The 72,089-nt window shown below is 35.3% G+C and overlaps 1 long non-coding RNA gene across 1 annotated transcript; it reads right to left on the bottom strand.

Moving 5' to 3' along the window:
• Positions 1-38,910: 38,910 nt before the first annotated feature.
• On the bottom strand, positions 38,911-41,137 carry LOC146938603 (uncharacterized). The gene is made up of 3 exons (XR_015033394.1): positions 40,310-41,137; positions 39,438-39,546; positions 38,911-39,181 (listed from the first exon to the last, which is right to left on the bottom strand). It is a non-coding gene; the product is annotated as an uncharacterized LOC146938603 (long non-coding RNA).
• Positions 41,138-72,089: the final 30,952 nt, after the last annotated feature.

The following is a 72,089-nucleotide window of genomic DNA, read 5'->3' as shown; positions in this document are numbered from 1 at the left end:
CTAGGAAATCTAACGAGCAAATCTACGACTTCCATGGTTGATTTTAGAAATTTCAAAAACGGCCAAAATGGTGGTAAAGTGAATTTCCTTGTTAATTTACGGATTTTACTCGTTTTTGACCCTTTTTCTTTCACAAAAAAGGGCATAAAGTTGCCTAGCTTTATCGAATCGAAGCATGTAATAGTTCCTAGGAAATCTAACGAGCATATCTACGACTTCCATGGTTGATTTTAGAAATTTCAAAAACGGCCAAAAATGGTGGTAAAGTGAATTTCCTTGTTAATTTACGGATTTTACTCGTTTTTGATCCGTTTTCTTTCACTAAAAAGGGCATAAAGTGGCCTAGCCTTATCGAACCGAAGCATGTAATAGTTCCTAGGAAATCTAACGAGCATATCTACGACTTCCATGGTTGATTTTAGAAATTTCAAAAAGGCCAAAATGGTGGTAAGGTGAATTTCCTTGTTAATTTACGGATTTTACTCGATTTTGATCCTTTTTCTTTCACTAAAAAGGGCATAACGTGGCCTAGCCTTATCGAATTGAACCATGTAATAGTTCCTAGGAATTCTAGCCAGCATATATACGACTTCCATGGCTTATATTAGAATTTTAAAAAACGGCTAAAATGGGGGTTAAGTTAATTTCCTTGTTAATTTACGGATTTTACTCGTTTTTGACCCTTTTTCTTTCACTAAAAAAGGCATAAAGTGCCCTAGTCTTATCGAATCGAAGAATGTAATAGTTCCTAGGAAATATAACAAGCATATCTAGGACATCCACGGTCGATTTTAGAATTTTCAAAAACGGCTAAAATGGGGGTTACGTTAATTTCCTTTTAAATTTACGAATTTTACTCGTTTTTAACCCTTTTTCTTTCACTAAAAAGGTCATAAAGTGGCCTAGCCTTATCGAATCGAAGCATGTAATAGTTCCTAGGAAATCTAACGAGCATATCTACGACTTCCATGGTTGATTTTAGAAATTTCAAAAACGGCCAAAAATGGTGGTAAAGTGAATTTCCTTGTTAATTTACGGATTTTACTCGTTTTTGATCCTTTTTATTTCACTAAAAAGGGCATAAAGTGGCCTAGCCTTATCGAATCAAAGCATGTAATAGTTCCTAGGAAATCTAACGTGCATATCTACGACTTCCATGGTTGATTTTAGAAATTTCAAAAACGGCCAAAAATGGTGGTAAAGTGAATTTCCTTGTTAATTTACGGATTTTACTCGATTTTGACCCTTTTTATTTCACTAAAAAGGGCATAAAGTGGCCTAGCCTTATCGAATCAAAGCATGTAATAGTTCCTAGGAAATCTAACGAGCATATCTACGACTTCCAGGGTTGATTTTAGAAATTTCAAAAACGGCCAAAATGGTGGTAAAGTGAATTTCCTTGTTAATTTACGGATTTTACTCGTTTTTGACCCTTTTTCCTTCACTAAAAAGGGCATAAAGTGGCCTAGCCTTATCGAATCGAAGCATGTAATAGTTCCTAGGAAATCTAACGAGCATATCTACGACTTCCATGGTTGATTTTAGAAATTTCAAAAATGGCCAAAATGGTGGTAAAGTGAATTTCCTTGTTAAATTACGGATTTTACTCGTTTTTGACCCTTTTTCTTTCACTAAAAAGGGCATAACGTGGCCTAGCCTTATTGAATCGAACCATGTAATAGTTCCTAGGAATTCTAGCAAGCATATTTACGACTTCCATGGTTTATATTAGAATTTTAAAAAACGGCTAAAATGGGGGTTAAGTTAATTTCCTTGTTAATTTATGGATTTTACTTGTTTTTGACCCTTTTTCTTTCACTAAAAAAGGCATAAAGTGGCCTAGTCTTATCGAATCGAACAATGTAATAGTTCCTAGGAAATATAACAAGCATATCTACGACATCCACGGTCGATTTTAGAAATTTCAAAAACGGCCAAAATGGTGGTAAAGTGAATTTCCTTGTTAATTTACGGATTTTACTCGTTTTTGACCCTTTTTCTTTCACAAAAAAGGGCATAAAGTGGCCTAGCTTTATCGAATCGAAGCATGTAATAGTTCCTAGGAAATCTAACGAGCATATCTACGACTTCCATGGTTGATTTTAGAAATTTCAAAAACGGCCAAAAATGGTGGTAAAGTGAATTTCCTTGTTAATTTACGGATTTTACTCGTTTTTGATCCGTTTTCTTTCACTAAAAAGGGCATAAAGTGGCCTAGCCTTATCGAACCGAAGCATGTAATAGTTCCTAGGGAATCTAACAATCATATCTACGACTTCCATGGTTGATTTTAGAAATTTCAAAAAGGCCAAAATGGTGGTAGAGTGAATTTCCTTGTTAATTTACGGATTTTACTCGATTTTGACCCTTTTTATTTCACTAAAAAGGGCATAAAGTGGCCTAGCCTTATCGAATCAAAGCATGTAATAGTTCCTAGGAAATCTAACGAGCATATCTACGACTTCCATGGTTGATTTTAGAAATTTCAAAAACGGCCAAAATGGTGGTAAAGTGAATTTCCTTGTCAATTTACGGATTTTACTCGTTTTTGACCCTTTTTCTTTCAATAAAAAGGGCATAAAGTGGCCTAGCCTTATCGAATCGAAGCATGTAATAGTTCCTAGGAAATCTAACGAGCAAATCTACGACTTCCATAGTTGATTTTAGAAATTTCAAAAACGGCCAAAATGGTGGTAAAGTGAATTTCCTTGTTAATTTACGGATTTTACTCGTTTTTGACCCTTTTTCTTTCACAAAAAAGGGCATAAAGTTGCCTAGCTTTATCGAATCGAAGCATGTAATAGTTCCTAGGAAATCTAACGAGCATATCTACGACTTCCATGGTTGATTTTAGAAATTTCAAAAACGGCCAAAAATGGTGGTAAAGTGAATTTCCTTGTTAATTTACGGATTTTACTCGTTTTTGATCCGTTTTCTTTCACTAAAAAGGGCATAAAGTGGCCTAGCCTTATCGAACCGAAGCATGTAATAGTTCCTAGGAAATCTAACGAGCATATCTACGACTTCCATGGTTGATTTTAGAAATTTCAAAAAGGCCAAAATGGTGGTAAGGTGAATTTCCTTGTTAATTTACGGATTTTACTCGATTTTGATCCTTTTTCTTTCACTAAAAAGGGCATAACGTGGCCTAGCCTTATCGAATTGAACCATGTAATAGTTCCTAGGAATTCTAGCCAGCATATATACGACTTCCATGGCTTATATTAGAATTTTAAAAAACGGCTAAAATGGGGGTTAAGTTAATTTCCTTGTTAATTTACGGATTTTACTCGTTTTTGACCCTTTTTCTTTCACTAAAAAAGGCATAAAGTGCCCTAGTCTTATCGAATCGAAGAATGTAATAGTTCCTAGGAAATATAACAAGCATATCTAGGACATCCACGGTCGATTTTAGAATTTTCAAAAACGGCTAAAATGGGGGTTACGTTAATTTCCTTTTAAATTTACGAATTTTACTCGTTTTTAACCCTTTTTCTTTCACTAAAAAGGTCATAAAGTGGCCTAGCCTTATCGAATCGAAGCATGTAATAGTTCCTAGGAAATCTAACGAGCATATCTACGACTTCCATGGTTGATTTTAGAAATTTCAAAAACGGCCAAAAATGGTGGTAAAGTGAATTTCCTTGTTAATTTACGGATTTTACTCGTTTTTGATCCTTTTTATTTCACTAAAAAGGGCATAAAGTGGCCTAGCCTTATCGAATCAAAGCATGTAATAGTTCCTAGGAAATCTAACGTGCATATCTACGACTTCCATGGTTGATTTTAGAAATTTCAAAAACGGCCAAAAATGGTGGTAAAGTGAATTTCCTTGTTAATTTACGGATTTTACTCGATTTTGACCCTTTTTATTTCACTAAAAAGGGCATAAAGTGGCCTAGCCTTATCGAATCAAAGCATGTAATAGTTCCTAGGAAATCTAACGAGCATATCTACGACTTCCAGGGTTGATTTTAGAAATTTCAAAAACGGCCAAAATGGTGGTAAAGTGAATTTCCTTGTTAATTTACGGATTTTACTCGTTTTTGACCCTTTTTCCTTCACTAAAAAGGGCATAAAGTGGCCTAGCCTTATCGAATCGAAGCATGTAATAGTTCCTAGGAAATCTAACGAGCATATCTACGACTTCCATGGTTGATTTTAGAAATTTCAAAAATGGCCAAAATGGTGGTAAAGTGAATTTCCTTGTTAAATTACGGATTTTACTCGTTTTTGACCCTTTTTCTTTCACTAAAAAGGGCATAACGTGGCCTAGCCTTATTGAATCGAACCATGTAATAGTTCCTAGGAATTCTAGCAAGCATATTTACGACTTCCATGGTTTATATTAGAATTTTAAAAAACGGCTAAAATGGGGGTTAAGTTAATTTCCTTGTTAATTTATGGATTTTACTTGTTTTTGACCCTTTTTCTTTCACTAAAAAAGGCATAAAGTGGCCTAGTCTTATCGAATCGAACAATGTAATAGTTCCTAGGAAATATAACAAGCATATCTACGACATCCACGGTCGATTTTAGAAATTTCAAAAACGGCCAAAATGGTGGTAAAGTGAATTTCCTTGTTAATTTACGGATTTTACTCGTTTTTGACCCTTTTTCTTTCACAAAAAAGGGCATAAAGTGGCCTAGCTTTATCGAATCGAAGCATGTAATAGTTCCTAGGAAATCTAACGAGCATATCTACGACTTCCATGGTTGATTTTAGAAATTTCAAAAACGGCCAAAAATGGTGGTAAAGTGAATTTCCTTGTTAATTTACGGATTTTACTCGTTTTTGATCCGTTTTCTTTCACTAAAAAGGGCATAAAGTGGCCTAGCCTTATCGAACCGAAGCATGTAATAGTTCCTAGGGAATCTAACAATCATATCTACGACTTCCATGGTTGATTTTAGAAATTTCAAAAAGGCCAAAATGGTGGTAAAGTGAATTTCCTTGTTAATTTACGGATTTTACTCGATTTTGACCCTTTTTATTTCACTAAAAAGGGCATAAAGTGGCCTAGCCTTATCGAATCAAAGCATGTAATAGTTCCTAGGAAATCTAACGAGCATATCTACGACTTCCATGGTTGATTTTAGAAATTTCAAAAACGGCCAAAATGGTGGTAAAATGAATTTCCTTGTCAATTTACGGATTTTACTCGTTTTTGACCCTTTTTCTTTCAATAAAAAGGGCATAAAGTGGCCTAGCCTTATCGAATCGAAGCATGTAATAGTTCCTAGGAAATCTAACGAGCAAATCTACGACTTCCATGGTTGATTTTAGAAATTTCAAAAACGGCCAAAATGGTGGTAAAGTGAATTTCCTTGTTAATTTACGGATTTTACTCGTTTTTGACCCTTTTTCTTTCACAAAAAAGGGCATAAAGTTGCCTAGCTTTATCGAATCGAAGCATGTAATAGTTCCTAGGAAATCTAACGAGCATATCTACGACTTCCATGGTTGATTTTAGAAATTTCAAAAACGGCCAAAAATGGTGGTAAAGTGAATTTCCTTGTTAATTTACGGATTTTACTCGTTTTTGATCCGTTTTCTTTCACTAAAAAGGGCATAAAGTGGCCTAGCCTTATCGAACCGAAGCATGTAATAGTTCCTAGGAAATCTAACGAGCATATCTACGACTTCCATGGTTGATTTTAGAAATTTCAAAAAGGCCAAAATGGTGGTAAGGTGAATTTCCTTGTTAATTTACGGATTTTACTCGATTTTGATCCTTTTTCTTTCACTAAAAAGGGCATAACGTGGCCTAGCCTTATCGAATTGAACCATGTAATAGTTCCTAGGAATTCTAGCCAGCATAGATACGACTTCCATGGCTTATATTAGAATTTTAAAAAACGGCTAAAATGGGGGTTAAGTTAATTTCCTTGTTAATTTACGGATTTTACTCGTTTTTGACCCTTTTTCTTTCACTAAAAAAGGCATAAAGTGGCCTAGTCTTATCGAATCGAAGAATGTAATAGTTCCTATGAAATATAACAAGCATATCTAGGACATCCACGGTCGATTTTAGAATTTTCAAAAACGGCTAAAATGGGGGTTACGTTAATTTCCTTTTAAATTTACGAATTTTACTCGTTTTTAACCCTTTTTCTTTCACTAAAAAGGTCATAAAGTGGCCTAGCCTTATCGAATCGAAGCATGTAATAGTTCCTAGGAAATCTAACGCGCATATCTACGACTTCCATGGTTGATTTTAGAAATTTCAAAAACGGCCAAAATGGTGGTAAAGTGAATTTGCTTGTTAATTTACGGATTTTACTCGTTTTTGACCCTTTTTATTTCACTAAAAAGGGCATAAAGTGGCCTAGCCTTATCGAATCAAAGCATGTAATAGTTCCTAGGAAATCTAACGAGCATATCTACGACTTCCATGGTTGATTTTAGAAATTTCAAAAACGGCCAAAATGGTGGTAAAGTGAATTTCCTTGTTAAATCACGGATTTTACTCGTTTTTGACCCTTTTTCTTTCAATAAAAAGGGCATAAAGTGGCCTAGCCTTATCGAATCGAAGCATGTAATAGTTCCTAGGAAATCTAACGAGCAAATCTACGACTTCCATGGTTGATTTTAGAAATTTCAAAAACGGCCAAAATGGTGGTAAAGTGAATTTCCTTGTTAATTTACGGATTTTACTCGTTTTTGACCCTTTTTCTTTCACAAAAAAGGGCATAAAGTTGCCTAGCTTTATCGAATCGAAGCATGTAATAGTTCCTAGGAAATCTAACGAGCATATCTACGACTTCCATGGTTGATTTTAGAAATTTCAAAAACGGCCAAAAATGGTGGTAAAGTGAATTTCCTTGTTAATTTACGGATTTTACTCGTTTTTGATCCGTTTTCTTTCACTACAAAGGGCATAAAGTGGCCTAGCCTTATCGAACCGAAGCATGTAATGGTTCCTAGGAAATCTAACGAGCATATCTACGACTTCCATGGTTGATTTTAGAAATTTCAAAAAGGCCAAAATGGTGGTAAGGTGAATTTCCTTGTTAATTTACGGATTTTACTCGATTTTGATCCTTTTTCTTTCACTAAAAAGGGCATAACGTGGCCTAGCCTTATCGAATTGAACCATGTAATAGTTCCTAGGAATTCTAGCCAGCATATATACGACTTCCATGGCTTATATTAGAATTTTAAAAAACGGCTAAAATGGGGGTTAAGTTAATTTCCTTGTTAATTTACGGATTTTACTCGTTTTTGACCCTTTTTCTTTCACTAAAAAAGGCATAAAGTGGCCTAGTCTTATCGAATCGAAGAATGTAATAGTTCCTAGGAAATATAACAAGCATATCTAGGGCATCCACGGTCGATTTTAGAATTTTCAAAAACGGCTAAAATGGGGGTTACGTTAATTTCCTTTTAAATTTACGAATTTTACTCGTTTTTAACCCTTTTTCTTTCACTAAAAAGGTCATAAAGTGGCCTAGCCTTATCGAATCGAAGCATGTAATAGTTCCTAGGAAATCTAACGCGCATATCTACGACTTCCATGGTTGATTTTAGAAATTTCAAAAACGGCCAAAATGGTGGTAAAGTGAATTTGCTTGTTAATTTACGGATTTTACTCGTTTTTGACCCTTTTTATTTCACTAAAAAGGGCATAAAGTGGCCTAGCCTTATCGAATCAAAGCATGTAATAGTTCCTAGGAAATCTAACGAGCATATCTACGACTTCCATGGTTGATTTTAGAAATTTCAAAAACGGCCAAAATGGTGGTAAAGTGAATTTCCTTGTTAAATCACGGATTTTACTCGTTTTTGACCCTTTTTCTTTCAATAAAAAGGGCATAAAGTGGCCTAGCCTTATCGAATCGAAGCATGTAATAGTTCCTAGGAAATCTAACGAGCATATCTACGACTTCCATGGTTGATTTTAGAAATTTCAAAAACGGCCAAAATGATGGTAAAGTGAATTTCCTTGTTAATTTACAGATTTTACTCGTTTTTGATCCTTTTTCTTTCACTAAAAAGGGCATAAAGTGGCCTAGCCTTATCGAATCGAAGCATGTAATAGTTCCAAGGGAATCTAACAATCATATCTACGACTTCCATGGTTGATTTTAGAAATTTCAAAAAGGCCAAAATGGTGGTAAAGTGAATTTCCTGGTTAATTTACGGATTTTACTCGTTTTTGACCCTTTTTCTTTCACAAAAAAGGGCATAAAGTGGCCTAGCTTTATCGAATCGAAGCATGTAATAGTTCCTAGGAAATCTAATGAGCATATCTACGACTTCCATGGTTGATTTTAGAAATTTCAAAAACGGCCAAAAATGGTGGTAAAGTGAATTTCCTTGTTAATTTACCGATTTTACTCGTTTTTGATCCTTTTTCTTTCACTAAAAAGGGCATAAAGTGGCCTGGCCTTATCGAATTGAAGCATGTAATAGTTCCTAGGGAATCTAACAATCATATCTACGACTTCCATGGTTGATTTTAGAAATTTCAAAAAGGCCAAAATGGTGGTAAAGTGAATTTCCTTGTTAATTTACGGATTTTACTCGATTTTGACCCTTTTTATTTCACTAAAAAGGGCATAAAGTGGCCTAGCCTTATCGAATCAAATCATGTAATAGTTCCTAGGAAATCTAACGAGCATATCTACGACTTCCATGGTTGATTTTAGAAATTTCAAAAACGGCCAAAATGGTGGTAAAGTGAATTTCCTTGTTAATTTACGGATTTTACTCGTTTTTGACCCTTTTTCCTTCACTAAAAAGGGCATAAAGTGGCCTAGCCTTATCGAATCGAAGCATGTAATAGTTCCTAGGAAATCTAACGAGCATATCTACGACTTCCATGGTTGATTTTAGAAATTTCAAAAACGGCCAAAAATGATGGTAAAGTGAATTTCCTTGTTAATTTACGGATTTTACTCGTTTTTGATCCTTTTTCTTTCACTAAAAAGGGCATAAAGTGGCCTGGCCTTATCGAATCGAAGCATGTAATAGTTCCTAGGGAATCTAACAATCATATCTACGACTTCCATGGTTGATTTTAGAAATTTCAAAAAGGCCAAAATGGTGGTAAAGTGAATTTCCTTGTTAATTTACGGATTTTACTCGTTTTTGACCCTTTTTCTTTCACTAAAAAGGGCATAAAGTGGCCTAGCCTTATCGAATCGAAGCATGTAATAGTTCCTAGGAAATCTAACGAGCATATCTAAGACTTCCATGGTTGATTTTAGAAATTTCAAAAACGGCCAAAATGGTGGTAAAGTGAATTTCCTTGTTAAATTACGGATTTTGCTCGTTTTTGACCCTTTTTCTTTCACAAAAAAGGGCATAAAGTGTCCTAGTCTTATCGAGTCGAAGCATGTAATAGTTCCTAGGAAATCTAACGAGCATATCTATGACTTCCATGGTTGATTTTGGAAATTTCAAAAACGGCCAAAATGGTGGTAAAGTGAATTTCCTTGTTAATTTACGGATTTTACTCGTTTTTGACCTTTTTTCCTTCACTAAAAAGGGCATAAAGTGGCCTAGCCTTATCGAATCGAAGCATGTAATAGTTCCTAGGAAATCTAACGAGCATATCTACGACTTCCATGGTTGATTTTAGAAATTTTAAAAACGGCCAAAATGGTGGTAAAGTGAATTTCCTTGTCAATTTACGGATTTTACTCGTTTTTGACCCTTTTTCTTTCAATAAAAAGGGCATAAAGTGGCCTAGCCTTATCGAATCGAAGCATGTAATAGTTCCTAGGAAATCTAACGAGCATATCTACGACTTCCATGGTTGATTTTAGAAATTTCAAAAACGGCCAAAAATGGTGGTAAAGTGAATTTCCTTGTTAATTTACGGATTTTACTCGTTTTTGATCCTTTTTCTTTCACTAAAAAGGGCATAAAGTGGCCTGGCCTTATCGAATCGAAGCATGTAATAGTTCCTAGGGAATCTAACAATCATATCTACGACTTCCATGGTTGATTTTAGAAATTTCAAAAAGGCCAAAATGGTGGTAAAGTGAATTTCCTTGTTAATTTACGGATTTTACTCGATTTTGACCCTTTTTATTTCACTAAAAAGGGCATAAAGTGGCCTAGCCTTATCGAATCAAAGCATGTAATAGTTCCTAGGAAATCTAACGAGCATATCTACGACTTCCATGGTTGATTTTAGAAATTTCAAAAACGGCCAAAATGGTGGTAAAGTGAATTTCCTTGTTAATTTACGGATTTTACTCGTTTTTGACCCTTTTTCCTTCACTAAAAAGGGCATAAAGTGGCCTAGCCTTATCGAATCGAAGCATGTAATAGTTCCTAGGAAATCTAACGAGCATATCTACGACTTCCATGGTTGATTTTAGAAATTTCAAAAATGGCCAAAATGGTGGTAAAGTGAATTTCCGTATTAATTTACGGATTTTACTCGTTTTTGACCCTTTTTCTTTCACTAAAAAGGGCATAAAGTGGCCTAGCCTTATCGAATCGAAGCATGTAATAGTTCCTAGGAAATCTAACGAGCATATCTACGACTTCCATGGTTGATTTTAGAAATTTCAAAAACGGCCAAAATGGTGGTAAAGTGAATTTCCTTGTTAAATTACGGATTTTGCTCGTTTTTGACCCTTTTTCTTTCACTAAAAAGGGCATAAAGTGTCCTAGTCTTATCGAGTCGAAGCATGTAATAGTTCCTAGGAAATCTAACGAGCATATCTATGACTTCCATGGTTGATTTTAGAAATTTCAAAAACGGCCAAAATGGTGGTAAAGTGAATTTCCTTGTTAATTTACGGATTTTCCTCGTTTTTGACCCTTTTTCCTTCACTAAAAAGGGCATAAAGTGGCCTAGCCTTATCGAATCGAAGCATGTAATAGTTCCTAGGAAATCTAACGAGCATATCTACGACTTCCATGGTTGATTTTAGAAATTTCAAAAACGGCCAAAATGGTGGTAAAGTGAATTTCCTTGTTAATTTACGGATTTTACTCGTTTTTGACCCTTTTTCTTTCACTAAAAAGGGCATAAAGTGGCCTAGCCTTATCGAATCGAAGCATGTAATAGTTCCTAGGAAATCTAACGAGCATATCTACGACTTCCATGGTTGATTTTAGAAATTTCAAAAATGGCCAAAATGGTGGTAAAGTGAATTTCCGTATTAATTTACGGATTTTACTCGTTTTGACCCTTTTTCTTTCACTAAAAAGGGCATGAAGTGGCCTAGCCTTATCGAATCGAAGCATGTAATAGTTCCTAGGAAATCTAACGAGCATATCTACGACTTCCATGGTTGATTTTAGAAATTTCAAAAACGGCCAAAATGGTGGTAAAGTGAATTTCCTTGTTAAATTACGGATTTTACTCGTTTTTGACCCTTTTTCTTTCACTAAAAAGGGCATAAAGTGGCCTAGTCTTATCGAGTCGAAGCATGTAATAGTTCCTAGGAAATCTAACGAGCATATCTATGACTTCCATGGTTGATTTTAGAAATTTCAAAAACGACCAAAATGGTGGTAAAGTGAATTTCCTTGTTAATTTACGGATTTTACTCGTTTTTGACCCTTTTTCCTTCACTAAAAAGGGCATAAAGTGGCCTAGCCTTATCGAATCGAAGCATGTAATAGTTCCTAGGAAATCTAACGAGCATATCTACGACTTCCATGGTTGATTTTAGAAATTTCAAAAACGGCCAAAATGGTGGTAAAGTGAATTTCCTTGTTAATTTACGGATTTTACTCGTTTTTGACCCTTTTTCCTTCACTAAAAAGGGCATAAAGTGGCCTAGCCTTATCGAATCGAAGCATGTAATAGTTCCTAGGAAATCTAACGAGCATATCTACGACTTCCATGGTTGATTTTAGAAATTTCAAAAATGGCCAAAATGGTGGTAAAGTGAATTTCCGTATTAATTTACGGATTTTACTCGTTTTTGACCCTTTTTCTTTCACTAAAAAGGGCATAAAGTGGCCTAGCCTTATCGAATCGAAGCATGTAATAGTTCCTAGGAAATCTAACGAGCATATCTACGACTTCCATGGTTGATTTTAGAAATTTCAAAAACGGCCAAAATGGTGGTAAAGTGAATTTCCTTGTTAAATTACGGATTTTGCTCGTTTTTGACCCTTTTTCTTTCACTAAAAAGGGCATAAAGTGTCCTAGTCTTATCGAGTCGAAGCATGTAATAGTTCCTAGGAAATCTAACGAGCATATCTATGACTTCCATGGTTGATTTTAGAAATTTCAAAAACGGCCAAAATGGTGGTAAAGTGAATTTCCTTGTTAATTTACGGATTTTCCTCGTTTTTGACCCTTTTTCCTTCACTAAAAAGGGCATAAAGTGGCCTAGCCTTATCGAATCGAAGCATGTAATAGTTCCTAGGAAATCTAACGAGCATATCTACGACTTCCATGGTTGATTTTAGAAATTTCAAAAACGGCCAAAATGGTGGTAAAGTGAATTTCCTTGTTAATTTACGGATTTTACTCGTTTTTGACCCTTTTTCTTTCACTAAAAAGGGCATAAAGTGGCCTAGCCTTATCGAATCGAAGCATGTAATAGTTCCTAGGAAATCTAACGAGCATATCTACGACTTCCATGGTTGATTTTAGAAATTTCAAAAATGGCCAAAATGGTGGTAAAGTGAATTTCCGTATTAATTTACGGATTTTACTCGTTTTGACCCTTTTTCTTTCACTAAAAAGGGCATGAAGTGGCCTAGCCTTATCGAATCGAAGCATGTAATAGTTCCTAGGAAATCTAACGAGCATATCTACGACTTCCATGGTTGATTTTAGAAATTTCAAAAACGGCCAAAATGGTGGTAAAGTGAATTTCCTTGTTAAATTACGGATTTTACTCGTTTTTGACCCTTTTTCTTTCACTAAAAAGGGCATAAAGTGGCCTAGTCTTATCGAGTCGAAGCATGTAATAGTTCCTAGGAAATCTAACGAGCATATCTATGACTTCCATGGTTGATTTTAGAAATTTCAAAAACGACCAAAATGGTGGTAAAGTGAATTTCCTTGTTAATTTACGGATTTTACTCGTTTTTGACCCTTTTTCCTTCACTAAAAAGGGCATAAAGTGGCCTAGCCTTATCGAATCGAAGCATGTAATAGTTCCTAGGAAATCTAACGAGCATATCTACGACTTCCATGGTTGATTTTAGAAATTTCAAAAACGGCCAAAATGGTGGTAAAGTGAATTTCCTTGTCAATTTACGGATTTTACTCGTTTTTGACCCTTTTTCTTTCACTAAAAAGGGCATAAAGTGGCCTAGCCTTATCGAATCGAAGCATGTAATAGTTCCTAGGAAATCTAACGAGCATATCTACGACTTCCATGGTTGATTTTAGAAATTTCAAAAACGGCCAAAATGGTGGTAAAGTGAATTTCCTGGTTAATTTACGGATTTTACTCGTTTTTGACCCTTTTTCTTTCACAAAAAAGGGCATAAAGTGGCCTAGCTTTATCGAATCGAAGCATGTAATAGTTCCTAGGGAATCTAACGAGCATATCTACGACTTCCATGGTTGATTTTAGAAATTTCAAAAATGGCCAAAATGGTGGTAAAGTGAATTTCCGTATTAATTTACGGATTTTACTCGTTTTTGACCCTTTTACTTTCACTAAAAAGGGCATAAAGTGGCCTAGCCTTATCGAATCGAAGCATGTAATAGTTCATAGGAAATCTAACGAGCATATCTATGACTTCCATGGTTGATTTTAGAAATTTCAAAAACGGCCAAAATGGTGGTAAAGTGAATTTCCTTGTTAATTTACGGATTTCACTCGTTTTTGACCTTTTTTCCTTCACTAAAAAGGGCATAAAGTGGCCTAGCCTTATCGAATCGAAGCATGTAATAGTTCCTAGGAAATCTAACGAGCATATCTACGACTTCCATGGTTGATTTTAGAAATTTCAAAAACAGCCAAAATGGTGGTAAAGTGAATTTCCTTGTCAATTTACGGATTTTACTCGTTTTTGACCCTTTTTCTTTCAATAAAAAGGGCATAAAGTGGCCTAGCCTTATCGAATCGAAGCATGTAATAGTTCCTTGGAAATCTAACGAGCATATCTACGACTTCCATGGTTGATTTTAGAAATTTCAAAAACGGCCAAAAATGGTGGTAAAGTGAATTTCCTTGTTAATTTACGGATTTTACTCGTTTTTGATCCTTTTTCTTTCCTTAAAAAGGGCATAAAGTGGCCTGGCCTTATCGAATCGAAGCATGTAATAGTTCCTAGGGAATCTAACAATCATATCTACGACTTCCATGGTTGATTTTAGAAATTTCAAAAAGGCCAAAATGGTGGTAAAGTGAATTTCCTTGTTAATTTACGGATTTTACTCGATTTTGACCCTTTTTATTTCACTAAAAAGGGCATAAAGTGGCCTAGCCTTATCGAATCAAAGCATGTAATAGTTCCTAGGAAATCTAACGAGCATATCTACGACTTCCATGGTTGATTTTAGAAATTTCAAAAACGGCCAAAATGGTGGTAAAGTGAATTTCCTTGTTAATTTACGGATTTTACTCGTTTTTGACCCTTTTTCCTTCACTAAAAAGGGCATAAAGTGGCCTAGCCTTATCGAATCGAAGCATGTAATAGTTCCTAGGAAATCTAACGAGCATATCTACGACTTCCATGGTTGATTTTAGAAATTTCAAAAATGGCCAAAATGGTGGTAAAGTGAATTTCCGTATTAATTTACGGATTTTACTCGTTTTTGACCCTTTTTCTTTCACTAAAAAGGGCATAAAGTGGCCTAGCCTTATCGAATCGAAGCATGTAATAGTTCCTAGGAAATCTAACGAGCATATCTACGACTTCCATGGTTGATTTTAGAAATTTCAAAAACGGCCAAAATGGTGGTAAAGTGAATTTCCTTGTTAAATTACGGATTTTGCTCGTTTTTGACCCTTTTTCTTTCACTAAAAAGGGCATAAAGTGTCCTAGTCTTATCGAGTCGAAGCATGTAATAGTTCCTAGGAAATCTAACGAGCATATCTATGACTTCCATGGTTGATTTTAGAAATTTCAAAAACGGCCAAAATGGTGGTAAAGTGAATTTCCTTGTTAATTTACGGATTTTCCTCGTTTTTGACCCTTTTTCCTTCACTAAAAAGGGCATAAAGTGGCCTAGCCTTATCGAATCGAAGCATGTAATAGTTCCTAGGAAATCTAACGAGCATATCTACGACTTCCATGGTTGATTTTAGAAATTTCAAAAACGGCCAAAATGGTGGTAAAGTGAATTTCCTTGTCAATTTACGGATTTTACTCGTTTTTGACCCTTTTTCTTTCAATAAAAAGGGCATAAAGTGGCCTAGCCTTATCGAATCGAAGCATGTAATAGTTCCTAGGAAATCTAACGAGCATATCTACGACTTCAATGGTTGATTTTAGAAATTTCAAAAACGGCCAAAATGGTGGTAAAGTGAATTTCCTGGTTAATTTACGGATTTTACTCGATTTTGACCCTTTTTATTTCACTAAAAAGGGCATAAAGTGGCCTAGCCTTATCGAATCAAAGCATGTAATAGTTCCTAGGAAATCTAACGAGCATATCTACGACTTCCATGGTTGATTTTAGAAATTTCAAAAACGGCCAAAATGGTGGTAAAGTGAATTTCCTTGTTAATTTACGGATTTTACTCGTTTTTGACCCTTTTTCTTTCACTAAAAAGGGCATAAAGTGGCCTAGCCTTATCGAATCGAAGCATGTAATAGTTCCTAGGAAATCTAACGAGCATATCTACGACTTCCATGGTTGATTTTAGAAATTTCAAAAATGGCCAAAATGGTGGTAAAGTGAATTTCCGTATTAATTTACGGATTTTACTCGTTTTGACCCTTTTTCTTTCACTAAAAAGGGCATAAAGTGGCCTAGCCTTATCGAATCGAAGCATGTAATAGTTCCTAGGAAATCTAACGAGCATATCTACGACTTCCATGGTTGATTTTAGAAATTTCAAAAACGGCCAAAATGGTGGTAAAGTGAATTTCCTTGTTAAATTACGGATTTTACTCGTTTTTGACCCTTTTTCTTTCACTAAAAAGGGCATAAAGTGGCCTAGTCTTATCGAGTCGAAGCATGTAATAGTTCCAAGGAAATCTAACGAGCATATCTATGACTTCCATGGTTGATTTTAGAAATTTCAAAAACGACCAAAATGGTGGTAAAGTGAATTTCCTTGTTAATTTACGGATTTTACTCGTTTTTGACCCTTTTTCCTTCACTAAAAAGGGCATAAAGTGGCCTAGCCTTATCGAATCGAAGCATGTAATAGTTCCTAGGAAATCTAACGAGCATATCTACGACTTCCATGGTTGATTTTAGAAATTTCAAAAACGGCCAAAATGGTGGTAAAGTGAATTTCCTTGTCAATTTACGGATTTTACTCGTTTTTGACCCTTTTTCTTTCACTAAAAAGGGCATAAAGTGGCCTAGCCTTATCGAATCGAAGCATGTAATAGTTCCTAGGAAATCTAACGAGCATATCTACGACTTCCATGGTTGATTTTAGAAATTTCAAAAACGGCCAAAATGGTGGTAAAGTGAATTTCCTGGTTAATTTACGGATTTTACTCGTTTTTGACCCTTTTTCTTTCACAAAAAAGGGCATAAAGTGGCCTAGCTTTATCGAATCGAAGCATGTAATAGTTCCTAGGGAATCTAACGAGCATATCTACGACTTCCATGGTTGATTTTAGAAATTTCAAAAATGGCCAAAATGGTGGTAAAGTGAATTTCCGTATTAATTTACGGATTTTACTCGTTTTTGACCCTTTTACTTTCACTAAAAAGGGCATAAAGTGGCCTAGCCTTATCGAATCGAAGCATGTAATAGTTCATAGGAAATCTAACGAGCATATCTATGACTTCCATGGTTGATTTTAGAAATTTCAAAAACGGCCAAAATGGTGGTAAAGTGAATTTCCTTGTTAATTTACGGATTTTACTCGTTTTTGACCTTTTTTCCTTCACTAAAAAGGGCATAAAGTGGCCTAGCCTTATCGAATCGAAGCATGTAATAGTTCCTAGGAAATCTAACGAGCATATCTACGACTTCCATGGTTGATTTTAGAAATTTCAAAAACAGCCAAAATGGTGGTAAAGTGAATTTCCTTGTCAATTTACGGATTTTACTCGTTTTTGACCCTTTTTCTTTCAATAAAAAGGGCATAAAGTGGTCTAGCCTTATCGAATCGAAGCATGTAATAGTTCCTTGGAAATCTAACGAGCATATCTACGACTTCCATGGTTGATTTTAGGAATTTCAAAAACGGCCAAAAATGGTGGTAAAGTGAATTTCCTTGTTAATTTACGGATTTTACTCGTTTTTGATCCTTTTTCTTTCACTAAAAAGGGCATAAAGTGGCCTGGCCTTATCGAATCGAAGCATGTAATAGTTCCTAGGGAATCTAACAATCATATCTACGACTTCCATGGTTGATTTTAGAAATTTCAAAAAGGCCAAAATGGTGGTAAAGTGAATTTCCTTGTCAATTTACGGATTTTACTCGATTTTGACCCTTTTTATTTCACTAAAAAGGGCATAAAGTGGCCTAGCCTTATCGAATCAAAGCATGTAATAGTTCCTAGGAAATCTAACGAGCATATCTACGACTTCCATGGTTGATTTTAGAAATTTCAAAAACGGCCAAAATGGTGGTATAGTGAATTTCCTTGTTAATTTACGGATTTTACTCGTTTTTGACCCTTTTTCCTTCACTAAAAAGGGCATAAAGTGGCCTAGCCTTATCGAATCGAAGCATGTAATAGTTCCTAGGAAATCTAACGAGCATATCTACGACTTCCATGGTTGATTTTAGAAATTTCAAAAATGGCCAAAATGGTGGTAAAGTGAATTTCTGTATTAATTTACGGATTTTACTCGTTTTTGACCCTTTTTCCTTCACTAAAAAGGGCATAAAGTGGCCTAGCCTTATCGAATCGAAGCATGTAATAGTTCCTAGGAAATCTAACGAGCATATCTACGACTTCCATGGTTGATTTTAGAAATTTCAAAAACGGCCAAAATGGTGGTAAAGTGAATTTCCTTGTTAAATTACGGATTTTACTCGTTTTTGACCCTTTTTCTTTCACTAAAAAGGGCATAAAGTGGCCTAGTCTTATCGAGTCGAAGCATGTAATAGTTCCAAGGAAATCTAACGAGCATATCTATGACTTCCATGGTTGATTTTAGAAATTTCAAAAACGACCAAAATGGTGGTAAAGTGAATTTCCTTGTTAATTTACGGATTTTACTCGTTTTTGACCCTTTTTCCTTCACTAAAAAGGGCATAAAGTGGCCTAGCCTTATCGAATCGAAGCATGTAATAGTTCCTAGGAAATCTAACGAGCATATCTACGACTTCCATGGTTGATTTTAGAAATTTCAAAAACGGCCAAAATGGTGGTAAAGTGAATTTCCTTGTCAATTTACGGATTTTACTCGTTTTTGACCCTTTTTCTTTCACTAAAAAGGGCATAAAGTGGCCTAGCCTTATCGAATCGAAGCATGTAATAGTTCCTAGGAAATCTAACGAGCATATCTACGACTTCCATGGTTGATTTTAGAAATTTCAAAAACGGCCAAAATGGTGGTAAAGTGAATTTCCTGGTTAATTTACGGATTTTACTCGTTTTTGACCCTTTTTCTTTCACAAAAAAGGGCATAAAGTGGCCTAGCTTTATCGAATCGAAGCATGTAATAGTTCCTAGGGAATCTAACGAGCATATCTACGACTTCCATGGTTGATTTTAGAAATTTCAAAAATGGCCAAAATGGTGGTAAAGTGAATTTCCGTATTAATTTACGGATTTTACTCGTTTTTGACCCTTTTACTTTCACTAAAAAGGGCATAAAGTGGCCTAGCCTGATCGAATCGAAGCATGTAATAGTTCATAGGAAATCTAACGAGCATATCTATGACTTCCATGGTTGATTTTAGAAATTTCAAAAACGGCCAAAATGGTGGTAAAGTGAATTTCCTTGTTAATTTACGGATTTTACTCGTTTTTGACCTTTTTTCCTTCACTAAAAAGGGCATAAAGTGGCCTAGCCTTATCGAATCGAAGCATGTAATAGTTCCTAGGAAATCTAACGAGCATATCTACGACTTCCATGGTTGATTTTAGAAATTTCAAAAACAGCCAAAATGGTGGTAAAGTGAATTTCCTTGTCAATTTACGGATTTTACTCGTTTTTGACCCTTTTTCTTTCAATAAAAAGGGCATAAAGTGGCCTAGCCTTATCGAATCGAAGCATGTAATAGTTCCTTGGAAATCTAACGAGCATATCTACGACTTCCATGGTTGATTTTAGAAATTTCAAAAACGGCCAAAAATGGTGGTAAAGTGAATTTCCTTGTTAATTTACGGATTTTACTCGTTTTTGATCCTTTTTCTTTCACTAAAAAGGGCATAAAGTGGCCTGGCCTTATCGAATCGAAGCATGTAATAGTTCCTAGGGAATCTAACAATCATATCTACGACTTCCATGGTTGATTTTAGAAATTTCAAAAAGGCCAAAATGGTGGTAAAGTGAATTTCCTTGTTAATTTACGGATTTTACTCGATTTTGACCCTTTTTATTTCACTAAAAAGGGCATAAAGTGGCCTAGACTTATCGAATCAAAGCATGTAATAGTTCCTAGGAAATCTAACGAGCATATCTACGACTTCCATGGTTGATTTTAGAAATTTCAAAAACGGCCAAAATGGTGGTAAAGTGAATTTCCTTGTTAATTTACGGATTTTACTCGTTTTTGACCCTTTTTCCTTCACTAAAAAGGGCATAAAGTGGCCTAGCCTTATCGAATCGAAGCATGTAATAGTTCCTAGGAAATCTAACGAGCATATCTACGACTTCCATGGTTGATTTTAGAAATTTCAAAAATGGCCAAAATGGTGGTAAAGTGAATTTCCGTATTAATTTACGGATTTTACTCGTTTTTGACCCTTTTTCTTTCACTAAAAAGGGCATAAAGTGGCCTAGCCTTATCGAATCGAAGCATGTAATAGTTCCTAGGAAATCTAACGAGCATATCTACGACTTCCATGGTTGATTTTAGAAATTTCAAAAACGGCCAAAATGGTGGTAAAGTGAATTTCCTTGTTAAATTACGGATTTTGCTCGTTTTTGACCCTTTTTCTTTCACTAAAAAGGGCATAAAGTGTCCTAGTCTTATCGAGTCGAAGCATGTAATAGTTCCTAGGAAATCTAACGAGCATATCTATGACTTCCATGGTTGATTTTAGAAATTTCAAAAACGGCCAAAATGGTGGTAAAGTGAATTTCCTTGTTAATTTACGGATTTTACTCGTTTTTGACCCTTTTTCCTTCACTAAAAAGGGCATAAAGTGGCCTAGCCTTATCGAATCGAAGCATGTAATAGTTCCTAGGAAATCTAACGAGCATATCTACGACTTCCATGGTTGATTTTAGAAATTTCAAAAACGGCCAAAATGGTGGTAAAGTGAATTTCCTTGTCAATTTACGGATTTTACTCGTTTTTGACCCTTTTTCTTTCAATAAAAAGGGCATAAAGTGGCCTAGCCTTATCGAATCGAAGCATGTAATAGTTCCTAGGAAATCTAACGAGCATATCTACGACTTCCATGGTTGATTTTAGAAATTTCAAAAACGGCCAAAATGGTGGTAAAGTGAATTTCCTGGTTAATTTACGGATTTTACTCGATTTTGACCCTTTTTATTTCACTAAAAAGGGCATAAAGTGGCCTAGCCTTATCGAATCAAAGCATGTAATAGTTCCTAGGAAATCTAACGAGCATATCTACGACTTCCATGGTTGATTTTAGAAATTTCAAAAACGGCCAAAATGGTGGTAAAGTGAATTTCCTTGTTAATTTACGGATTTTACTCGTTTTTGACCCTTTTTCTTTCACTAAAAAGGGCATAAAGTGGCCTAGCCTTATCGAATCGAAGCATGTAATAGTTCCTAGGAAATCTAACGAGCATATCTACGACTTCCATGGTTGATTTTAGAAATTTCAAAAATGGCCAAAATGGTGGTAAAGTGAATTTCCGTATTAATTTACGGATTTTACTCGTTTTTGACCCTTTTTCTTTCACTAAAAAGGGCATAAAGTGGCCTAGCCTTATCGAATCGAAGCATGTAATAGTTCCTAGGAAATCTAACGAGCATATCTACGACTTCCATGGTTGATTTTAGAAATTTCAAAAACGGCCAAAATGGTGGTAAAGTGAATTTCCTTGTTAATTTACGGATTTTACTCGTTTTTGACCCTTTTTCCTTCACTAAAAAGGGCATAAAGTGGCCTAGCCTTATCGAATCGAAGCATGTAATAGTTCCTAGGAAATCTAACGAGCATATCTACGACTTCCATGGTTGATTTTAGAAATTTCAAAAATGGCCAAAATGGTGGTAAAGTGAATTTCCGTATTAATTTACGGATTTTACTCGTTTTTGACCCTTTTTCTTTCACTAAAAAGGGCATAAAGTGGCCTAGCCTTATCGAATCGAAGCATGTAATAGTTCCTAGGAAATCTAACGAGCATATCTACGACTTCCATGGTTGATTTTAGAAATTTCAAAAACGGCCAAAATGGTGGTAAAGTGAATTTCCTTGTTAAATTACGGATTTTGCTCGTTTTTGACCCTTTTTCTTTCACTAAAAAGGGCATAAAGTGTCCTAGTCTTATCGAGTCGAAGCATGTAATAGTTCCTAGGAAATCTAACGAGCATATCTATGACTTCCATGGTTGATTTTAGAAATTTCAAAAACGGCCAAAATGGTGGTAAAGTGAATTTCCTTGTTAATTTACGGATTTTACTCGTTTTTGACCCTTTTTCCTTCACTAAAAAGGGCATAAAGTGGCCTAGCCTTATCGAATCGAAGCATGTAATAGTTCCTAGGAAATCTAACGAGCATATCTACGACTTCCATGGTTGATTTTAGAAATTTCAAAAACGGCCAAAATGGTGGTAAAGTGAATTTCCTTGTCAATTTACGGATTTTACTCGTTTTTGACCCTTTTTCTTTCAATAAAAAGGGCATAAAGTGGCCTAGCCTTATCGAATCGAAGCATGTAATAGTTCCTAGGAAATCTAACGAGCATATCTACGACTTCCATGGTTGATTTTAGAAATTTCAAAAACGGCCAAAATGGTGGTAAAGTGAATTTCCTGGTTAATTTACGGATTTTACTCGATTTTGACCCTTTTTATTTCACTAAAAAGGGCATAAAGTGGCCTAGCCTTATCGAATCAAAGCATGTAATAGTTCCTAGGAAATCTAACGAGCATATCTACGACTTCCATGGTTGATTTTAGAAATTTCAAAAACGGCCAAAATGGTGGTAAAGTGAATTTCCTTGTTAATTTACGGATTTTACTCGTTTTTGACCCTTTTTCTTTCACTAAAAAGGGCATAAAGTGGCCTAGCCTTATCGAATCGAAGCATGTAATAGTTCCTAGGAAATCTAACGAGCATATCTACGACTTCCATGGTTGATTTTAGAAATTTCAAAAATGGCCAAAATGGTGGTAAAGTGAATTTCCGTATTAATTTACGGATTTTACTCGTTTTTGACCCTTTTTCTTTCACTAAAAAGGGCATAAAGTGGCCTAGCCTTATCGAATCGAAGCATGTAATAGTTCCTAGGAAATCTAACGAGCATATCTACGACTTCCATGGTTGATTTTAGAAATTTCAAAAACGGCCAAAATGGTGGTAAAGTGAATTTCCTTGTTAAATTACGGATTTTACTCGTTTTTGACTCTTTTTCTTTCACTAAAAAGGGCATAAAGTGGCCTAGTCTTATCGAGTCGAAGCATGTAATAGTTCCTAGGAAACCTAACGAGCATATCTATGACTTCCATGGTTGATTTTAGAAATTTCAAAAACGACCAAAATGGTGGTAAAGTGAATTTCCTTGTTAATTTACGGATTTTACTCGTTTTTGACCCTTTTTCCTTCACTAAAAAGGGCATAAAGTGGCCTAGCCTTATCGAATCGAAGCATGTAATAGTTCCTAGGAAATCTAACGAGCATATCTACGACTTCCATGGTTGATTTTAGAAATTTCAAAAACGGCCAAAATGGTGGTAAAGTGAATTTCCTTGTCAATTTACGGATTTTACTCGTTTTTGACCCTTTTTCTTTCACTAAAAAGGGCATAAAGTGGCCTAGCCTTATCGAATCGAAGCATGTAATAGTTCCTAGGAAATCTAACGAGCATATCTACGACTTCCATGGTTGATTTTAGAAATTTCAAAAACGGCCAAAATGGTGGTAAAGTGAATTTCCTGGTTAATTTACGGATTTTACTCGTTTTTGACCCTTTTTCTTTCACAAAAAAGGGCATAAAGTGGCCTAGCTTTATCGAATCGAAGCATGTAATAGTTCCTAGGGAATCTAACGAGCATATCTACGACTTCCATGGTTGATTTTAGAAATTTCAAAAATGGCCAAAATGGTGGTAAAGTGAATTTCCGTATTAATTTACGGATTTTACTCGTTTTTGACCCTTTTACTTTCACTAAAAAGGGCATAAAGTGGCCTAGCCTTATCGAATCGAAGCATGTAATAGTTCCTAGGAAATCTAACGAGCATATCTACGACTTCCATGGTTGATTTTAGAAATTTCAAAAACGGCCAAAATGGTGGTAAAGTGAATTTCCTTGTCAATTTACGGATATTACTCGTTTTTGACCCTTTTTCTTTCAATAAAAAGGGCATAAAGTGGCCTAGCCTTATCGAATCGAAGCATGTAATAGTTCCTAGGAAATCTAACGAGCATATCTACGACTTCCATGGTTGATTTTAGAAATTTCAAAAACGGCCAAAATGGTGGTAAAGTGAATTTCCTGGTTAATTTACGGATTTTACTCGATTTTGACCCTTTTTATTTCACTAAAAAGGGCATAAAGTGGCCTAGCCTTATCGAATCAAAGCATGTAATAGTTCCTAGGAAATCTAACGAGCATATCTACGACTTCCATGGTTGATTTTAGAAATTTCAAAAACGGCCAAAATGGTGGTAAAGTGAATTTCCTTGTTAAATTACGGATTTTACTCGTTTTTGACTCTTTTTCTTTCACTAAAAAGGGCATAAAGTGGCCTAGTCTTATCGAGTCGAAGCATGTAATAGTTCCTAGGAAATCTAACGAGCATATCTATGACTTCCATGGTTGATTTTAGAAATTTCAAAAACGACCAAAATGGTGGTAAAGTGAATTTCCTTGTTAATTTACGGATTTTACTCGTTTTTGACCCTTTTTCCTTCACTAAAAAGGCCATAAAGTGGCCTAGCCTTATCGAATCGAAGCATGTAATAGTTCCTAGGAAATCTAACGAGCATATCTACGACTTCCATGGTTGATTTTAGAAATTTCAAAAACGGCCAAAATGGTGGTAAAGTGAATTTCCTTGTTAAATTACGGATTTTACTCGTTTTTGACTCTTTTTCTTTCACTAAAAAGGGCATAAAGTGGCCTAGTCTTATCGAGTCGAAGCATGTAATAGTTCCTAGGAAATCTAACGAGCATATCTATGACTTCCATGGTTGATTTTAGAAATTTCAAAAACGACCAAAATGGTGGTAAAGTGAATTTCCTTGTTAATTTACGGATTTTACTCGTTTTTGACCCTTTTTCCTTCACTAAAAAGGGCATAAAGTGGCCTAGCCTTATCGAATCGAAGCATGTAATAGTTCCTAGGAAATCTAACGAGCATATCTACGACTTCCATGGTTGATTTTAGAAATTTCAAAAACGGCCAAAATGGTGGTAAAGTGAATTTCCTTGTCAATTTACGGATTTTACTCGTTTTTGACCCTTTTTCTTTCACTAAAAAGGGCATAAAGTGGCCTAGCCTTATCGAATCGAAGCATGTAATAGTTCCTAGGAAATCTAACGAGCATATCTACGACTTCCATGGTTGATTTTAGAAATTTCAAAAACGGCCAAAATGGTGGTAAAGTGAATTTCCTGGTTAATTTACGGATTTTACTCGTTTTTGACCCTTTTTCTTTCACAAAAAAGGGCATAAAGTGGCCTAGCTTTATCGAATCGAAGCATGTAATAGTTCCTAGGGAATCTAACGAGCATATCTACGACTTCCATGGTTGATTTTAGAAATTTCAAAAAAGGCCAAAATGGTGGTAAAGTGAATTTCCGTATTAATTTACGGATTTTACTCGTTTTTGACCCTTTTACTTTCACTAAAAAGGGCATAAAGTGGCCTAGCCTTATCGAATCGAAGCATGTAATAGTTCCTAGGAAATCTAACGAGCATATCTACGACTTCCATGGTTGATTTTAGAAATTTCAAAAACGGCCAAAATGGTGGTAAAGTGAATTTCCTTGTCAATTTACGGATATTACTCGTTTTTGACCCTTTTTCTTTCAATAAAAAGGGCATAAAGTGGCCTAGCCTTATCGAATCGAAGCATGTAATAGTTCCTAGGAAATCTAACGAGCATATCTACGACTTCCATGGTTGATTTTAGAAATTTCAAAAACGGCCAAAATGGTGGTAAAGTGAATTTCCTGGTTAATTTACGGATTTTACTCGATTTTGACCCTTTTTATTTCACTAAAAAGGGCATAAAGTGGCCTAGCCTTATCGAATCAAAGCATGTAATAGTTCCTAGGAAATCTAACGAGCATATCTACGACTTCCATGGTTGATTTTAGAAATTTCAAAATAGGCCAAAATGGTGGTAAAGTGAATTTCCTTGTTAATTTACGGATTTTACTCGTTTTTGACCCTTTTTCTTTCACTAAAAAGGGCATAAAGTGGCCTAGTCTTATCGAATCGAAGCATGTAATAGTTCCTAGGAAATCTAACGAGCATATCTACGACTTCCATGGTTGATTTTAGAAATTTCAAAAATGGCCAAAATGGTGGTAAAGTGAATTTCCGTATTAATTTACGGATTTTACTCGTTTTGACCCTTTTTCTTTCACTAAAAAGGGCATAAAGTGGCCTAGCCTTATCGAATCGAAGCATGTAATAGTTCCTAGGAAATCTAACGAGCATATCTACGACTTCCATGGTTGATTTTAGAAATTTCAAAAACGGCCAAAATGGTGGTAAAGTGAATTTCCTTGTTAAATTACGGATTTTACTCGTTTTTGACCCTTTTTCTTTCACTAAAAAGGGCATAAAGTGGCCTAGTCTTATCGAGTCGAAGCATGTAATAGTTCCTAGGAAATCTAACGAGCATATCTATGACTTCCATGGTTGATTTTAGAAATTTCAAAAACGACCAAAATGGTGGTAAAGTGAATTTCCTTGTTAATTTACGGATTTTACTCGTTTTTGACCCTTTTTCATTCACTAAAAAGGGCATAAAGTGGCCTAGCTTTATCGAATCGAAGCATGTAATAGTTCCTAGGGAATATAACGAGCATATCTACGACTTCCATGGTTGATTTTAGACATTTCAAAAATGGCCAAAATGGTGGTAAAGTGAATTTCCGTATTAATTTACGGATTTTACTCGTTTTTGACCCTTTTACTTTCACTAAAAAGGGCATAAAGTGGCCTAGCCTTATCGAATCGAAGCATGTAATAGTTCATAGGAAATCTAACGAGCATATCTATGACTTCCATGGTTGATTTTAGAAATTTCAAAAACGGCCAAAATGGTGGTAAAGTGAATTTCCTTGTTAATTTACGGATTTTACTCGTTTTTGACCTTTTTTCCTTCACTAAAAAGGGCATAAAGTGGCCTAGCCTTATCGAATCGAAGCATGTAATAGTTCCTAGGAAATCTAACGAGCATATCTACGACTTCCATGGTTGATTTTAGAAATTTCAAAAACAGCCAAAATGGTGGTAAAGTGAATTTCCTTGTCAATTTACGGATTTTACTCGTTTTTGACCCTTTTTCTTTCAATAAAAAGGGCATAAAGTGGCCTAGCCTTATCGAATCGAAGCATGTAATAGTTCCTAGGAAATCTAACGAGCATATCTACGACTTCCATGGTTGATTTTAGAAATTTCAAAAACGGCCAAAATGGTGGTAAAGTGAATTTCCTTGTCAATTTACGGATTTTACTCGTTTTTGACCCTTTTTCTTTCACTAAAAAGGGCATAAAGTGGCCTAGCCTTATCGAATCGAAGCATGTAATAGTTCCTAGGAAATCTAACGAGCATATCTACGACTTCCATGGTTGATTTTAGAAATTTCAAAAACGGCCAAAATGGTGGTAAAGTGAATTTCCTGGTTAATTTACGGATTTTACTCGTTTTTGACCCTTTTTCTTTCACAAAAAAGGGCATAAAGTGGCCTAGCTTTATCGAATCGAAGCATGTAATAGTTCCTAGGGAATCTAACGAGCATATCTACGACTTCCATGGTTGATTTTAGAAATTTCAAAAAAGGCCAAAATGGTGGTAAAGTGAATTTCCGTATTAATTTACGGATTTTACTCGTTTTTGACCCTTTTACTTTCACTAAAAAGGGCATAAAGTGGCCTAGCCTTATCGAATCGAAGCATGTAATAGTTCCTAGGAAATCTAACGAGCATATCTACGACTTCCATGGTTGATTTTAGAAATTTCAAAAACGGCCAAAATGGTGGTAAAGTGAATTTCCTTGTCAATTTACGGATATTACTCGTTTTTGACCCTTTTTCTTTCAATAAAAAGGGCATAAAGTGGCCTAGCCTTATCGAATCGAAGCATGTAATAGTTCCTAGGAAATCTAACGAGCATATCTACGACTTCCATGGTTGATTTTAGAAATTTCAAAAACGGCCAAAATGGTGGTAAAGTGAATTTCCTGGTTAATTTACGGATTTTACTCGATTTTGACCCTTTTTATTTCACTAAAAAGGGCATAAAGTGGCCTAGCCTTATCGAATCAAAGCATGTAATAGTTCCTAGGAAATCTAACGAGCATATCTACGACTTCCATGGTTGATTTTAGAAATTTCAAAATAGGCCAAAATGGTGGTAAAGTGAATTTCCTTGTTAATTTACGGATTTTACTCGTTTTTGACCCTTTTTCTTTCACTAAAAAGGGCATAAAGTGGCCTAGTCTTATCGAATCGAAGCATGTAATAGTTCCTAGGAAATCTAACGAGCATATCTACGACTTCCATGGTTGATTTTAGAAATTTCAAAAATGGCCAAAATGGTGGTAAAGTGAATTTCCGTATTAATTTACGGATTTTACTCGTTTTGACCCTTTTTCTTTCACTAAAAAGGGCATAAAGTGGCCTAGCCTTATCGAATCGAAGCATGTAATAGTTCCTAGGAAATCTAACGAGCATATCTACGACTTCCATGGTTGATTTTAGAAATTTCAAAAACGGCCAAAATGGTGGTAAAGTGAATTTCCTTGTTAAATTACGGATTTTACTCGTTTTTGACCCTTTTTCTTTCACTAAAAAGGGCATAAAGTGGCCTAGTCTTATCGAGTCGAAGCATGTAATAGTTCCTAGGAAATCTAACGAGCATATCTATGACTTCCATGGTTGATTTTAGAAATTTCAAAAACGACCAAAATGGTGGTAAAGTGAATTTCCTTGTTAATTTACGGATTTTACTCGTTTTTGACCCTTTTTCATTCACTAAAAAGGGCATAAAGTGGCCTAGCTTTATCGAATCGAAGCATGTAATAGTTCCTAGGGAATATAACGAGCATATCTACGACTTCCATGGTTGATTTTAGACATTTCAAAAATGGCCAAAATGGTGGTAAAGTGAATTTCCGTATTAATTTACGGATTTTACTCGTTTTTGACCCTTTTACTTTCACTAAAAAGGGCATAAAGTGGCCTAGCCTTATCGAATCGAAGCATGTAATAGTTCATAGGAAATCTAACGAGCATATCTATGACTTCCATGGTTGATTTTAGAAATTTCAAAAACGGCCAAAATGGTGGTAAAGTGAATTTCCTTGTTAATTTACGGATTTTACTCGTTTTTGACCTTTTTTCCTTCACTAAAAAGGGCATAAAGTGGCCTAGCCTTATCGAATCGAAGCATGTAATAGTTCCTAGGAAATCTAACGAGCATATCTACGACTTCCATGGTTGATTTTAGAAATTTCAAAAACAGCCAAAATGGTGGTAAAGTGAATTTCCTTGTCAATTTACGGATTTTACTCGTTTTTGACCCTTTTTCTTTCAATAAAAAGGGCATAAAGTGGCCTAGCCTTATCGAATCGAAGCATGTAATAGTTCCTTGGAAATCTAACGAGCATATCTACGACTTCCATGGTTGATTTTAGAAATTTCAAAAACGGCCAAAAATGGTGGTAAAGTGAATTTCCTTGTTAATTTACGGATTTTACTCGTTTTTGATCCTTTTTCTTTCACTAAAAAGGGCATAAAGTGGCCTGGCCTTATCGAATCGAAGCATGTAATAGTTCCTAGGGAATCTAACAATCATATCTACGACTTCCATGGTTGATTTTAGAAATTTCAAAAACGACCAAAATGGTGGTAAAGTGAATTTCCTTGTTAATTTACGGATTTTACTCGTTTTTGACCCTTTTTCCTTCACTAAAAAGGGCATAAAGTGGCCTAGCCTTATCGAATCGAAGCATGTAATAGTTCCTAGGAAATCTAACGAGCATATCTACGACTTCCATGGTTGATTTTAGAAATTTCAAAAACGGCCAAAATGGTGGTAAAGTGAATTTCCTTGTTAAATTACGGATTTTACTCGTTTTTGACTCTTTTTCTTTCACTAAAAAGGGCATAAAGTGGCCTAGTCTTATCGAGTCGAAGCATGTAATAGTTCCTAGGAAATCTAACGAGCATATCTATGACTTCCATGGTTGATTTTAGAAATTTCAAAAACGACCAAAATGGTGGTAAAGTGAATTTCCTTGTTAATTTACGGATTTTACTCGTTTTTGACCCTTTTTCCTTCACTAAAAAGGGCATAAAGTGGCCTAGCCTTATCGAATCGAAGCATGTAATAGTTCCTAGGAAATCTAACGAGCATATCTACGACTTCCATGGTTGATTTTAGAAATTTCAAAAACAGCCAAAATGGTGGTAAAGTGAATTTCCTTGTCAATTTACGGATTTTACTCGTTTTTGACCCTTTTTCTTTCAATAAAAAGGGCATAAAGTGGCCTAGCCTTATCGAATCGAAGCATGTAATAGTTCCTTGGAAATCTAACGAGCATATCTACGACTTCCATGGTTGATTTTAGAAATTTCAAAAACGGCCAAAAATGGTGGTAAAGTGAATTTCCTTGTTAATTTACGGATTTTACTCGTTTTTGATCCTTTTTCTTTCACTAAAAAGGGCATAAAGTGGCCTGGCCTTATCGAATCGAAGCATGTAATAGTTCCTAGGGAATCTAACAATCATATCTACGACTTCCATGGTTGATTTTAGAAATTTCAAAAACGACCAAAATGGTGGTAAAGTGAATTTCCTTGTTAATTTACGGATTTTACTCGTTTTTGACCCTTTTTCCTTCACTAAAAAGGGCATAAAGTGGCCTAGCCTTATCGAATCGAAGCATGTAATAGTTCCTAGGAAATCTAACGAGCATATCTATGACTTCCATGGTTGATTTTAGAAATTTCAAAAACGACCAAAATGGTGGTAAAGTGAATTTCCTTGTTAATTTACGGATTTTACTCGTTTTTGACCCTTTTTCATTCACTAAAAAGGGCATAAAGTGGCCTAGCTTTATCGAATCGAAGCATGTAATAGTTCCTAGGGAATATAACGAGCATATCTACGACTTCCATGGTTGATTTTAGACATTTCAAAAATGGCCAAAATGGTGGTAAAGTGAATTTCCGTATTAATTTACGGATTTTACTCGTTTTTGACCCTTTTACTTTCACTAAAAAGGGCATAAAGTGGCCTAGCCTTATCGAATCGAAGCATGTAATAGTTCATAGGAAATCTAACGAGCATATCTATGACTTCCATGGTTGATTTTAGAAATTTCAAAAACGGCCAAAATGGTGGTAAAGTGAATTTCCTTGTTAATTTACGGATTTTACTCGTTTTTGACCTTTTTTCCTTCACTAAAAAGGGCATAAAGTGGCCTAGCCTTATCGAATCGAAGCATGTAATAGTTCCTAGGAAATCTAACGAGCATATCTACGACTTCCATGGTTGATTTTAGAAATTTCAAAAACAGCCAAAATGGTGGTAAAGTGAATTTCCTTGTCAATTTACGGATTTTACTCGTTTTTGACCCTTTTTCTTTCAATAAAAAGGGCATAAAGTGGCCTAGCCTTATCGAATCGAAGCATGTAATAGTTCCTTGGAAATCTAACGAGCATATCTACGACTTCCATGGTTGATTTTAGAAATTTCAAAAACGGCCAAAAATGGTGGTAAAGTGAATTTCCTTGTTAATTTACGGATTTTACTCGTTTTTGATCCTTTTTCTTTCACTAAAAAGGGCATAAAGTGGCCTGGCCTTATCGAATCGAAGCATGTAATAGTTCCTAGGGAATCTAACAATCATATCTACGACTTCCATGGTTGATTTTAGAAATTTCAAAAAGGCCAAAATGGTGGTAAAGTGAATTTCCTTGTTAATTTACGGATTTTACTCGATTTTGACCCTTTTTATTTCACTAAAAAGGGCATAAAGTGGCCTAGCCTTATCGAATCAAAGCATGTAATAGTTCCTAGGAAATCTAACGAGCATATCTACGACTTCCATGGTTGATTTTAGAAATTTCAAAAACGGCCAAAATGGTGGTAAAGTGAATTTCCTTGTTAATTTACGGATTTTACTCGTTTTTGACCCTTTTTCCTTCACTAAAAAGGGCATAAAGTGGCCTAGCCTTATCGAATCGAAGCATGTAATAGTTCCTAGGAAATCTAACGAGCATATCTACGACTTCCATGGTTGATTTTAGAAACTTCAAAAATGGCCAAAATGGTGGTAAAGTGAATTTCCGTATTAATTTACGGATTTTACTCGTTTTTGACCCTTTTTCTTTCACTAAAAAGGGCATAAAGTGGCCTAGCCTTATCGAATCGAAGCATGTAATAGTTCCTAGGAAATCTAACGAGCATATCTACGACTTCCATGGTTGATTTTAGAAATTTCAAAAACGGCCAAAATGGTGGTAAAGTGAATTTCCTTGTTAATTTACGGATTTTACTCGTTTTTGACCCTTTTTCTTTCACTAAAAAGGGCATAAAGTGGCCTAGCCTTATCGAATCGAAGCATGTAATAGTTCCTAGGAAATCTAACGAGCATATCTACGACTTCCATGGTTGATTTTAGAAATTTCAAAAACGGCCAAAATGGTGGTAAAGTGAATTTCCTTGTTAAATTACGGATTTTGCTCGTTTTTGACCCTTTTTCTTTCACTAAAAAGGGCATAAAGTGTCCTAGTCTTATCGAGTCGAAGCATGTAATAGTTCCTAGGAAATCTAACGAGCATATCTATGACTTCCATGGTTGTTTTAGAAATTTCAAAAATGGCCAAAATGGTGGTAAAGTGAATTTCCTTGTTAATTTACGGATTTTACTCGTTTTTGACCCTTTTTCCTTCACTAAAAAGGGCATAAAGTGGCCTAGCCTTATCGAATCGAAGCATGTAATAGTTCCTAGGAAATCTAACGAGCATATCTACGACTTCCATGGTTGATTTTAGAAATTTCAAAAACGGCCAAAATGGTGGTAAAGTGAATTTCCTTGTCAATTTACGGATTTTACTCGTTTTTGACCCTTTTTCTTTCAACAAAAAGGGCATAAAGTGGCCTAGCCTTATCGAATCGAAGCATGTAATAGTTCCTAGGAAATCTAACGAGCATATCTACGACTTCCATGGTTGATTTTAGAAATTTCAAAAACGGCCAAAATGGTGGTAAAGTGAATTTCCTGGTTAATTTACGGATTTTACTCGATTTTGACCCTTTTTATTTCACTAAAAAGGGCATAAAGTGGCCTAGCCTTATCGAATCAAAGCATGTAATAGTTCCTAGGAAATCTAACGAGCATATCTACGACTTCCATGGTTGATTTTAGAAATTTCAAAAACAGCCAAAATGGTGGTAAAGTGAATTTCCTTGTCAATTTACGGATTTTACTCGTTTTTGACCCTTTTTCTTTCAATAAAAAGGGCATAAAGTGGCCTAGCCTTATCGAATCGAAGCATGTAATAGTTCCTTGGAAATCTAACGAGCATATCTACGACTTCCATGGTTGATTTTAGAAATTTCAAAAACGGCCAAAAATGGTGGTAAAGTGAATTTCCTTGTTAATTTACGGATTTTACTCGTTTTTGATCCTTTTTCTTTCACTAAAAAGGGCATAAAGTGGCCTGGCCTTATCGAATCGAAGCATGTAATAGTTCCTAGGGAATCTAACAATCATATCTACGACTTCCATGGTTGATTTTAGAAATTTCAAAAAGGCCAAAATGGTGGTAAAGTGAATTTCCTTGTTAATTTACGGATTTTACTCGATTTTGACCCTTTTTATTTCACTAAAAAGGGCATAAAGTGGCCTAGCCTTATCGAATCAAAGCATGTAATAGTTCCTAGGAAATCTAACGAGCATATCTACGACTTCCATGGTTGATTTTAGAAATTTCAAAAACGGCCAAAATGGTGGTAAAGTGAATTTCCTTGTTAATTTACGGATTTTACTCGTTTTTGACCCTTTTTCCTTCACTAAAAAGGGCATAAAGTGGCCTAGCCTTATCGAATCGAAGCATGTAATAGTTCCTAGGAAATCTAACGAGCATATCTACGACTTCCATGGTTGATTTTAGAAATTTCAAAAACGGCCAAAATGGTGGTAAAGTGAATTTCCTTGTCAATTTACGGATTTTACTCGTTTTTGACCCTTTTTCTTTCAACAAAAAGGGCATAAAGTGGCCTAGCCTTATCGAATCGAAGCATGTAATAGTTCCTAGGAAATCTAACGAGCATATCTACGACTTCCATGGTTGATTTTAGAAATTTCAAAAACGGCCAAAATGGTGGTAAAGTGAATTTCCTGGTTAATTTACGGATTTTACTCGATTTTGACCCTTTTTATTTCACTAAAAAGGGCATAAAGTGGCCTAGCCTTATCGAATCAAAGCATGTAATAGTTCCTAGGAAATCTAACGAGCATATCTACGACTTCCATGGTTGATTTTAGAAATTTCAAAAACAGCCAAAATGGTGGTAAAGTGAATTTCCTTGTCAATTTACGGATTTTACTCGTTTTTGACCCTTTTTCTTTCAATAAAAAGGGCATAAAGTGGCCTAGCCTTATCGAATCGAAGCATGTAATAGTTCCTTGGAAATCTAACGAGCATATCTACGACTTCCATGGTTGATTTTAGAAATTTCAAAAACGGCCAAAAATGGTGGTAAAGTGAATTTCCTTGTTAATTTACGGATTTTACTCGTTTTTGATCCTTTTTCTTTCACTAAAAAGGGCATAAAGTGGCCTGGCCTTATCGAATCGAAGCATGTAATAGTTCCTAGGGAATCTAACAATCATATCTACGACTTCCATGGTTGATTTTAGAAATTTCAAAAAGGCCAAAATGGTGGTAAAGTGAATTTCCTTGTTAATTTACGGATTTTACTCGATTTTGACCCTTTTTATTTCACTAAAAAGGGCATAAAGTGGCCTAGCCTTATCGAATCAAAGCATGTAATAGTTCCTAGGAAATCTAACGAGCATATCTACGACTTCCATGGTTGATTTTAGAAATTTCAAAAACGGCCAAAATGGTGGTAAAGTGAATTTCCTTGTTAATTTACGGATTTTACTCGTTTTTGACCCTTTTTCCTTCACTAAAAAGGGCATAAAGTGGCCTAGCCTTATCGAATCGAAGCATGTAATAGTTCCTAGGAAATCTAACGAGCATATCTACGACTTCCATGGTTGATTTTAGAAATTTCAAAAATGGCCAAAATGGTGGTAAAGTGAATTTCCGTATTAATTTACGGATTTTACTCGTTTTTGACCCTTTTTCTTTCACTAAAAAGGGCATAAAGTGGCCTAGCGTTATCGAATCGAAGCATGTAATAGTTCCTAGGAAATCTAACGAGCATATCTACGACTTCCATGGTTGATTTTAGAAATTTCAAAAACGGCCAAAATGGTGGTAAAGTGAATTTCCTTGTTAAATTACGGATTTTGCTCGTTTTTGACCCTTTTTCTTTCACTAAAAAGGGCATAAAGTGTCCTAGTCTTATCGAGTCGAAGCATGTAATAGTTCCTAGGAAATCTAACGAGCATATCTATGACTTCCATGGTTGATTTTAGAAATTTCAAAAACGGCCAAAATGGTGGTAAAGTGAATTTCCTTGTTAATTTACGGATTTTACTCGTTTTTGACCCTTTTTCCTTCACTAAAAAGGGCATAAAGTGGCCTAGCCTTATCGAATCGAAGCATGTAATAGTTCCTAGGAAATCTAACGAGCATATCTACGACTTCCATGGTTGATTTTAGAAATTTCAAAAACGGCCAAAATGGTGGTAAAGTGAATTTCCTTGTCAATTTACGGATTTTACTCGTTTTTGACCCTTTTTCTTTCAATAAAAAGGGCATAAAGTGGCCTAGCCTTATCGAATCGAAGCATGTAATAGTTCCTAGGAAATCTAACGAGCATATCTACGACTTCCATGGTTGATTTTAGAAATTTCAAAAACGGCCAAAATGGTGGTAAAGTGAATTTCCTGGTTAATTTACGGATTTTACTCGATTTTGACCCTTTTTATTTCACTAAAAAGGGCATAAAGTGGCCTAGCCTTATCGAATCAAAGCATGTAATAGTTCCTAGGAAATCTAACGAGCATATCTACGACTTCCATGGTTGATTTTAGAAATTTCAAAAACGGCCAAAATGGTGGTAAAGTGAATTTCCTTGTTAATTTACGGATTTTACTCGTTTTTGACCCTTTTTCTGTCACTAAAAAGGGCATAAAGTGGCCTAGCCTTATCGAATCGAAGCATGTAATAGTTCCTAGGAAATCTAACGAGCATATCTACGACTTCCATGGTTGATTTTAGAAATTTCAAAAATGGCCAAAATGGTGGTAAAGTGAATTTCCGTATTAATTTACGGATTTTACTCGTTTTTGACCCTTTTTCTTTCACTAAAAAGGGCATAAAGTGGCCTAGCCTTATCGAATCGAAGCATGTAATAGTTCCTAGGAAATCTAACGAGCATATCTACGACTTCCATGGTTGATTTTAGAAATTTCAAAAACGGCCAAAATGGTGGTAAAGTGAATTTCCTTGTTAAATTACGGATTTTACTCGTTTTTGACTCTTTTTCTTTCACTAAAAAGGGCATAAAGTGGCCTAGTCTTATCGAGTCGAAGCATGTAATAGTTCCTAGGAAATCTAACGAGCATATCTATGACTTCCATGGTTGATTTTAGAAATTTCAAAAACGACCAAAATGGTGGTAAAGTGAATTTCCTTGTTAATTTACGGATTTTACTCGTTTTTGACCCTTTTTCCTTCACTAAAAAGGGCATAAAGTGGCCTAGCCTTATCGAATCGAAGCATGTAATAGTTCCTAGGAAATCTAACGAGCATATCTACGACTTCCATGGTTGATTTTAGAAATTTCAAAAACGGCCAAAATGGTGGTAAAGTGAATTTCCTTGTCAATTTACGGATTTTACTCGTTTTTGACCCTTTTTCTTTCACTAAAAAGGGCATAAAGTGGCCAAGCCTTATCGAATCGAAGCATGTAATAGTTCCTAGGAAATCTAACGAGCATATCTACGACTTCCATGGTTGATTTTAGAAATTTCAAAAACGGCCAAAATGGTGGTAAAGTGAATTTCCTGGTTAATTTAGGGATTTTACTCGTTTTTGACCCTTTTTCTTTCACAAAAAAGGGCATAAAGTGGCCTAGCTTTATCGAATCGAAGCATGTAATAGTTCCTAGGGAATCTAACGAGCATATCTACGACTTCCATGGTTGATTTTAGAAATTTCAAAAATGGCCAAAATGGTGGTATAGTGAATTTCCGTATTAATTTACGGATTTTACTCGTTTTTGACCCTTTTACTTTCACTAAAAAGGGCATAAAGTGGCCTAGCCTTATCGAATCGAAGCATGTAATAGTTCCTAGGAAATCTAACGAGCATATCTACGACTTCCATGGTTGATTTTAGAAATTTCAAAAACGGCCAAAATGGTGGTAAAGTGAATTTCCTTGTCAATTTACGGATATTACTCGTTTTTGACCCATTTTCTTTCAATAAAAAGGGCATAAAGTGGCCTAGCCTTATCGAATCGAAGCATGTAATAGTTCCTAGGAAATCTAACGAGCATATCTACGACTTCCATGGTTGATTTTAGAAATTTCAAAAATGGCCAAAATGGTGGTAAAGTGAATTTCCGTATTAATTTACGGATTTTACTCGTTTTGACCCTTTTTCTTTCACTAAAAAGGGCATAAAGTGGCCTAGCCTTATCGAATCGAAGCATGTAATAGTTCCTAGGAAATCTAACGAGCATATCTACGACTTCCATGGTTGATTTTAGAAATTTCAAAAACGGCCAAAATGGTGGTAAAGTGAATTTCCTTGTTAAATTACGGATTTTACTCGTTTTTGACCCTTTTTCTTTCACTAAAAAGGGCATAAAGTGGCCTAGTCTTATCGAGTCGAAGCATGTAATAGTTCCTAGGAAATCTAACGAGCATATCTATGACTTCCATGGTTGATTTTAGAAATTTCAAAAACGACCAAAATGGTGGTAAAGTGAATTTCCTTGTTAATTTACGGATTTTACTCGTTTTTGACCCTTTTTCATTCACTAAAAAGGGCATAAAGTGGCCTAGCCTTATCGAATCGAAGCATGTAATAGTTCCTAGGAAATCTAACGAGCATATCTACGACTTCCATGGTTGATTTTAGAAATTTTAAAAACGGCCAAAATGGTGGTAAAGTGAATTTCCTTGTCAATTTACGGATTTTACTCGTTTTTGACCCTTTTTCTTTCACTAAAAAGGGCATAAAGTGGCCTAGCCTTATCGAATCGAAGCATGTAATAGTTCCTAGGAAATCTAACGAGCATATCTACGACTTCCATGGTTGATTTTAGAAATTTCAAAAACGGCCAAAATGGTGGTAAAGTGAATTTCCTGGTTAATTTACGGATTTTACTCGTTTTTGACCCTTTTTCTTTCACAAAAAAGGGCATAAAGTGGCCTAGCTTTATCGAATCGAAGCATGTAATAGTTCCTAGGGAATCTAACGAGCATATCTACGACTTCCATGGTTGATTTTAGAAATTTCAAAAAGGCCAAAATGGTGGTAAAGTGAATTTCCTTGTTAATTTACGGATTTTACTCGATTTTGATCCTTTTTCTTTCACTAAAAAGGGCATAACGTGGCCTAGCCTTATCGAATCGAACCATGTAATAGTTCCTAGGAATTCTAGCAAACATATATACGACTTCAATGGTTTATATTAGAATATTAAAAAACGGCTAAAATGGGGGTTAAGTTAATTTCCTTGTTAATTTACGGATTTTACTCGTTTTTGACCCTTTTTCTTTCACTAAAAAAGGCATAAAGTGGCCTAGTCTTATCGAATCGAAGAATGTAATAGTTCCTAGGAAATCTAACGAGCATATCTACGACTTCCATGCACTACTACAAAATACCCCCTTTAATAGCACTCATTTTGGCTCTTAATAGCGCTTCTCAAGCGCTAAGAAAGCCCCCGCTATAAAAGGTCAGGTGCCTATAATAGCGCTTTCCAAACGCTATTAAATAGCAACACATCAATAGCGCTTTCAGAAAAGCGCTAATATAGCCTATTTTTTTGCTTTTTTCAAACAGATGTTTCTTAGCGTTTTTCGAAAAGCGCTATCTTAACTACCTTCCATTAATAGCACTTTTAGAAAAGCGCTAATAAAAGCCCCAATTTTTTTAATTTTAAAAATTAAATCTACAAGCAAAAGCTTCATAATAATATACTGACTAGACAAAAAATATATATATATACAGATCAGAAACACTAGTAATCCATTAATAGACATAAACAACCATAATGTGTTGATCAAAATCTTAATTACAAATGACATCTAATGTACACTTGCATAAAATGCAAAGTCTGTGCACAATATGTATATATGAACAATGACAAACCTAAAGTAACTTACAAAACCTTGGCCTTTTTCCTCCAATTTTCCATACTAATTGGAACCTCCCGACGAACGATGACTCCAATGTAATTGACAAAACCTTAGCTTTCTTCCCCAACTGGTTGACCTTGAATATTCCAAGGAACTTGAAGTAAGATTGCATGGTATACAAAATGAATCCAGCAATGCATTAACAAGTCCAAAAAATCTCAACAAAGGACATGACATAGTAAACAAACATCACTTGAACACAAAAACCAACAGAACCATATAAAATGCAAGGGCATAAGTATGTCCAACAATAACTTCAAATTCATCTTAAACAAAAATATAGAATCACAAAAATATAGATCACAAAAACTGTTAATAAAGCATGTAGTTACCTCAATATTATCTCCATGGCTTCTAGCTTTGTGAATTTTTCGCATGCAGCTTTGTAATTTTTTCGCATGCGGGGTCACACCACGTTTACCATTAGTTGAAGTCATTCACCTGTAAAAGATGTTATTAACAACGAGAGTAGCATAAAGAATAATTAACATTCAAAATGAGAATCAATAACAATAAACCCATAAAAACAGCGGCTGCCAGGCATCTAAACACTACGGAATGAATCCATTTTAACTTGTTAGTCAGGACAATGTGTCCTTCGTAGATATCAAAACACAAGCCATGATAAGGCAAAGCTTAGAAAGAAGAAGGTGAAACGAGTAGTTGCGGTGGAAGGGAAGGTGTAGTGTGTAAGATCAAAGGTTCCTCGTTTAAGATGGACACCTGAACTTGATCGTTGCTTTGTTTGTGCCATTGAAACTCTTGGTGGTCATCAAAAGGCTACTCCTAAGCTTGTTATTGATTTGATGGAAGTTAAAGGGCAAACAATTTCACACGTAAAGAGCCATTTGTAGATGTATAGAAGTATGAGAGGTTACTCATGCAAAACATAATTAATTTGGACCTATTAAAGTAAACATTCGATTTCATACATAAACAACATAAAAGTAGCATCAAAATACTCATTTAACAAAAAAAAAATTATTAATGTAATTAATTGAGTTTGTTTTCGTAAAAAAAAAAAATCTTATAAAAAGTGACTAAGGTAGTAAAAGCCTAACATAAAATCAATGGAAGGAAGCCTGCACTTTAGCTTGAGGGTAGGTAGCCTATGATGTTGTGATAAAATTTATACAGCAACTAAGGTACTTTCTGCACCAAAACTCATTAACATTAACAATAAATTAACTCAAGCAAAGTATACCTTGAACATGCGCCCCAATTGCTCAACGCACTCCAAAACTAATTGTTGATGGACCAAAACTTTCCTACTCTTCATGATGCGCACAATTGTTGCATCAATAGCATATCACCTATATTTGTCAACATCTTCAATAACCTTCCTTTCATCGACAGGCGGTCAAGTTTTAGCATATCACCTATATCTTCAATACCTCTTCATTAGTCAAGTTCAGCTGAGTCATAATCTCTGAATAGCTAAGTCTATCATCAGAAAATTATAGTCAAAGACCCATTACAAGCACCAAGTTGTAGCACACTCTACTAAAACTAGTACTATGGATAGCATTAGAAATGATACTAATTTTTTTTTGTTACAAAAGCATAAAACATTTTTTAGAGCCACCTATATATCCATTAACTAAATATAATAATCCCAAAACCTTATAAGAGCCATTTATGTATCCATTAACTAAACACTAATATGTAAAATCCTGTGCAAAATCATTATTAACATAAAAACCATCCATACGTGTTTGTCATTGATGATATGGGGTTACTCAATGGTATCTAAAACAAAATCCCAAGGTTCTTATTCCACACATTGCTTCATAACTAAACAATGAATTTTAGAATACATCATTAACACCAAAATAATGAAGTTGAATTTAACCGAGGAGCCAAGTAAGCACATCGAATTAGCCAAGTAATTAACAATTATGTTAACAGTTACTAGTGGGATAAATATCTGTTAAAGTTCCTATTAATTGTAACATAACACTTGGCTTACATAGAATCCATTGTGTAGTCCTCACGGATCATTATATCATATTAATTCTCTCATATTTAAAAAAAAAAAAAAGGCACTGGTTTCATCTATATGATTAATTTTCATTTCAATTAATTTCTCTAACTATCTCTCACTTTCTTAAGTGATTCATTTTCATTCTCTTTCTTAAGAATGAGAGTAGTAACTAGCAAGGATTGAATGCTTAATGATTTCATTATAGAAGCTTCATACGCTAGAACATGTATGTCAATTTCATTATAAAAATAAATAGATATCACTTATCTTTGAAGGACCAAAGTACACTCAATCTTTCAGTGAGCTCCTCCTATAAATGTACTTGTTAATATAACAAGAAAAGATACATTTCTTTTCATTTGACAACTCTAGCTTCCCTGCCAAAACAAAGTAGAATCGATGTACGGTGAATTGCTTCTAAAGACAAATCTGTCGACGATTTTGTAAAAATAGGCTTGGTTGTTGTTGTTGTTGTGGAGTTTCTAATAAGACATGGTTAAATATCGCTCGAAACCAAAATCATACAGAACATGAATATTGAATATTCAATTAGAAAATCAAAAGCATGCCACCTCAAAATTAAGATTTACCCCCAATAAAATAAAGCTCTATTTCAACTGGCATTAGACTTGATAAACCTTATAGATGCTTCAATATTCAGTGACATCAAAGAGTTGTTAAAAACACAACACATATGGTACATTCTCATTCTAAATAAGCCGAAAGCAACTAGCATGCAGGGCCAAATATCACACACCTAAGCTATAAATCCAGCATGCATATACAAAAGGCCTACTAAAGATGAATATAAAACAAGTGCACTGAGCCAAAATACTACCATGATTCATCAATAATTCAACAAGAATTTAACTTTTGACATCTTTAATAGTCTGCACTAGTGACTTTATTTCATACCACATGGACATATCTTGATAAATCATGAACTATTAAATTAAATGCAAGGTACTTAATAGAAAGGAACCTTATCAAATCTATGTCAACCTTTCATGGAATTCAACCACTGAGAGCCTCCCCACAAATTGCAGTGAGCCAAATTGGCCATACAGCAGCAACATGTTCCCCATGTAAAAATTTCCGTGGGTTACTTAGCTTTGGATTCGGCTGTGATCTTTTTCCATCTTCACCTTGAGACTGCTGAAACCTGTCACCGTTCTCAGCGTCTAGATACCACACTCTTTTCTTCACAATTACTCGGTGTTGTGCCACCGAGGCGTCATCAACCTTCCTGTTAAAACAATTGAAGTTTAGAGCCAAATCTCACACCAAATTTCACAATGATTATGATTCATGTGAGATGGGAATGGATTAGTGATTGAAGAAGGATTGATCTGGACAAAGGTTGAGATGGGAGTGAATTTCACGTGGTTGGGTCACACCTCACGAGATGATCGAAGAGAGGAACAAAGCTAGCTACCGACGGTGGTTGAGGATCCAAATTCCTTTCCTGAATTCATCACAACTTCGAAGAGCTATTGGAATTTATGATCCAGTTGGAAGAAGAAGAACGATTGAAGTGCAGAACGAGTTTTCCCCCTTTTGATTTTATTAGGGTTCAAACACGGTAGGGAGATGAGGATGAGTGACGATGGAGATGAAGAGTTTTAGGGTTAAATCGATTGAAGAGAAAGGGTTTCAAATGAAGATGGTGGTGTTCGACGGAGAGCGAGTTCCAAGATCTGGCCCATCTAGATGAGTTGATGTAGGTTGTGAGTGAGTGAGTGAGAAAGAACGATAGAGAAAGAAAGATGAGTTCGATGTATGTTCTTTTTTTGATAATGGGTGAAAATAAAAATAAATTTAGGCATATACTTTATTTTATTTTATTATACAATCATATATTATTGCTTTCATAAAAGCGCTAAAGAAGGGTAACCAAATATTAGCGTTCACATAAAAACGCTAACGAAGGTAGCTAAATATTAGCGTTTACACAGAAGCGCTATCTAAGTGGTAGCAAATAATAGCGTTTTTTCAGAAGCGCTATCAAACAGCTGACTATGGCCTTTTTAATAGCATTTTTGCACAAGCGCTATAACAGTGGCGCTATTATATGTCAAAATTGTAGTAGTGATGGTTGATTTTAGAAATTTCAAAAACGGCAAAAATGGTGATAAAGTGAATTTCCTTGTTAATTTACGGATTTTACTCGTTTTTGACCCTTTTTCCTTCACTAAAAAGAGTATAACGTGGCCTAGCCTTATCGAATCGAAGCATGTAATAGTTTCGAGGAAATCTAACGAGCATATCTACGACTTCCATGGTTGATTTTAGAAATTTCAAAATGGCCAAAATGGTGGTAAAATGAATTTCCTTGTTAATTTACGGATTTTACTCGATTTTGATCCTTTTTCTTTCACTAAAAAGGGCATAAAGTGGCCTAGCCTTATCGAATCGAAGCATGTAATAGTTCCTAGGAAATCTAACGAGCATATCTACGACTTCCATGGTTGATTTTAGAAATTTCAAAAACGGCCAAAATGGTGGTAAAGTGAATTTCCGTATTAATTTACGGATTTTACTCGTTTTTGACCATTTTTCTTTCACTAAAAAGGGCATAAAGTGGCCTAGCCTTATCGAATCGAAGCATGTAATAGTTCCTAGGAAATCTAACAAGCATATCGACGACTTCCATGGTTGATTTTAGAAATTTCAAAAACGGCAAAAATGGTGGTAAAGTGAATTTCCTTGTTAATTTACGGATTTTACTCGTTTTTGACCCTTTTTCTTTCACTAAAAAGGGCATAAAGTGGCCTAGCCTTATCGAATCGAAGCATGTAATAGTTCCTAGGAAATCTAACGAGCATATCTAGAAATTTCAAAAACGGCCAAAATGGTGGTAAAGTGAATTTCCTTGTTAAATTACGGATTTTGCTCGTTTTTGACCCTTTTTCCTTCACTAAAAAGGGCATAAAGTGTCCTAGTCTTATCGAGTCGAAGCATGTAATAGTTCCTAGGAAATCTAACGAGCATATCTACGACTTCCATGGTTGATTTTAGAAATTTCAAAAACGGCCAAAATGGTGGTAAAGTGAATTTCCTTGTTAATTTACGGATTTTACTCGTTTTTGACCCTTTTTCCTTCACTAAAAAGGGCATAAAGTGGCCTAGCCTTATCGAATCGAAGCATGTAATAGTTCCTAGGAAATCTAACGAGCATATCTACGACTTCCATGGTTGATTTTAGAAATTTCAAAAACGGCCAAAATGGTGGTAAAGTGAATTTCCTGGTTAATTTACGGATTTTACTCGTTTTTGACCCTTTTTCTTTCACAAAAAAGGGCATAAAGTGGCCTAGCTTTATCGAATCGAAACATGTAATAGTTCCTAGGGAATCTAACGAGCATATCTACGACTTCCATGGTTGATTTTAGAAATTTCAAAAAGGCCAAAATGGTGGTAAAGTGAATTTCCTTGTTAATTTACGGATTTTACTCGATTTTGATCCTTTTTCTTTCACTAAAAACGGAATAACGTGGCCTGGCCTTATCGAATCGAACCATGTAATAGTTCCTAGGAATTCTAGCAAACATATATACGACTTCAATGGTTTATATTAGAATATTAAAAAACGGCTAAAATGGGGGTTAAGTTAATTTCCTTGTTAATTTACGGATTTTACTCGTTTTTGACCCTTTTTCCTTCACTAAAAAGGGCATAAAGTGGCCTAGCCTTATCGAATCGAAGCATGTAATAGTTCCTAGGAAATCTAACGAGCATATCTACGACTTCCATGGTTGATTTTAGAAATTTCAAAAATGGCCAAAATGGTGGTAAAGTGAATTTCCGTATTAATTTACGGATTTTACTCGTTTTTGACCCTTTTTCTTTCACTAAAAAGGGCATAAAGTGGCCTAGCCTTATCGAATCGAAGCATGTAATAGTTCCTAGGAAATCTAACGAGCATATCTAGAAATTTCAAAAACGGCCAAAATGGTGGTAAAGTGAATTTCCTTGTTAAATTACGGATTTTGCTCGTTTTTGACCCTTTTTCCTTCACTAAAAAGGGCATAAAGTGTCCTAGTCTTATCGAGTCGAAGCATGTAATAGTTCCTAGGAAATCTAACGAGCATATCTACGACTTCCATGGTTGATTTTAGAAATTTCAAAAACGGCCAAAATGGTGGTAAAGTGAATTTCCTTGTTAATTTACGGATTATACTCGTTTTTGACCCTTTTTCCTTCACTAAAAAGGGCATAAAGTGGCCTAGCCTTATCGAATCGAAGCATGTAATAGTTCCTAGGAAATCTAACGAGCATATCTACGACTTCCATGGTTGATTTTTGAAATTTCAAAAACGGCCAAAATGGTGGTAAAGTGAATTTCCTGGTTAATTTACGGATTTTACTCGTTTTTGACCCTTTTTCTTTCACAAAAAAGGGCATAAAGTGGCCTAGCTTTATCGAATCGAAGCATGTAATAGTTCCTAGGGAATCTAACGAGCATATCTACGACTTCCATGGTTGATTTTAGAAATTTCAAAAAGGCCAAAATGGTGGTAAAGTGAATTTCCTTGTTAATTTACGGATTTTACTCGATTTTGATCCTTTTTCTTTCACTAAAAAGGGCATAACGTGGCCTAGCCTTATCGAATCGAACCATGTAATAGTTCCTAGGAATTCTAGCAAACATATATACGACTTCAATGGTTTATATTAGAATATTAAAAAACGGCTAAAATGGGGGTTAAGTTAATTTCCTTGTTAATTTACGGATTTTACTCGTTTTTGACCCTTTTTCCTTCACTAAAAAGGGCATAAAGTGGCCTAGCCTTATCGAATCGAAGCATGTAATAGTTCCTAGGAAATCTAACGAGCATATCTACGACTTCCATGGTTGATTTTAGAAATTTCAAAAACGGCCAAAATGGTGGTAAAGTGAATTTCCTGGTTAATTTACGGATTTTACTCGTTTTTGACCCTTTTTCTTTCACAAAAAAGGGCATAAAGTGGCCTAGCTTTATCGAATCGAAACATGTAATAGTTCCTAGGGAATCTAACGAGCATATCTACGACTTCCATGATTGATTTTAGAAATTTCAAAAAGGCCAAAATGGTGGTAAAGTGAATTTCCTTGTTAATTTACGGATTTTACTCGATTTTGATCCTTTTTCTTTCACTAAAAAGGGCATAACGTGGCCTAGCCTTATCGAATCGAACCATGTAATAGTTCCTAGGAATTCTAGCAAACATATATACGACTTCAATGGTTTATATTAGAATATTAAAAAACGGCTAAAATGGGGGTTAAGTTAATTTCCTTGTTAATTTACGGATTTTACTCGTTTTTGACCCTTTTTCTTTCACTTAAAAAGGCATAAAGTGGCCTAGTCTTATCGAATCGAAGAATGTAATAGTTCCTAGGAAATCTAACGAGCATATCTACGACTTCCATGGTTGATTTTAGAAATTTCAAAAACGGCAAAAATGGTGATAAAGTGAATTTCCTTGTTAATTTACGGATTTTACTCGTTTTTGACCCTTTTTCCTTCACTAAAAAGGGTATAACGTGGCCTAGCCTTATCGAATCGAAGCATGTAATAGTTCCTAGGAAATCTAACGAGCATATCTACGACTTCCATGGTTGATTTTAGAAATTTCAAAAACGGCCAAAATGGTGGTAAAGTGAATTTCCGTATTAATTTACGGATTTTACTCGTTTTTGACCATTTTTCTTTCACTAAAAAGGGCATAAAGTGGCCTAGCCTTATCGAATCGAAGCATGTAATAGTTCCTAGGAAATCTAACGAGCATATCTACGACTTCCATGGTTGATTTTAGAAATTTCAAAAACGGCCAAAATGGTGGTAAAGTGAATTTCCTTGTTAAATTACGGATTTTGCTCGTTTTTGACCCTTTTTCTTTCACTAAAAAGGGCATAAAGTGTCCTAGTCTTATCGAGTCGAAGCATGTAATAGTTCCTAGGAAATCTAACGAGCATATCTATGACTTCCATGGTTGATTTTAGAAATTTCAAAAACGGCCAAAATGGTGGTAAAGTGAATTTCCTTGTTAATTTACGGATTTTACTCGTTTTTGACCCTTTTTCCTTCACTAAAAAGGGCATAAAGTAGCCTAGCCTTATCGAATCGAAGCATGTAATAGTTCCTAGGAAATCTAGCGAGCATATCTACGACTTCCATGGTTGATTTTAGAAATTTCAAAAACGGCCAAAATGGTGGTAAAGTGAATTTCCTTGTCAATTTACGGATTTTACTCGTTTTTGACCCTTTTTCTTTCAATAAAAAGGGCATAAAGTGGCCTAGCCTTATCGAATCGAAGCATGTAATAGTTCCTAGGAAATCTAACGAGCATATCTACGACTTCCATGGTTGATTTTAGAAATTTCAAAAACGGCCAAAATGGTGGTAAAGTGAATTTCCTTGTCAATTTACGGATTTTACTCGTTTTTGACCCTTTTTCTTTCAATAAAAAGGGCATAAAGTGGCCTAGCCTTATCGAATCGAAGCATGTAATAGTTCCTAGGAAATCTAACAAGCATATCTACGACTTCCATGGTTGATTTTAGAAATTTCAAAAACGGCCAAAATGGTGGTAAAGTGAATTTCCTTGTCAATTTACGGATTTTACTCGTTTTTGACCCTTTTTCTTTCAATAAAAAGGGCATAAAGTGGCCTAGCCTTATCGAATCGAAGCATGTAATAGTTCCTAGGAAATCTAACGAGCATATCTACGACTTCCATGGTTGATTTTAGAAATTTCAAAAACGGCCAAAATGGTGGTAAAGTGAATTTCCTTGTCAATTTACGGATTTTACTCGTTTTTGACCCTTTTTCTTTCAATAAAAAGGGCATAAAGTGGCCTAGCCTTATCGAATCGAACCATGTAATAGTTCCTAGGAATTCTAGCAAACATATATACGACTTCAATGGTTTATATTAGAATATTAAAAAACGGCTAAAATGGGGTTAAGTTAATTTCCTTGTTAATTTACGGATTTTACTCGTTTTTGACCCTTTTTCTTTCACTAAAAAGGGCATAAAGTGGCCTAGCCTTATCGAATCGAAGCATGTAATAGTTCCTAGGGAATCTAACGAGCATATCTACGACTTCCATGGTTGATTTTAGAAATTTCAAAAATGGCCAAAATGGTGGTAAAGTGAATTTCCGTATTAATTTACGGATTTTACTCGTTTTTGACCCTTTTTCTTTCACTAAAAAGGGCATAAAGTGTCCTAGTCTTATCGAGTCGAAGCATGTAATAGTTCCTAGGAAATCTAACGAGCATATCTATGACTTCCATGGTTGATTTTAGAAATTTCAAAAACGGCCAAAATGGTGGTAAAGTGAATTTCCTTGTTAATTTACGGATTTTACTCGTTTTTGACCCTTTTTCCTTCACTAAAAAGGGCATAAAGTGGCCTAGCCTTATCGAATCGAAGCATGTAATAGTTCCTAGGAAATCTAACGAGCATATCTACGACTTCCATGGTTGATTTTAGAAATTTCAAAAACGGCCAAAATGGTGGTAAAGTGAATTTCCTTGTCAATTTACGGATTTTACTCGTTTTTGACCCTTTTTCTTTCAATAAAAAGGGCATAAAGTGGCCTAGCCTTATCGAATCGAAGCATGTAATAGTTCCTAGGAAATCTAACGAGCATATCTACGACTTCCATGGTTGATTTTAGAAATTTCAAAAACGGCCAAAATGGTGGTAAAGTGAATTTCCTTGTCAATTTACGGATTTTACTCGTTTTTGACCCTTTTTCTTTCAATAAAAAGGGCATAAAGTGGCCTAGCCTTATCGAATCGAAGCATGTAATAGTTCCTAGGAAATCTAACAAGCATATCTACGACTTCCATGGTTGATTTTAGAAATTTCAAAAAAGGCCAAAATGGTGGTAAAGTGAATTTCCTTGTTAATTTACGGATTTTACTCGATTTTGATCCTTTTTCTTTCACGAAAAAGGGCATAACGTGGCCTAGCCTTATCGAATCGAACCATGTAATAGTTCCTAGGAATTCTAGCAAACATATATACGACTTCAATGGTTTATATTAGAATATTAAAAAACGGCTAAAATGGGGTTAAGTTAATTTCCTTGTTAATTTACGGATTTTACTCGTTTTTGACCCTTTTTCTTTCACTTAAAAAGGCATAAAGTGGCCTAGTCTTATCGAATCGAAGAATGTAATAGTTCCTAGGAAATCTAACGAGCATATCTACGACTTCCATGGTTGATTTTAGAAATTTCAAAAACGGCAAAAATGGTGATAAAGTGAATTTCCTTGTTAATTTACGGATTTTACTCGTTTTTGACCCTTTTTCCTTCACTAAAAAGGGTATAACGTGGCCTAGCCTTATCGAATCGAAGCATGTAATAGTTTCGAGGAAATCTAACGAGCATATCTACGACTTCCATGGTTGATTTTAGAAATTTCAAAATGGCCAAAATGGTGGTAAAATGAATTTCCTTGTTAATTTACGGATTTTACTCGATTTTGATCCTTTTTCTTTCACTAAAAAGGGCATAAAGTGGCCTAGCCTTATCGAATCGAAGCATGTAATAGTTCCTAGGAAATCTAACGAGCATATCTACGACTTCCATGGTTGATTTTAGAAATTTCAAAAACGGCCAAAATGGTGGTAAAGTGAATTTCCGTATTAATTTACGGATTTTACTCGTTTTTGACCATTTTTCTTTCACTAAAAAGGGCATAAAGTGGCCTAGCCTTATCGAATCGAAGCATGTAATAGTTCCTAGGAAATCTAACGAGCATATCTACGACTTCCATGGTTGATTTTAGAAATTTCAAAAACGGCCAAAATGGTGGTAAAGTGAATTTCCTTGTTAAATTACGGATTTTGCTCGTTTTTGACCCTTTTTCTTTCACTAAAAAGGGCATAAAGTGTCCTAGTCTTATCGAGTCGAAGCATGTAATAGTTCCTAGGAAATCTAACGAGCATATCTATGACTTCCATGGTTGATTTTAGAAATTTCAAAAACGGCCAAAATGGTGGTAAAGTGAATTTCCTTGTTAATTTACGGATTTTACTCGTTTTTGACCCTTTTTCCTTCACTAAAAAGGGCATAAAGTGGCCTAGCCTTATCGAATCGAAGCATGTAATAGTTCCTAGGAAATCTAACGAGCATATCTACGACTTCCATGGTTGATTTTAGAAATTTCAAAAACGGCCAAAATGGTGGTAAAGTGAATTTCCTTGTCAATTTACGGATTTTACTCGTTTTTGACCCTTTTTCTTTCAATAAAAAGGGCATAAAGTGGCCTAGCCTTATCGAATCGAAGCATGTAATAGTTCCTAGGAAATCTAACGAGCATATCTACGACTTCCATGGTTGATTTTAGAAATTTCAAAAACGGCCAAAATGGTGGTAAAGTGAATTTCCTTGTCAATTTACGGATTTTACTCGTTTTTGACCCTTTTTCTTTCAATAAAAAGGGCATAAAGTGGCCTAGCCTTATCGAATCGAAGCATGTAATAGTTGCTAGGAAATCTAACAAGCATATCTACGACTTCCATGGTTGATTTTAGAAATTTCAAAAACGGCCAAAATGGTGGTAAAGTGAATTTCCTGGTTAATTTACGGATTTTACTCGTTTTTGACCCTTTTTCTTTCACAAAAAAGGGCATAAAGTGGCCTAGCTTTATCGAATCGAAGCATGTAATAGTTCCTAGGGAATCTAACGAGCATATCTACGACTTCCATGGTTGATTTTAGAAATTTCAAAAAGGCCAAAATGGTGGTAAAGTGAATTTCCTTGTTAATTTACGGATTTTACTCGATTTTGATCCTTTTTCTTTCACTAAAAAGGGCATAACGTGGCCTAGCCTTATCGAATCGTACCATGTAATAGTTCCTAGGAATTCTAGCAAACATATATACGACTTCAATGGTTTATATTAGAATATTAAAAAACGGCTAAAATGGGGTTAAGTTAATTTCCTTGTTAATTTACGGATTTTACTCGTTTTTGACCCTTTTTCTTTCACTTAAAAAGGCATAAAGTGGCCTAGTCTTATCGAATCGAAGAATGTAATAGTTCCTAGGAAATCTAACGAGAATATCTACGACTTCCATGGTTGATTTTAGAAATTTCAAAAACGGCAAAAATGGTGATAAAGTGAATTTCCTTGTTAATTTACGGATTTTACTCGTTTTTGACCCTTTTTCCTTCACTAAAAAGGGTATAACGTGGCCTAGCCTTATCGAATCGAAGCATGTAATAGTTTCGAGGAAATCTAACGAGCATATCTACGACTTCCATGGTTGATTTTAGAAATTTCAAAATGGCCAAAATGGTGGTAAAATGAATTTCCTTGTTAATTTACGGATTTTACTCGATTTTGATCCTTTTTCTTTCACTAAAAAGGGCATAAAGTGGCCTAGCCTTATCGAATCGAAGCATGTAATAGTTCCTAGGAAATCTAACGAGCATATCTACGACTTCCATGGTTGATTTTAGAAATTTCAAAAACGGCCAAAATGGTGGTAAAGTGAATTTCCGTATTAATTTACGGATTTTACTCGTTTTTGACCATTTTTCTTTCACTAAAAAGGGCATAAAGTGGCCTAGCCTTATCGAATCGAAGCATGTAATAGTTCCTAGGAAATCTAACGAGCATATCGACGACTTCCATGGTTGATTTTAGAAATTTCAAAAACGGCCAAAAATGGTGGTAAAGTGAATTTCCTTGTCAATTTACGGATTTTACTCGTTTTTGACCCTTTTTCTTTCACTAAAAAGGGCATAAAGTGGCCTAGCCTTATCGAATCGAAGCATGTAATAGTTCCTAGGGAATCTAACGAGCATATCTACGACTTCCATGGTTGATTTTAGAAATTTCAAAAATGGCCAAAATGGTGGTAAAGTGAATTTCCGTATTAATTTACGGATTTTACTCGTTTTTGACCCTTTTTCTTTCACTAAAAAGGGCATAAAGTGGCCTAGCCTTATCGAATCGAAGCGTGTAATAGTTCCTAGGAAATCTAACGAGCATATCTACGACTTCCATGGTTGATTTTAGAAATTTCAAAAACGGCCAAAATGGTGGTAAAGTGAATTTCCTTGTTAAATTACGGATTTTGCTCGTTTTTGACCCTTTTTCTTTCACTAAAAAGGGCATAAAGTGTCCTAGTCTTATCGAGTCGAAGCATGTAATAGTTCCTAGGAAATCTAACGAGCATATCTATGACTTCCATGGTTGATTTTAGAAATTTCAAAAACGGCCAAAATGGTGGTAAAGTGAATTTCCTTGTTAATTTACGGATTTTACTCGTTTTTGACCCTTTTTCCTTCACTAAAAAGGGCATAAAGTGGCCTAGCCTTATCGAATCGAAGCATGTAATAGTTCCTAGGAAATCTAACGAGCATATCTATGACTTCCATGGTTGATTTTAGAAATTTCAAAAACGGCCAAAATGGTGGTAAAGTGAATTTCCTTGTTAATTTACGGATTTTACTCGTTTTTGACCCTTTTTCCTTCACTAAAAAGGGCATAAAGTGGCCTAGCCTTATCAAATCGAAGCATGTAATAGTTCCTAGGAAATCTAACGAGCATATCTACGACTTCCATGGTTGATTTTAGAAATTTCAAAAACGGCCAAAATGGTGGTAAAGTGAATTTCCGTATTAATTTACGGATTTTACTCGTTTTTGACCATTTTTCTTTCACTAAAAAGGGCATAAAGTGGCCTAGCCTTATCGAATCGAAGCATGTAATAGTTCCTAGGAAATCTAACGAGCATATCTACGACTTCCATGGTTGATTTTAGAAATTTCAAAAACGGCCAAAATGGTGGTAAAGTGAATTTCCTTGTTAAATCACGGATTTTACTCGTTTTTGACCCTTTTTCTTTCAATAAAAAGGGCATAAAGTGGCCTAGCCTTATCGAATCGAAGCATGTAATAGTTCCTAGGAAATCTAACGAGCATATCTATGACTTCCATGGTTGATTTTAGAAATTTCAAAAACGGCCAAAATGGTGGTAAAGTGAATTTCCTTGTTAATTTACGGATTTTACTCGTTTTTGACCCTTTTTCCTTCACTAAAAAGGGCATAAAGTGGCCTAGCCTTATCGAATCGAAGCATGTAATAGTTCCTAGGAAATCTAACGAGCATATCTACGACTTCCATGGTTGATTTTAGAAATTTCAAAAACGGCCAAAATGGTGGTAAAGTGAATTTCCTTGTTAAATTACGGATTTTGCTCGTTTTTGACCCTTTTTCTTTCACTAAAAAGGGCATAAAGTGTCCTAGTCTTATCGAGTCAAAGCATGTAATAGTTCCTAGGAAATCTAACGAGCATATCTATGACTTCCATGGTTGATTTTAGAAATTTCAAAAACGGCCAAAATGGTGGTAAAGTGAATTTCCTTGTTAATTTACGGATTTTACTCGTTTTTGACCCTTTTTCCTTCACTAAAAAGGGCATAAAGTGGCCTAGCCTTATCGAATCGAAGCATGTAATAGTTCCTAGGAAATCTAACGAGCATATCTACGACTTCCATGGTTGATTTTAGAAATTTCAAAAACGGCCAAAATGGTGGTAAAGTGAATTTCCTTGTCAATTTACGGATTTTACTCGTTTTTGACCCTTTTTCCTTCACTAAAAAGGGCATAAAGTGTCCTAGTCTTATCGAATCGAACCATGTAATAGTTCCTAGGAAATCTAACGAGCATATCGACGACTTCCATGGTTGATTTTAGAAATTTCAAAAACGGCCAAAAATGGTGGTAAAGTGAATTTCCTTGTCAATTTACGGATTTTACTCGTTTTTGACCCTTTTTCTTTCACTAAAAAGGGCATAAAGTGGCCTAGCCTTTTCGAATCGAAGCATGTAATAGTTCCTAGGGAATCTAACGAGCATATCTACGACTTCCATGGTTGATTTTAGAAATTTCAAAAATGGCCAAAATGGTGGTAAAGTGAATTTCCGTATTAATTTACGGATTTTACTCGTTTTTGACCCTTTTTCTTTCACTAAAAAGGGCATAAAGTGGCCTAGCCTTATCGAATCGAAGCATGTAATAGTTCCTAGGAAATCTAACGAGCATATCTACGACTTCCATGGTTGATTTTAGAAATTTCAAAAACGGCCAAAATGGTGGTAAAGTGAATTTCCTTGTTAAATTACGGATTTTGCTCGTTTTTGACCCTTTTTCTTTCACTAAAAAGGGCATAAAGTGTCCTAGTCTTATCGAGTCAAAGCATGTAATAGTTCCTAGGAAATCTAACGAGCATATCTATGACTTCCATGGTTGATTTTAGAAATTTCAAAAACGGCCAAAATGGTGGTAAAGTGAATTTCCTTGTTAATTTACGGATTTTACTCGTTTTTGACCCTTTTTCCTTCACTAAAAAGGGCATAAAGTGGCCTAGCCTTATCGAATCGAAGCATGTAATAGTTCCTAGGAAATCAAACGAGCATATCTACGACTTCCATGGTTGATTTTAGAAATTTCAAAAACGGCCAAAATGGTGGTAAAGTGAATTTCCTTGTCAATTTACGGATTTTACTCGTTTTTGACCCTTTTTCCTTCACTAAAAAGGGCATAAAGTGTCCTAGTCTTATCGAGTCGAAGCATGTAATAGTTCCTAGGAAATCTAACGAGCATATCTATGACTTCCATGGTTGATTTTAGAAATTTCAAAAACGGCCAAAATGGTGGTAAAGTGAATTTCCTTGTTAATTTACGGATTTTACTCGTTTTTGACCCTTTTTCCTTCACTAAAAAGGGCATAAAGTGGCCTAGCCTTATCGAATCGAAGCATGTAATAGTTCCTAGGAAATCTAACGAGCATATCTACGACTTCCATGGTTGATTTTAGAAATTTCAAAAACGGCCAAAATGGTGGTAAAGTGAATTTCCTTGTCAATTTACGGATTTTACTCGTTTTTGACCCTTTTTCTTTCAATAAAAAGGGCATAAAGTGGCCTAGCCTTATCGAATCGAAGCATGTAATAGTTCCTAGGAAATCTAACGAGCATATCTACGACTTCCATGGTTGATTTTAGAAATTTCAAAAACGGCCAAAATGGTGGTAAAGTGAATTTCCTGGTTAATTTACGGATTTTACTCGTTTTTGACCCTTTTTCTTTCACAAAAAAGGGCATAAAGTGGCCTAGCTTTATCGAATCGAAGCATGTAATAGTTCCTAGGGAATCTAACGAGCATATCTACGACTTCCATGGTTGATTTTAGAAATTTCAAAAACGGCCAAAATGGTGGTAAAGTGAATTTCCTTGTTAAATTACGGATTTTGCTCGTTTTTGACCCTTTTTCTTTCACTAAAAAGGGCATAAAGTGTCCTAGTCTTATCGAGTCGAAGCATGTAATAGTTCCTAGGAAATCTAACGAGCATATCTATGACTTCCATGGTTGATTTTAGAAATTTCAAAAACGGCCAAAATGGTGGTAAAGTGAATTTCCTTGTTAATTTACGGATTTTACTCGTTTTTGACCCTTTTTCCTTCACTAAAAAGGGCATAAAGTGGCCTAGCCTTATCGAATCGAAGCATGTAATAGTTCCTAGGAAATCTAAAGAGCATATCTACGACTTCCATGGTTGATTTTAGAAATTTCAAAAACGGCCAAAATGGTGGTAAAGTGAATTTCCTTGTCAATTTACGGATTTTACTCGTTTTTGACCCTTTTTCTTTCAATAAAAAGGGCATAAAGTGGCCTAGCCTTATCGAATCGAAGCATGTAATAGTTCCTAGGAAATCTAACGAGCATATCTACGACTTCCATGGTTGATTTTAGAAATTTCAAAAACGGCCAAAAATGGTGGTAAAGTGAATTTCCTTGTCAATTTACGGATTTTACTCGTTTTTGACCCTTTTTCTTTCACTAAAAAGGGCATAAAGTGGCCTAGCCTTTTCGAATCGAAGCATGTAATAGTTCCTAGGGAATCTAACGAGCATATCTACGACTTCCATGGTTGATTTTAGAAATTTCAAAAATGGCCAAAATGGTGGTAAAGTGAATTTCCGTATTAATTTACGGATTTTACTCGTTTTTGACCCTTTTTCTTTCAATAAAAAGGGCATAAAGTGGCCTAGCCTTATCGAATCGAAGCATGTAATAGTTCCTAGGAAATCTAACGAGCATATCTACGACTTCCATGGTTGATTTTAGAAATTTCAAAAACGGCCAAAATGGTGGTAAAGTGAATTTCCTTGTTAAATTACGGATTTTGCTCGTTTTTGACCCTTTTTCTTTCACTAAAAAGGGCATAAAGTGTCCTAGTCTTATCGAGTCAAAGCATGTAATAGTTCCTAGGAAATCTAACGAGCATATCTATGACTTCCATGGTTGATTTTAGAAATTTCAAAAACGGCCAAAATGGTGGTAAAGTGAATTTCCTTGTTAATTTACGGATTTTACTCGTTTTTGACCCTTTTTCCTTCACTAAAAAGGGCATAAAGTGGCCTAGCCTTATCGAATCGAAGCATGTAATAGTTCCTAGGAAATCTAACGAGCATATCTACGACTTCCATGGTTGATTTTAGAAATTTCAAAAACGGCCAAAATGGTGGTAAAGTGAATTTCCTTGTCAATTTACGGATTTTACTCGTTTTTGACCCTTTTTCCTTCACTAAAAAGGGCATAAAGTGTCCTAGTCTTATCGAGTCGAAGCATGTAATAGTTCCTAGGAAATCTAACGAGCATATCTATGACTTCCATGGTTGATTTTAGAAATTTCAAAAACGGCCAAAATGGTGGTAAAGTGAATTTCCTTGTTAATTTACGGATTTTACTCGTTTTTGACCCTTTTTCCTTCACTAAAAAGGGCATAAAGTGGCCTAGCCTTATCGAATCGAAGCATGTAATAGTTCCTAGGAAATCTAACGAGCATATCTACGACTTCCATGGTTGATTTTAGAAATTTCAAAAACGGCCAAAATGGTGGTAAAGTGAATTTCCTTGTCAATTTACGGATTTTACTCGTTTTTGACCCTTTTTCTTTCAATAAAAAGGGCATAAAGTGGCCTAGCCTTATCGAATCGAAGCATGTAATAGTTCCTAGGAAATCTAACGAGCATATCTACGACTTCCATGGTTGATTTTAGAAATTTCAAAAACGGCCAAAATGGTGGTAAAGTGAATTTCCTTGTCAATTTACGGATTTTACTCGTTTTTGACCCTTTTTCTTTCAATAAAAAGGGCATAAAGTGGCCTAGCCTTATCGAATCGAAGCATGTAATAGTTCCTAGGAAATCTAACGAGCATATCTACGACTTCCATGGTTGATTTTAGAAATTTCAAAAACGGCCAAAATGGTGGTAAAGTGAATTTCCTGGTTAATTTACGGATTTTACTCGTTTTTGACCCTTTTTCTTTCACAAAAAAGGGCATAAAGTGGCCTAGCTTTATCGAATCGAAGCATGTAATAGTTCCTAGGGAATCTAATGAGCATATCTACGACTTCCATGGTTGATTTTAGAAATTTCAAAGAGGCCAAAATGGTGGTAAAGTGAATTTCCTTGTTAATTTACGGATTTTACTCGATTTTGATCCTTTTTCTTTCACTAAAAAGGGCATAACGTGGCCTAGCCTTATCGAATCGAACCATGTAATAGTTCCTAGGAATTCTAGCAAACATATATACGACTTCAATGGTTTATATTAGAATATTAAAAAACGGCTAAAATGGGGGTTAAGTTAATTTCCTTGTTAATTTACGGATTTTACTCGTTTTTGACCCTTTTTCTTTCACTTAAAAAGGCATAAAGTGGCCTAGTCTTATCGAATCGAAGAATGTAATAGTTCCTAGGAAATCTAACGAGCATATCTACGACTTCCATGGTTGATTTTAGAAATTTCAAAAACGGCAAAAATGGTGATAAAGTGAATTTCCTTGTTAATTTACGGATTTTACTCGTTTTTGACCCTTTTTCCTTCACTAAAAAGGGTATAACGTGGCCTAGCCTTATCGAATCGAAGCATGTAATAGTTTCGAGGAAATCTAACGAGCATATCTACGACTTCCATGGTTGATTTTAGAAATTTCAAAATGGCCAAAATGGTGGTAAAATGAATTTCCTTGTTAATTTACGGATTTTACTCGATTTTGATCCTTTTTCTTTCACTAAAAAGGGCATAAAGTGGCCTAGCCTTATCGAATCGAAGCATGTAATAGTTCCTAGGAAATCTAACGAGCATATCTACGACTTCCATGGTTGATTTTAGAAATTTCAAAAACGGCCAAAATGGTGGTAAAGTGAATTTCCGTATTAATTTACGGATTTTACTCGTTTTTGACCATTTTTCTTTCACTAAAAAGGGCATAAAGTGGCCTAGCCTTATCGAATCGAAGCATGTAATAGTTCCTAGGAAATCTAACGAGCATATCGACGACTTCCATGGTTGATTTTAGAAATTTCAAAAACGGCCAAAAATGGTGGTAAAGTGAATTTCCTTGTCAATTTACGGATTTTACTCGTTTTTGACCCTTTTTCTTTCACTAAAAAGGGCATAAAGTGGCCTAGCCTTATCGAATCGAAGCATGTAATAGTTCCTAGGGAATCTAACGAGCATATCTACGACTTCCATGGTTGATTTTAGAAATTTCAAAAACGGCCAAAATGGTGGTAAAGTGAATTTCCGTATTAATTTACGGATTTTACTCGTTTTTGACCATTTTTCTTTCACTAAAAAGGGCATAAAGTGGCCTAGCCTTATCGAATCGAAGCATGTAATAGTTCCTAGGAAATCTAACGAGCATATCGACGACTTCCATGGTTGATTTTAGAAATTTCAAAAACGGCCAAAAATGGTGGTAAAGTGAATTTCCTTGTCAATTTACGGATTTTACTCGTTTTTGACCCTTTTTCTTTCACTAAAAAGGGCATAAAGTGGCCTAGCCTTATCGAATCGAAGCATGTAATAGTTCCTAGGGAATCTAACGAGCATATCTACGACTTCCATGGTTGATTTTAGAAATTTCAAAAATGGCCAAAATGGTGGTAAAGTGAATTTCCGTATTAATTTACGGATTTTAATCGTTTTTGACCCTTTTTCTTTCACTAAAAAGGGCATAAAGTGGCCTAGCCTTATCGAATCGAAGCATGTAATAGTTCCTAGGAAATCTAACGAGCATATCTACGACTTCCATGGTTGATTTTAGAAATTTCAAAAACGGCCAAAATGGTGGTAAAGTGAATTTCCTTGTTAAATTACGGATTTTGCTCGTTTTTGACCCTTTTTCTTTCACTAAAAAGGGCATAAAGTGTCCTAGTCTTATCGAGTCGAAGCATGTAATAGTTCCTAGGAAATCTAACGAGCATATCTATGACTTCCATGGTTGATTTTAGAAATTTCAAAAACGGCCAAAATGGTGGTAAAGTGAATTTCCTTGTTAATTTACGGATTTTACTCGTTTTTGACCCTTTTTCCTTCACTAAAAAGGGCATAAAGTGGCCTAGCCTTATCGAATCGAAGCATGTAATAGTTCCTAGGAAATCTAAAGAGCATATCTACGACTTCCATGGTTGATTTTAGAAATTTCAAAAACGGCCAAAATGGTGGTAAAGTGAATTTCCTTGTCAATTTACGGATTTTACTCGTTTTTGACCCTTTTTCTTTCAATAAAAAGGGCATAAAGTGGCCTAGCCTTATCGAATCGAAGCATGTAATAGTTCCTAGGAAATCTAACGAGCATATCTACGACTTCCATGGTTGATTTTAGAAATTTCAAAAACGGCCAAAATGGTGGTAAAGTGAATTTCCTTGTCAATTTACGGATTTTACTCGTTTTTGACCCTTTTTCTTTCAATAAAAAGGGCATAAAGTGGCCTAGCCTTATCGAATCGAAGCATGTAATAGTTCCTAGGAAATCTAACGAGCATATCTACGACTTCCATGGTTGATTTTAGAAATTTCAAAAACGGCCAAAATGGTGGTAAAGTGAATTTCCGTATTAATTTACGGATTTTACTCGTTTTTGACCATTTTTCTTTCACTAAAAAGGGCATAAAGTGGCCTAGCCTTATCGAATCGAAGCATGTAATAGTTCCTAGGAAATCTAACGAGCATATCGACGACTTCCATGGTTGATTTTAGAAATTTCAAAAACGGCCAAAAATGGTGGTAAAGTGAATTTCCTTGTCAATTTACGGATTTTACTCGTTTTTGACCCTTTTTCTTTCACTAAAAAGGGCATAAAGTGGCCTAGCCTTATCGAATCGAAGCATGTAATAGTTCCTAGGGAATCTAACGAGCATATCTACGACTTCCATGGTTGATTTTAGAAATTTCAAAAATGGCCAAAATGGTGGTAAAGTGAATTTCCGTATTAATTTACGGATTTTAATCGTTTTTGACCCTTTTTCTTTCACTAAAAAGGGCATAAAGTGGCCTAGCCTTATCGAATCGAAGCATGTAATAGTTCCTAGGAAATCTAACGAGCATATCTACGACTTCCATGGTTGATTTTAGAAATTTCAAAAACGGCCAAAATGGTGGTAAAGTGAATTTCCTTGTTAAATTACGGATTTTGCTCGTTTTTGACCCTTTTTCTTTCACTAAAAAGGGCATAAAGTGTCCTAGTCTTATCGAGTCGAAGCATGTAATAGTTCCTAGGAAATCTAACGAGCATATCTATGACTTCCATGGTTGATTTTAGAAATTTCAAAAACGGCCAAAATGGTGGTAAAGTGAATTTCCTTGTTAATTTACGGATTTTACTCGTTTTTGACCCTTTTTCCTTCACTAAAAAGGGCATAAAGTGGCCTAGCCTTATCGAATCGAAGCATGTAATAGTTCCTAGGAAATCTAAAGAGCATATCTACGACTTCCATGGTTGATTTTAGAAATTTCAAAAACGGCCAAAATGGTGGTAAAGTGAATTTCCTTGTCAATTTACGGATTTTACTCGTTTTTGACCCTTTTTCTTTCAATAAAAAGGGCATAAAGTGGCCTAGCCTTATCGAATCGAAGCATGTAATAGTTCCTAGGAAATCTAACGAGCATATCTACGACTTCCATGGTTGATTTTAGAAATTTCAAAAACGGCCAAAATGGTGGTAAAGTGAATTTCCTTGTCAATTTACGGATTTTACTCGTTTTTGACCCTTTTTCTTTCAATAAAAAGGGCATAAAGTGGCCTAGCCTTATCGAATCGAAGCATGTAATAGTTCCTAGGAAATCTAACGAGCATATCTACGACTTCCATGGTTGATTTTAGAAATTTCAAAAACGGCCAAAATGGTGGTAAAGTGAATTTCCTGGTTAATTTACGGATTTTACTCGTTTTTGACCCTTTTTCTTTCACAAAAAAGGGCATAAAGTGGCCTAGCTTTATCGAATCGAAGCATGTAATAGTTCCTAGGGAATCTAACGAGCATATCTACGACTTCCATGGTTGATTTTAGAAATTTCAAAAAGGCCAAAATGGTGGTAAAGTGAATTTCCTTGTTAATTTACGGATTTTACTCGATTTTGATCCTTTTTCTTTCACTAAAAAGGGCATAACGTGGCCTAGCCTTATCGAATCGAACCATGTAATAGTTCCTAGGAATTCTGGCAAACATATATACGACTTCAATGGTTTATATTAGAATATTAAAAAACGGCTAAAATGGGGGTTATTTTAATTTCCTTGTTAATTTACGGATTTTACTCGTTTTTGACCCTTTTTCTTTCACTAAAAAAGGCATAAAGTGGCCTAGTCTTATCGAATCGAAGAATGTAATAGTTCCTAGGAAATCTAACGAGCATATCTACAACTTCCATGGTTGATTTTAGAAATTTCAAAAACTGCAAAAATGGTGATAAAGTGAATTTCCTTGTTAATTTACGGATTTTACTCGTTTTTGACCCTTTTTCCTTCACTAAAAAGGGTATAACGTGGCCTAGCCTTATCGAATCGAAGCATGTAATAGTTTCGAGGAAATCTAACGAGCATATCTACGACTTCCATGGTTGATTTTAGAAATTTCAAAATGGCCAAAATGGTGGTAAAATGAATTTCCTTGTTAATTTACGGATTTTACTCGATTTTGATCCTTTTTCTTTCACTAAAAAGGGCATAAAGTGGCCTAGCCTTATCGAATCGAAGCATGCAATAGTTCCTAGGAAATCTAACGAGCATATCTACGACTTCCATGGTTGATTTTAGAAATTTCAAAAACGGCCAAAATGGTGGTAAAGTGAATTTCCGTATTAATTTACGGATTTTACTCGTTTTTGACCATTTTTCTTTCACTAAAAAGGGCATAAAGTGGCCTAGCCTTATCGAATCGAAGCATGTAATAGTTCCTAGGAAATCTAACGAGCATATCGACGACTTCCATGGTTGATTTTAGAAATTTCAAAAACGGCCAAAAATGGTGGTAAAGTGAATTTCCTTGTCAATTTACGGATTTTACTCGTTTTTGACCCTTTTTCTTTCACTAAAAAGGGCATAAAGTGGCCTAGCCTTATCGAATCGAAGCATGTAATAGTTCCTAGGGAATCTAACGAGCATATCTATGACTTCCATGGTTGATTTTAGAAATTTCAAAAACGGCCAAAATGGTGGTAAAGTGAATTTCCTTGTTAATTTACGGATTTTACTCGTTTTTGACCCTTTTTCCTTCACTAAAAAGGGCATAAAGTGGCCTAGCCTTATCGAATCGAAGCATGTAATAGTTCCTAGGAAATCTAACGAGCATATCTACGACTTCCATGGTTGATTTTAGAAATTTCAAAAACGGCCAAAATGGTGGTAAAGTGAATTTCCTTGTCAATTTACGGATTTTACTCGTTTTTGACCTTTTTTCTTTCAATAAGAAGGGCATAAAGTGGCCTAGCCTTATCGAATCGAAGCATGTAATAGTTCCTAGGAAATCTAACGAGCATATCTACGACTTCCATGGTTGATTTTAGAAATTTCAAAAACGGCCAAAATGGTGGTAAAGTGAATTTCCTTGTCAATTTACGGATTTTACTCGTTTTTGACCCTTTTTCTTTCAATAAAAAGGGCATAAAGTGGCCTAGCCTTATCGAATCGAAGCATGTAATAGTTCCTAGGAAATCTAACGAGCATATCTACGACTTCCATGGTTGATTTTAGAAATTTCAAAAACGGCCAAAATGGTGGTAAAGTGAATTTCCTGGTTAATTTACGGATTTTACTCGTTTTTGACCCTTTTTCTTTCACAAAAAAGGGCATAAAGTGGCCTAGCTTTATCGAATCGAAGCATGTAATAGTTCCTAGGGAATCTAACGAGCATATCTACGACTTCCATGGTTGATTTTAGAAATTTCAAAAAGGCCAAAATGGTGGTAAAGTGAATTTCCTTGTTAATTTACGGATTTTACTCGATTTTGATCCTTTTTCTTTCACTAAAAAGGGCATAACGTGGCCTAGCCTTATCGAATCGAACCATGTAATAGTTCCTAGGAATTCTAGCAAACATATATACGACTTCAATGGTTTATATTAGAATATTAAAAAACGGCTAAAATGGGGGTTAAGTTAATTTCCTTGTTAATTTACGGATTTTACTCGTTTTTGACCCTTTTTCTTTCACTTAAAAAGGCATAAAGTGGCCTAGTCTTATCGAATCGAAGAATGTAATAGTTCCTAGGAAATCTAACGAGCATATCTACGACTTCCATGGTTGATTTTAGAAATTTCAAAAACGGCAAAAATGGTGATAAAGTGAATTTCCTTGTTAATTTACGGATTTTACTCGTTTTTGACCCTTTTTCCTTCACTAAAAAGGGTATAACGTGGCCTAGCCTTATCGAATCGAAGCATGCAATAGTTTCGAGGAAATCTAACGAGCATATCTACGACTTCCATGGTTGATTTTAGAAATTTCAAAATGGCCAAAATGGTGGTAAAATGAATTTCCTTGTTAATTTACGGATTTTACTCGATTTTGATCCTTTTTCTTTCACTAAAAAGGGCATAAAGTGGCCTAGCCTTATCGAATCGAAGCATGTAATAGTTCCTAGGAAATCTAACGAGCATATCTACGACTTCCATGGTTGATTTTAGAAATTTCAAAAACGGCCAAAATGGTGGTAAAGTGAATTTCCGTATTAATTTACGGATTTTACTCGTTTTTGACCATTTTTCTTTCACTAAAAAGGGCATAAAGTGGCCAAGCCTTATCGAATCGAAGCATGTAATAGTTCCTAGGAAATCTAACGAGCATATCGACGACTTCCATGGTTGATTTTAGAAATTTCAAAAACGGCCAAAAATGGTGGTAAAGTGAATTTCCTTGTCAATTTACGGATTTTACTCGTTTTTGACCCTTTTTCTTTCACTAAAAAGGGCATAAAGTGGCCTAGCCTTATCGAATCGAAGCATGTAATAGTTCCTAGGGAATCTAACGAGCATATCTACGACTTCCATGGTTGATTTTAGAAATTTCAAAAATGGCCAAAATGGTGGTAAAGTGAATTTCCGTATTAATTTACGGATTTTACTCGTTTTTGACCCTTTTTCTTTCACTAAAAAGGGCATAAAGTGGCCTAGCCTTATCGAATCGTAGCATGTAATAGTTCCTAGGAAATCTAACGAGCATATCTACGACTTCCATGGTTGATTTTAGAAATTTCAAAAACGGCCAAAATGGTGGTAAAGTGAATTTCCTTGTTAAATTACGGATTTTCATCGTTTTTGACCCTTTTTCTTTCACTAAAAAGGGCATAAAGTGTCCTAGTCTTATCGAGTCGAAGCATGTAATAGTTCCTAGGAAATCTAACGAGCATATCTATGACTTCCATGGTTGATTTTAGAAATTTCAAAAACGGCCAAAATGGTGGTAAAGTGAATTTCCTTGTTAATTTACGGATTTTACTCGTTTTTGACCCTTTTTCCTTCACTAAAAAGGGCATAAAGTGGCCTAGCCTTATCGAATCGAAGCATGTAATAGTTCCTAGGAAATCTAACGAGCATATCTACGACTTCCATGGTTGATTTTAGAAATTTCAAAAACGGCCAAAATGGTGGTAAAGTGAATTTCCTTGTCAATTTACGGATTTTACTCGTTTTTGACCCTTTTTCTTTCAATAAAAAGGGCATAAAGTGGCCTAGCCTTATCGAATCGAAGCATGTAATAGTTCCTAGGAAATCTAACGAGCATATCTACGACTTCCATGGTTGATTTTAGAAATTTCAAAAACGGCCAAAATGGTGGTAAAGTGAATTTCCTTGTCAATTTACGGATTTTACTCGTTTTTGACCCTTTTTCTTTCAATAAAAAGGGCATAAAGTGGCCTAGCCTTATCGAATCGAAGCATGTAATAGTTCCTAGGAAATCTAACGAGCATATCTACGACTTCCATGGTTGATTTTAGAAATTTCAAAAACGGCCAAAATGGTGGTAGAGTGAATTTCCTGGTTAATTTACGGATTTTACTCGTTTTTGACCCTTTTTCTTTCACAAAAAAGGGCATAAAGTGGCCTAGCTTTATCGAATCGAAGCATGTAATAGTTCCTAGGAAATCTAACGAGCATATCTACGACTTCCATGGTTGATTTTAGAAATTTCAAAAACGGCCAAAATGGTGGTAAAGTGAATTTCCTTGTCAATTTACGGATTTTACTCGTTTTTGACCCTTTTTCTTTCAATAAAAAGGGCATAAAGTGGCCTAGCCTTATCGAATCGAAGCATGTAATAGTTCCTAGGAAATCTAACGAGCATATCTACGACTTCCATGGTTGATTTTAGAAATTTCAAAAACGGCCAAAATGGTGGTAGAGTGAATTTCCTGGTTAATTTACGGATTTTACTCGTTTTTGACCCTTTTTCCTTCACTAAAAAGGGTATAACGTGGCCTAGCCTTATCGAATCGAAGCATGCAATAGTTTCGAGGAAATCTAACGAGCATATCTACGACTTCCATGGTTGATTTTAGAAATTTCAAAATGGCCAAAATGGTGGTAAAATGAATTTCCTTGTTAATTTACGGATTTTACTCGATTTTGATCCTTTTTCTTTCACTAAAAAGGGCATAAAGTGGCCTAGCCTTATCGAATCGAAGCATGTAATAGTTCCTAGGAAATCTAACGAGCATATCTACGACTTCCATGGTTGATTTTAGAAATTTCAAAAACGGCCAAAATGGTGGTAAAGTGAATTTCCGTATTAATTTACGGATTTTACTCGTTTTTGACCATTTTTCTTTCACTAAAAAGGGCATAAAGTGGCCAAGCCTTATCGAATCGAAGCATGTAATAGTTCCTAGGAAATCTAACGAGCATATCGACGACTTCCATGGTTGATTTTAGAAATTTCAAAAACGGCCAAAAATGGTGGTAAAGTGAATTTCCTTGTCAATTTACGGATTTTACTCGTTTTTGACCCTTTTTCTTTCACTAAAAAGGGCATAAAGTGGCCTAGCCTTATCGAATCGAAGCATGTAATAGTTCCTAGGGAATCTAACGAGCATATCTACGACTTCCATGGTTGATTTTAGAAATTTCAAAAATGGCCAAAATGGTGGTAAAGTGAATTTCCGTATTAATTTACGGATTTTACTCGTTTTTGACCCTTTTTCTTTCACTAAAAAGGGCATAAAGTGGCCTAGCCTTATCGAATCGTAGCATGTAATAGTTCCTAGGAAATCTAACGAGCATATCTACGACTTCCATGGTTGATTTTAGAAATTTCAAAAACGGCCAAAATGGTGGTAAAGTGAATTTCCTTGTTAAATTACGGATTTTCATCGTTTTTGACCCTTTTTCTTTCACTAAAAAGGGCATAAAGTGTCCTAGTCTTATCGAGTCGAAGCATGTAATAGTTCCTAGGAAATCTAACGAGCATATCTATGACTTCCATGGTTGATTTTAGAAATTTCAAAAACGGCCAAAATGGTGGTAAAGTGAATTTCCTTGTTAATTTACGGATTTTACTCGTTTTTGACCCTTTTTCCTTCACTAAAAAGGGCATAAAGTGGCCTAGCCTTATCGAATCGAAGCATGTAATAGTTCCTAGGAAATCTAACGAGCATATCTACGACTTCCATGGTTGATTTTAGAAATTTCAAAAACGGCCAAAATGGTGGTAAAGTGAATTTCCTTGTCAATTTACGGATTTTACTCGTTTTTGACCCTTTTTCTTTCAATAAAAAGGGCATAAAGTGGCCTAGCCTTATCGAATCGAAGCATGTAATAGTTCCTAGGAAATCTAACGAGCATATCTACGACTTCCATGGTTGATTTTAGAAATTTCAAAAACGGCCAAAATGGTGGTAAAGTGAATTTCCTTGTCAATTTACGGATTTTACTCGTTTTTGACCCTTTTTCTTTCAATAAAAAGGGCATAAAGTGGCCTAGCCTTATCGAATCGAAGCATGTAATAGTTCCTAGGAAATCTAACGAGCATATCTACGACTTCCATGGTTGATTTTAGAAATTTCAAAAACGGCCAAAATGGTGGTAGAGTGAATTTCCTGGTTAATTTACGGATTTTACTCGTTTTTGACCCTTTTTCTTTCACAAAAAAGGGCATAAAGTGGCCTAGCTTTATCGAATCGAAGCATGTAATAGTTCCTAGGGAATCTAACGAGCATATCTACGACTTCCATGGTTGATTTTAGAAATTTCAAAAAGGCCAAAATGGTGGTAAAGTGAATTTCCTTGTTAATTTACGGATTTTACTCGATTTTGATCCTTTTTCTTTCACTAAAAAGGGCATAACGTGGCCTAGCCTTATCGAATCGAACCATGTAATAGTTCCTAGGAATTCTAGCAAACATATATACGACTTCAATGGTTTATATTAGAATATTAAAAAACGGCTAAAATGGGGGTTAAGTTAATTTCCTTGTTAATTTACGGATTTTACTCGTTTTTGACCCTTTTTCTTTCACTTAAAAAGGCATAAAGTGGCCTAGTCTTATCGAATCGAAGAATGTAATAGTTCCTAGGAAATCTAACGAGCATATCTACGACTTCCATGGTTGATTTTAGAAATTTCAAAAACGGCAAAAATGGTGATAAAGTGAATTTCCTTGTTAATTTACGGATTTTACTCGTTTTTGACCCTTTTTCCTTCACTAAAAAGGGTATAACGTGGCCTAGCCTTATCGAATCGAAGCATGCAATAGTTTCGAGGAAATCTAACGAGCATATCTACGACTTCCATGGTTGATTTTAGAAATTTCAAAATGGCCAAAATGGTGGTAAAATGAATTTCCTTGTTAATTTACGGATTTTACTCGATTTTGATCCTTTTTCTTTCACTAAAAAGGGCATAAAGTGGCCTAGCCTTATCGAATCGAAGCATGTAATAGTTCCTAGGAAATCTAACGAGCATATCTACGACTTCCATGGTTGATTTTAGAAATTTCAAAAACGGCCAAAATGGTGGTAAAGTGAATTTCCGTATTAATTTACGGATTTTACTCGTTTTTGACCATTTTTCTTTCACTAAAAAGGGCATAAAGTGGCCAAGCCTTATCGAATCGAAGCATGTAATAGTTCCTAGGAAATCTAACGAGCATATCGACGACTTCCATGGTTGATTTTAGAAATTTCAAAAACGGCCAAAAATGGTGGTAAAGTGAATTTCCTTGTCAATTTACGGATTTTACTCGTTTTTGACCCTTTTTCTTTCACTAAAAAGGGCATAAAGTGGCCTAGCCTTATCGAATCGAAGCATGTAATAGTTCCTAGGGAATCTAACGAGCATATCTACGACTTCCATGGTTGATTTTAGAAATTTCAAAAATGGCCAAAATGGTGGTAAAGTGAATTTCCGTATTAATTTACGGATTTTACTCGTTTTTGACCCTTTTTCTTTCACTAAAAAGGGCATAAAGTGGCCTAGCCTTATCGAATCGTAGCATGTAATAGTTCCTAGGAAATCTAACGAGCATATCTACGACTTCCATGGTTGATTTTAGAAATTTCAAAAACGGCCAAAATGGTGGTAAAGTGAATTTCCTTGTTAAATTACGGATTTTCATCGTTTTTGACCCTTTTTCTTTCACTAAAAAGGGCATAAAGTGTCCTAGTCTTATCGAGTCGAAGCATGTAATAGTTCCTAGGAAATCTAACGAGCATATCTATGACTTCCATGGTTGATTTTAGAAATTTCAAAAACGGCCAAAATGGTGGTAAAGTGAATTTCCTTGTTAATTTACGGATTTTACTCGTTTTTGACCCTTTTTCCTTCACTAAAAAGGGCATAAAGTGGCCTAGCCTTATCGAATCGAAGCATGTAATAGTTCCTAGGAAATCTAACGAGCATATCTACGACTTCCATGGTTGATTTTAGAAATTTCAAAAACGGCCAAAATGGTGGTAAAGTGAATTTCCTTGTCAATTTACGGATTTTACTCGTTTTTGACCCTTTTTCTTTCAATAAAAAGGGCATAAAGTGGCCTAGCCTTATCGAATCGAAGCATGTAATAGTTCCTAGGAAATCTAACGAGCATATCTACGACTTCCATGGTTGATTTTAGAAATTTCAAAAACGGCCAAAATGGTGGTAAAGTGAATTTCCTTGTCAATTTACGGATTTTACTCGTTTTTGACCCTTTTTCTTTCAATAAAAAGGGCATAAAGTGGCCTAGCCTTATCGAATCGAAGCATGTAATAGTTCCTAGGAAATCTAACGAGCATATCTACGACTTCCATGGTTGATTTTAGAAATTTCAAAAACGGCCAAAATGGTGGTAGAGTGAATTTCCTGGTTAATTTACGGATTTTACTCGTTTTTGACCCTTTTTCTTTCACAAAAAAGGGCATAAAGTGGCCTAGCTTTATCGAATCGAAGCATGTAATAGTTCCTAGGGAATCTAACGAGCATATCTACGACTTCCATGGTTGATTTTAGAAATTTCAAAAAGGCCAAAATGGTGGTAAAGTGAATTTCCTTGTTAATTTACGGATTTTACTCGTTTTTGACCCTTTTTCTTTCACTAAAAAGGGCATAAAGTGGCCTAGCCTTATCGAATCGAAGCATGTAATAGTTCCTAGGAAATCTAACGAGCATATCTACGACTTCCATGGTTGATTTTAGAAATTTCAAAAATGGCCAAAATGGTGGTAAAGTGAATTTCCGTATTAATTTACGGATTTTACTCGTTTTGACCCTTTTTCTTTCACTAAAAAGGGCATAAAGTGGCCTAGCCTTATCGAATCGAAGCATGTAATAGTTCCTAGGAAATCTAACGAGCATATCTACGACTTCCATGGTTGATTTTAGAAATTTCAAAAAGGCCAAAATGGTGGTAAAGTGAATTTCCTTGTTAATTTACGGATTTTACTCGATTTTGATCCTTTTTCTTTCACTAAAAAGGGCATAACGTGGCCTAGCCTTATCGAATCGAACCATGTAATAGTTCCTAGGAATTCTAGCAAACATATATACGACTTCAATGGTTTATATTAGAATATTAAAAAACGGCTAAAATGGGGGTTAAGTTAATTTCCTTGTTAATTTACGGATTTTACTCGTTTTTGACCCTTTTTCTTTCACTTAAAAAGGCATAAAGTGGCCTAGTCTTATCGAATCGAAGAATGTAATAGTTCCTAGGAAATCTAACGAGCATATCTACGACTTCCATGGTTGATTTTAGAAATTTCAAAAACGGCAAAAATGGTGATAAAGTGAATTTCCTTGTTAATTTACGGATTTTACTCGTTTTTGACCCTTTTTCCTTCACTAAAAAGGGTATAACGTGGCCTAGCCTTATCGAATCGAAGCATGTAATAGTTTCGAGGAAATCTAACGAGCATATCTACGACTTCCATGGTTGATTTTAGAAATTTCAAAATGGCCAAAATGGTGGTAAAATGAATTTCCTTGTTAATTTACGGATTTTACTCGATTTTGATCCTTTTTCTTTCACTAAAAAGGGCATAAAGTGGCCTAGCCTTATCGAATCGAAGCATGTAATAGTTCCTAGGAAATCTAACGAGCATATCTACGACTTCCATGGTTGATTTTAGAAATTTCAAAAACGGCCAAAATGGTGGTAAAGTGAATTTCCGTATTAATTTACGGATTTTACTCGTTTTTGACCATTTTTCTTTCACTAAAAAGGGCATAAAGTGGCCTAGCCTTATCGAATCGAAGCATGTAATAGTTCCTAGGAAATCTAACGAGCATATCGACGACTTCCATGGTTGATTTTAGAAATTTCAAAAACGGCCAAAAATGGTGGTAAAGTGAATTTCCTTGTCAATTTACGGATTTTACTCGTTTTTGACCCTTTTTCTTTCACTAAAAAGGGCATAAAGTGGCCTAGCCTTATCGAATCGAAGCATGTAATAGTTCCTAGGGAATCTAACGAGCATATCTACGACTTCCATGGTTGATTTTAGAAATTTCAAAAATGGCCAAAATGGTGGTAAAGTGAATTTCCGTATTAATTTACGGATTTTACTCGTTTTTGACCCTTTTTCTTTCACTAAAAAGGGCATAAAGTGGCCTAGCCTTATCGAATCGTAGCATGTAATAGTTCCTAGGAAATCTAACGAGCATATCTACGACTTCCATGGTTGATTTTAGAAATTTCAAAAACGGCCAAAATGGTGGTAAAGTGAATTTCCTTGTTAAATTACGGATTTTCATTGTTTTTAACCCTTTTTCTTTCACTAAAAAGGGCATAAAGTGTCCTAGTCTTATCGAGTCGAAGCATGTAATAGTTCCTAGGAAATCTAACGAGCATATCTATGACTTCCATGGTTGATTTTAGAAATTTCAAAAACGGCCAAAATGGTGGTAAAGTGAATTTCCTTGTTAATTTACGGATTTTACTCGTTTTTGACCCTTTTTCCTTCACTAAAAAGGGCATAAAGTGGCCTAGCCTTATCGAATCGAAGCATGTAATAGTTCCTAGGAAATCTAACGAGCATATCTACGACTTCCATGGTTGATTTTAGAAATTTCAAAAACGGCCAAAATGGTGGTAAAGTGAATTTCCTTGTCAATTTACGGATTTTACTCGTTTTTGACCCTTTTTCTTTCAATAAAAAGGGCATAAAGTGGCCTAGCCTTATCGAATCGAAGCATGTAATAGTTCCTAGGAAATCT

This window comes from Medicago sativa, chromosome 3 (genome assembly GCF_051527215.1).
Source record: "Medicago sativa cultivar Bolivia chromosome 3, Bolivia_mono, whole genome shotgun sequence".
NCBI classification, from domain to species: domain Eukaryota; kingdom Viridiplantae; phylum Streptophyta; class Magnoliopsida; order Fabales; family Fabaceae; genus Medicago; species Medicago sativa.
This window is presented reverse-complemented; position numbering and strand designations above follow the sequence as displayed.